The sequence below is a fragment of the Asterias amurensis genome, chromosome 3, assembly GCF_032118995.1.
Source record: "Asterias amurensis chromosome 3, ASM3211899v1".
NCBI lineage: Eukaryota > Metazoa > Echinodermata > Asteroidea > Forcipulatida > Asteriidae > Asterias > Asterias amurensis.
Window position 1 is genome coordinate 11,479,983 of NC_092650.1, and position 72,089 is coordinate 11,552,071.

Below are 72,089 nucleotides of genomic sequence, written 5' to 3' on the forward strand. Positions count from 1 at the left end.
AAATCAAGCATTCTCAATGTTTGTGTCAAAGTCAAATCTACACTCAAGCTTGCAAGAAGAAGAATGGAATCAGGTCAGTACAGATTGCATCAATTTTGCAAATCTTTGCAAAGGCACTTTTTTGTGTAACCACAGTGCCAAATGTTACTTCTTATGTTATCAAAAACAGCGTTGAAATTTGTAAATGATTCTGCACAAGTAATGCAGCATCACTTTTTGCGTCCTTCCAAGAGGAATTGCCCTTTTTCATTGTTTGCGTAAACTTCAGTGATTTTTTTTAGAATGGACCATGCAATTACTACGAAAACGCAGTATCAAAGATCAAGTGTGTAAGGAAGACCAGAATGAAACCCACTAGAAATGTGTATATTAATATAGAAATGGTACTATAAAAATGTGAAGTATTAACAAAATAGGCATAGAGGAGATACCATCGCAACCCTGCAGTTTGCTCATAAGTAATAATAGGTAACAATTAAACACATTTATATAGCGCCAAATCCATTAAAAATGCTCCCAAGCGCTTTACAACAATAAAAACTATCATTTAACCACAAAAAGCAAAATCATTAGAAGGTGAAAAATAACGTCGAAGAAACCGAAAGAACAAGGACAAGAGGATGCAAGGGGCTTGGGATGACAGTAGGTAGTTGTGATGATGGCTTGCCTGGTGATCTTGCATTTTTGTGGTGGGAATAGGGTTTCTTGGTAGGCGTCTGTTAGTGTTGGTCGACAGAATGTCATTCACCTTATGGTTCTAGTTGTGGTGGATATGACCACAGAGGCCAACATGATATGGATTGATTGGTCTTGGTATAGCTTAGATGGTGACATTAGTTTGCTTTGGTTGTGTCTCGGTAGCTTAGTGTTTTTTAGGTTCGCAGGATCAGGATGTGGACGTGAGTTAGGATTAGAGTTACGTTCAGTGTTTGAGTTAGGGGTTGTGGTTGGTTGTGGACTGTCGGCCTGTCCACCTCTTCTATCCCTGTCATTGAATGCAGAAACACCAAGCAGCTCTGATCTTTCTGTCAGGCTCAAGCCATCGCACACCCATACACTGTCATTTCAAGACCTCTGCATCATCCTGCCCTTGTTTCTTTTAGTCAACCCAAGATACACAATCCTGATTTCCCTTCCGCCCATCAAGAGATATTTATAGATAAATAAATAATTGAATAACGAGAGATATTTATAGGTAAATAAATAAATAAATAGATAAACAAATAAATAAATAAATAAACAACTAAATAACTAAATTAATAAACAAACTAGAAAATAAATAAATAAGTAACAAAAAGAATAAAGAATTAAAAACAGTTTTATGAGCAAACTGCTGGGTCCCTGTTGGATTTCCTCTGTACCTACTTTTACTCATATTTTAGTACAGTTGGAGAAATAAAATAGTTTGATTTCTTTGAGTTAAATTATGAGTAGTGTAAATTAATTGGAGAGGGCTTCAACTGTTAATACTGGGGTTGTGTCTGTTCCCGCGGGACAGTCAAGAGCTCTCGGAGGGCTGCGCCCCCAACGCCCCATTGCCTGGCTCACAGCTCTTCAACCTGCCCTGCAGCCTCAGTCGGCTGCGCAAGCCGGTGGACCCACCAATCAAAGATGGGATGCTTCTCGCTCCCCCTCTTCGGTCAGCGTGAGTTGGTCAACCCAATCAAAGGTCAAATGCCCCGGCTCTCCCAGCTCGCCTCTGGGTCTCTGAAGTCCAAGGGCATCCCCCTCCACACGACTCAGGGTACCAGGCCCGCACCGACCGCTTCGATTCTCCCACGACAGTCGGTGACAGTCTTTAACGAGGTTATCCAACCCGGGCGGCACTTGCCCATGCCATAAGCTGTGGGGCACTAGCCATGGGGAAGAGGATTGATGGTGCTGTCAGGTACCTGGGATTCCACCGGAATACCCCACTCACAGGGCACGCCCTCGTCTTCGGGTTTCACCCATTGCTCGGGTATCCCTGTAACTGTGGCTTCCCTTGAGAGGGCCTCGTCTTCGTCTGTGACCGGGTATCAAACAAGAGGCAGAAGCCCGTAAAGAACAGTCATTTGCGGTCATCTGACGAGTCTTTACTTGATGCCCATAGGAAACGTCAAGGGGTAAGCAAACTGCTATTTCGGGACGAATTCTTGTTGGCAATTCAGAATTAAGTGGCCTCAATATCCTGCCAGCGTGAAGTCCAGGACTTTGTCCACATTCCAGGGTCGACACCCAGCCCGACCACTCCGGTCATGGTTGGGTGCACTCGGATGTGGGCGGCCTGCCATGCACAGTCAGTCGGGCACTGGCCTCCCCTGCCAGCCACTGTCCCACAACCACAGCACAGGAGGTTGCATTGGGTGTTGTGGAACAGAGTGGTATGCGATCTCACACAGGTGCACTGGCACAATCCCAGATGGGGATCAACATACACCCTTTAGGGTCTTTGTCTCTGATCGGCATGAAGAGCAACATGACTTAGGCACCGCCCTGCCATTGGATGAACAGTCACTGAGTGTGTGACCCTCCCGTGTCGGGAAACTGGTCCCTGGAAGAGGACAAGTTGGGCTCAAGTGTTCAACGGCTCTCAATTGCCAAGATTGAACTGCGCCTTGGCCAGAGGGACATGGCTCGGGTGCTGGACCTTCCCGCTGAGCAAACGGATGACTCTTCGTTGAACGGCAATCGTTTAAGAGTAGGCGGGCCCTGCTCTGTGGAGCGGGAATATTTTCCCGGCTATGCCACTCGTCCGCGTAGGTACTGACAGCGTAGAGGGCATAATGTCAGCTTCTTCTTGGATTGCTTACCCTAAGCGGGCTGATTCATATGACTGGTCTCCAGCTGGGGAGTTTCGATAAATATTTTTTGACCCCGGTTCTACCGGACTCTGTGCAAGACAAACTGGCACTGGACAGGGGGTCAACCTCCCCCAAACTTCCTTTAGCCGACAAAGCGCGGGGGAAAATGGAGCAGGTAATCAGGAAAATAGACTTGGCGTCTCGCTTCGACATGCGCACATCGTCCTTCTTGCTTCTCTTGTTCGGATACCTCACGCTGGCGGCAATAAGGATTCGTAATCCCAGCTGATATGATGGTGGCAGCCCTCCATTGTCTGGATAGCGGGCTGCGCACCGTCCTTGATCAAATTACAAGAGTCTCCACCCTAGCGACTTTGGCCCATAGGGCGAATGCCCTAGATGCATTGTTCCTTCCATCCATAGGAGCATGCAACCGGCTTGATGTGCTCCCCCTAACGGGACGGGACCTCCGCACCAGCGACAAAGAAACACAAACATGCCTCGTTTGTTATTTCCTGCCGTGCCACAGAGACCCGCCAGTGGTGGGTTCGTGGGAACCAAGGAGCAGCAACTACACACACGCCAACCCAGGGATATCAGCAGGCCCAGTTTGGTATCCCGGGTTGTGGCGGAAGTGACTTCCCTGGCTGCAGGCGACCTTTGCCAACAAACAATAAAGGGAACGTGAACGACAGCTGGGTTTTCACCAATTTAAAGCAGCGTGTCGGCGAGTCCAGGGCGCTCAAGAGGCAGTGCTCCCTCTGCTGCACTCTGCACAGTAAGGGAATGGGAGATTGGTTTTTACCAATTTACAGGCGCGTGTCGGTGAGTCCAGGGACGCTCTAGACAGCAATGCTGCCTCTACTGCACGCTTCACAGTAATGGGAACGAGAGCTTGGTTTGTACAAATCAACAGGAGTGCGTCGGCGGGTCCATCAGGGACACTGTAGACGGCACTGCTTCCTCCTCTGCATGCTGCTCTATATTGGTGGAGTTGCAGCGGTGTCTTGATGTGGTAAAGTGGTGCTACAAGCTATCTAGGTGTTGATGACACAGTGGGTTGAAGTGTTGTGGATGGCAGACTTGAAGTGTAGATAATGGAATGAAGGGTTTTAATGGAAACCATTCATTGTGTCTGCTTCCGGTGTAGTCCACTGTATGGACGAGGGTGCCATCTGCTTTTCTGGTGACTTGAACGTCAATGAAAGACATGGTGTTGTTCTTCTCTTGTTCCATGGTGAATTTGATCAGTGGCTGCTGGTTTTGTAGGTTTTGGAGGAACTGCCTTGCAGCTGGGTCAAACCTCAAAGAAATCATCAATATAGAAGAGCAGAGGCAAAGATCAACATTCTCGATGGAATCAAGTTGACAGTTGGAACAGAGTTCATACATTATAAGCAAATCCGCCAGGACCAGGGTTAGAGGATATCCAACGGCGACCCAGCTTGATAAAAATACACAGGTTATGAGAAGAATGTGAAGGGATCCACTTGTAGGCGTTGTTTGGTGATGAGACATGCTTCTTACTTGGGTATGTTGGGAAGAGAGAGACTGTGTCAAAACTGACAAAAATGTTAGATTGACTGAGGTGAATTTTCTTTAAAGTAAGTGATGTTGCATTTGATGTCTGTGATGGGTTTTCTGGGTAAGTGTCTGCCTAACCCTAACTATAAACTTAACCCTCACTCTCACCTTCACCTTAATCCTCACCCTAACCCTTTCATCCTTACCCTAAACGTTACTCTAACCCTGTACTCACTTTCAACACTTACAGGCACCGATTGACACTTGTGGATACCTACTGAGAAACCCCATACCATACTTTGAATGCAAAATCACCAACCATTTTTTGGTATCTTTTATTCAGTCTCTAAGCCATCAGAAAATCAGAAACCCACATACTGTCATCTTAAGCCCTCTGCATAATCCTGCCCTCGGATCTTTGGTCAACCCAAGATGGTTGTTTGTTTGGAGAGCTTGTCTGGAAACTAAGGGTCTGAAGATATAGGCTGGGAAGACCATGGTGATGGTTAGTTGACACAGCAGTGGACCAATGACAAGCTCTGGTGCATGGCTGTGTGGTTGTGTGTGGGAAGTGTGTAGCTGCAAAGTCAGTCCAGTGTACAATATGTAGGACATGGGTTCACAGGTGATGTAGTTGTGTGAAAGGCTGCTAGCGTCACGTTCTTGACATGTTTGAGCTGGTTGACTCATTCTGCTACCTTGATGACATGATGGGTGCCATGGGAGCTATTCATCAGATGCACCATTGACATCTGGTATGAGGAGTGGATGGAAGAATTTCAGGGAGCTGGCCCCTTTTTTACGTAAAAGGCGCCGTCCATGAAGATACAAGGCCAATTATACATGTACATTACCTGTGTCCAAAGCTGCATGGTGTCAGCAGCGAGACATGGCCCACAAGGGTGTGGCATATTCAGAAGATGGAACGAGCAGACATGAGAAAAGTAAGGGGGATGTGTGGGTGTCTCTGTCTGACAGGATGTAAAGTGAGGAGCTGAGGAGGAGAGTCAGAGTGGAGGGGATCGCGTCGTATAAGGAGGCACAGGCTGAGGTGGTTCGGTCATATGGAGAGAAAGGAGGATGCTAACTGGGTCAAGAGGTTTACCAACGTATACTGTGGGTTGGGCCACACCTGATGGCAGACAACGCAAGACATGGCAGAGCTTCATGTCCAGTGACATACAACTGTTTGACCTCAATGCAGGGGACCAGACGGACAGGGCCAAGTGGAGGACGACCATATAGGGAGGAAGCAGGCCAACCATAAACAGACCGAACACCGGCCTTAAAACTGACATGATGACTAAGGCCAGGTTGTTATCGTCCGATTGTAATACTGTTCAACTGCTACCAGTGTATGTTCAATGATTAAAACCATCTAAACCACTTGTAAGAACTATGGCTACTCTTAAAGGCAGTGTACACTATTGGTAATTACTCCAAATAATCATCATCATAAAACCTTTCTTGATTACAAGTAATGGGGACAGGTTGAGGGTATAAAACATTGTGAGAAACAGCTCCCTCTGAAGTGACGTATTTTTCGAGAAAGAAGTAATTTTCCACAAATTTGATTTTGAGACCTCAAATTTAGAATTTCAGGTCTCGAAATCAACATCAAAAAGCACACAACTTCGTATGACAAAGGTGTTTTTTCTTTCACTATTATCTCACAAACTCAAGGACCGATTGAGCTCAAATTTTCACAGGTCTGTTATCTTATGCTGTGAAGGCTAGTCTTTGACAAATACCAATAGTGCCCACTGTTTTTAAGGCATGCTTCTGGTAGGCCTATAGGGATTGAGAGGTCTTTATACATCTGCCACACTGATGAGGCCATAGGGGTAATAATGCATATACATGAATTTCTACAAAGCCATGTTCATCCCAGAGAAGGTGTTACACATTTGCCCCAGTTTTTCACTCCCTATATCAATGGTCTTTGGATATTGGTCTGAAGGTATTGATATCTTCTTTGGTCAACTCTGATATCCAAAATGCCCAAACCAGTTGCTATGAACAATTATTGACCTATGGCCCTTTGTGATTTCAATGAGTGTTTTGAGCAGATTATTAAATGAATGTTTTTGTCACAAACCAAAGATATTATCAATCCATATCATGTTGCTTATTGAGCAAAACAAGGTGTAGAAGATGCTGTCATTACTTTACTGCACAAACCATCTTGAAATTATACAGCGTCTTGTGCTACAGTTACCTTTTTGGCATCGGCAAATATAGGCTAAATTGTTGATGGATCAAGTGCATAGCATGTATGTAAGCCCTATTAGTTGTGGATTTGTAAATAATAATAGTAATAGTAATGAAACATTCCCCAACGGGCCTTACAGCAAAATGAAAAGCAATGAGAAAACAAAACTTAAAGTCAATTTCCGAATGAAATCCCACAACAAAATGTGAAAAATAGGCAAGTCCAGCTATTACCTAATTTAAACCATTGTCTGAAAATTTACTGTAAAACTATTTTAATTATTAAAAATTTAAAATTTTAAAGCCAAAGAGATAAATGGTATACGGTTTTGTTTAGCTGTTCGAAAGCAGGGCGTTTGTCGCAGTAATACTTACAGTTTTGGGGGTTTAACAAAAGAAAATGTACAATCCAATGACCTGCGTAGTACACTGGTTTGTGTTATAACATCTTAAAAGTAGATTGCATGGTCTGTTTTTTTCCTGTGTCATTAGAAACCAGAAAGGAAAATGACTGGGTAGATCTTAAAATGTTGGTTGAACAAGGCTAAGTGACTGGAGCTGGACTTGCAAGTCCTGCGTCTGTAAATTTGTCCTTGTTCAAACCCCATCTTTTTATTTATATGCACTTGCAGGTACTATTGAGAATGTGACAACAGATGTGCAGGAAGATGTGCAGGGAGGCATAGGGGCCTCATGCAATTGCTGCTTAAGAGACTCAAGCCCCTAAAGTGACATTTGATGTCATGAAGCTTTACTGTAGTGGAATCATTGCCATCATCCTGCAAGACACACAAGACAAGTTGCAGATAGAGACATGGCTTGAAAAGCACATAGGAGAATGAGATGTTCAAAAACGTCTTCAACTGTTTGTGTTCTGCTCAGATGTTGTCCAGCAATAAGAGACACTCAGGTAATACTGCTAAGAATTATCATTACAAAACATCATTAGTAGAAGATGAAACAATAATTGAAAAAGGCACAAGTCTAGGTAGTCGTGAGTCTAGGTAGTTACCCTCACAAGAATAGGTATAGAGGGAAATCTTGCTCAAAATCTCCATTTTCCTCGGGGGTCACAGGCAGGCACATACCTTGCTATGCTTCATTTCTCTCATACAAAGAGGGACAGATGGTACTGGAAATCAAACCCAATATCTCAATTTTTCCCCCTGGGGATCAGAGGCAGGCACCTACTTTGCTAAGGTTGTCCTCCTGGTGGAAGAGCCCATTATGAGTGCATGCTTATAATATTTATCTCTCATTGTGATTCTTATGCCTCTGTTTGTTCATCACAGAAATTTAAAATCACAACCTGCCCATTCAATTGAAGTTCTTATACTTTATTTCCAGATGTGGTTGAACTATACCAAGATGCATGACTTTACGGCTTCTTGTTTGATGGAAATCAAGCATTCTCAATGTTTGTGTCTAGGTCGAATCTACACTCAAGCTTGCAAGAAGAAGAATGGAATCAGGTCAGTACAGATTGCATCAATTTTGCAAATCTTTGCAAAGGCACTTTTTTTTTGTAACCACAGTGCCAAATGTTACTTCTTATGTTATCAAAAACAGCGTTGAAATTTGTAAATGATTCTGCATGAAGTCATGCAGCATCACTTTTTGTGTCCTTCCAAGAGGAATTGCCCATTTTCATTGTTTGGGTATACTTCAGTGATGTTTTTAGAATGGACCATGCAATTACTACCGAAAACTCACTACCAAAGATCAAGTGTGTCAGAAAGACCAGAATGAAACCCACTAGAAACGTGTATATAAATACAGAAATGGTACTTTAAAAATGTAAAATATTAACAATATAGGAATAGACAAGATACCATCGCAACCCTGCAGTTTGCTCATAAGTAATTATAGGTAACAATTAAACATATATATAAAAATGCTCCCAAGCGCTTTACAACAATAAAAACTATCATTTAACCACAAAAAGCGAAATCATTAGAAGGTGAAAAATAACATAAAAAAAACAAAAGAAACAAGGGCAGGGGGATGCAAAGGGCTCGGGATGACAGTAGATAGTTAGGTAATCTTGCATATTTGTGGTGGGAATAGGGTTTCTTGGTAGGCGTCTGTTAGTGTTGGTCGAAAGAATGTCAGTCAATGGATTGATTGGTCTTGAGGTATAGCTTAGATGGTGGCATTAGTTTGCTTTGGTTGTGTCTTGGTAGCTTGTTTTTTTCTTCTTGCAGGATCAAGATGTGGACTTGAGTTAGGGTTAGAATTAGGTTCAGAGTTAGAGTTAGGGGTTGTGGTTGATTGTGGACTGTGGTCCTGTCCACCTCTTCTATCCTTGTCATTGAATGCAGAATCACCAAGCAGCTCTGATCTCTCCGTCGGGCTCAAGCCATCGCACACCCATATACTGTCAATTCAAGACTTCTGCATCCTCCTGCCCTTGTTTCTTTTAGTCAACCCAAGATACACAATCCTGATTTCCCTTCCGCCCATCAAGAGATATTTATAGATAAATAAATAATTGAATAACAAGAGATATTTATAGGTAAATAATTGAATGAATAGATAAATAAATAAATAAATAAATAAATAAACATTTAAATAACTAGATTAATAAACAAACAACCAAATAAATGAACAAATAATAAAAAGAATAAAGAAGTAAAAACAGTTTTATGAGCAAACCGCTTGGTCCCTGTTGGATTTCCTCTGTACCTACTTTTACTCATATTTTAGTACGGTTCGAGAAATAAAATAGTTTGATTTCTTTGAGTTAAATTATGAGTAGTGTAAACTAATTGGAGAGGGCTTTGACTGTCAATACTGGGGTTGCGTCCATTCCCCTGGGACAGTCAAAGCTCTCAAAGGTTTGCACACATGACACTCCGTCGCCTGGCTCGCAGCCCTTCAACCGGCCTTGCAGCCTCCGGCAGCGGCACCAGCCGGTGGACCCACCGATCAAAGATTGGATGCTTCTCGCTCCCCCTCTTCGGTCAGCGTGAGTTGGTCAACCCAATCGAAGGTCAAATGCCCTGGCTCTCCCAGCTCGCCTCTGGATCTCTGAAGTCCGAGGGCATCTCCCCTCCACACGACTTTGGGTACCAGGCCCGCACCAACCACGTCGATTCTTCCACGACGGTCGGTGACAGTCTCTAACGAGGTTATCGAACCCGGGCGGCACTCGCCCATGCCATAAGCTGTGGAGCACTAGCCATGGGGAAGAGGATTGATGGTGCAGTGATGTACCTGGGATTCCCCCGGAATACCCCACTCACAGGGCCCGCCCTCGTCTTCGGGTATCACCCGTTGATCGGGTATCCCTGTAACTGTGGCTTCCTCTGAGAGGGCCTCGGATTCGTCTGTGACCGGGTATCAAACAAGAGGCAAAACCCGGAAAGAACCGTCATTTGTGGTCATCTGACGAGTCTTCACCTAATGCCCATAGGAAAAGTCAACGGGTAAGCAAACTGCTATTTCAGGATGAATTCTTGATGGCAATTCTGAATTAAGTGGCCTCAATATTCCAGGGCTGTACACCCAACCCGACCACTCCGGTCATGGTTGGGTGCACTCGGATCTGGGCGGCCTGCCATGCACAGTCAGCCGGGTTCTGGCCTCCCCTGCCAGCCACCGTCCCACAACCACAGCACAGGAGGTTGCATTGGGTGTTGTGGAACAGAGTGGTGTGCGGGCTCGCACAGGTGCACTGGCACAATCCCAGACGGGGATCAGCATACAACCTTCAGGGTCCTTTGTCTCCGATCGGGATGTACAGCAACATGACTTAGGCACAGCTCTGCGGTTGGATGAACAGTCACTGAGTGTGCCTGACCTTCCCGTGTTGGGCAACTGGTCCCCAGAAGAGGACAAGTTGGGCTCAAGTGTTCAACGACTCTCAATTGCCAAGATTGAACTGCATCTTGTCCAGAGGGACATGGCCCGGGTGCTTGACCTTCCAGCTGAAAAAAACGGATGACTCTATGTGGAACGCGATCATTTGAAAGGAGGACAGGCCCTGCTCCGAGGAGCGGGAATATTTTCCCGGCTATGCCACTCGACCGCATATGTACTGATTGCATAGAGGGCATTATATCAGCTTCTTCTTGGATTGTTTACCCCAAGCGGGCCGATTCATATTATCGGTCCCCAGCCGGGGAATTTTGATAAATTCTTTTCGACCTAGGTCCTGCCGGACTCTGTTTCAGACAAACCTCCCCAAACTTCATTTTGTCGACAAAGCATGGGGGAAATTGGAGTAGGTAATCAAGAAAAAAGACTCGTCGTCCCACTTCGACCTGCGCACATCGTCCTTCTTGCTTCTCTTGTCCGGATACCTCACGCCTGCAGTGATGAGGATTCGGCAATGCAAGCTACAAGAGTCTCCACCCTAGCGACTATGACCCCTAGGGCGATGTCCAAGACGCATTGTTCCTTCCGTCCTTCCGTCTGTAGGGACACGCAACCGGCTTGATATGCTCCCCCTAACGGGACGGGACCTCCGCACCAGTGACGAAGAAACACAAACAAGCCTCGTTAGTATTCCCTGCTGTGCCACAGAGACCTGCCAGTTGGGTTTCGTGGGAACCAAGGAGCAGCAATTACACACAGGCCCACCAAGGGCCAGCAGCAGGCCCAGTTGGGCCCACTTGCTGTATCCTGGGTTGTGGCGGAAGTGACTTCCCTGGCTCCAGGCCATCTTCCGTCGACGGACAGTAATGGGAACGGGAACGACAGCTGGTTTTTCACCAATCTACAGGCACGTGTCAGCGAGTCCAGGGCGCTCAAGAGGCAGTGCTGCCTCCACTACACTCTTCACAGTAAGGGAATGGGAGATTGGTTTTTACCAATCAAGAAGAGCGTGTCGGCGAGTCCAGGGCACTCTAGACGGCAATGCTGCCTCCACTGCACGCTGCACAGTTATGGGTACGAGAGCTGGGTTTTTACCAATCTACAAGAGCGGCAGTTCCATCAGGGACACTTTAGACGGCAGTGCTTCCTCCTTCGCATGCTGCTCCATATTGATGTAGTTGCAGCGTTGTCTTGATGTGGTAAAGTGGTGCTACAAGTTATCGAGGTGTTGATGGCACAGTGGGTTCAAGTGTTGTGAATGGCAGACTTGAAGTGTAGATAATGGAATGAAGGGTTGTATGGAAACCAGTCATTGTGTGTGCTTCCGCTGTAGTCTACTGTATGGACGAAGGTGCCATCTGCTACTCTGGTGACATGAACATCTAGGAAAGACATGGTGTTGATCTTCTCTTGTTCCGTGGTGAGTTTGATCCGTGGCTGCTGGTTTTTTAAAGTGTTGGAGGAACTGCCTTGCAGCCGAGTCCAGGTGTCACAGGAGATCCAACAGGGGGTATGTTGGGAAGAGAGAGACTGTGTCAAAACTGACAAAAATGTTAGATTGACTGAGGTGAATTTTCTTTTATTTATCTGTGATGGGTTTTCTAGGTAGGTGTCTGCCTAACCCTAACTGTAAAGCTAACCCTCACTCTCACCTTCACCTTAATCCTCACCCTAACCTTTAAACCCTTACCCTAAACGTTACTCTAACCCTAACTCACTTACAACACTTATAGGCACCGACTGACACTTGTGGATACTTATCCAGAAACCCCATACCATTCTTTGAATGCAAAATCACCAACCAGTGTTTGGTATCTTTTATTCAGTCTCTAAGCCATCAGAAAATCAGAAACCCACATACTGTCATCTTAAGCCCTCTGCATCATCATGCCCTAGGATCTTTGGTCAACCCAAGATGATGATGGTTTGTTTTCTCTTCATTTTTTATCAAAGTGCCTAATGTTTGCTGTTTTGGTAACAGAACGGATGCTTGACAAATGCTATGGAAATGTGCAAGGAGTGTATTAAACTATCATCAAGCAGAGACAAAAGAGTACTTACACTAACAGGCAAAGATTGCAGCATGGAGAGCTTGTCTGGAAACTAAGGGTCTGAAGATAAAGGCTGGGGAGACCATAGTGATGGTTAGTTGAATCATCAATGGACCAATGACGACCTCTGGTACATAGCTATGTGGTGTGTGTGGGAAGGGTAGATGCAAAGTCAGTCCAGTGTACAATTTGTAGGACATGGGTTCACAGGTGATGGAGTTGCGCGAAAGGTAGTCTTTAGGCTGCTAGCATCACGTTCTTGACATGTTTGAGATGGTTGAGTCGTTCTGCTACCTTGATGACATGATGGGGGCCGAGGATTCAGATGCAGCATTGACATCCGGTGTGAGGAGTGGATGGAAGAAGTTCAGGGAGCTGGCCCCATTTTTTACATAAAAGGGGCCGTCCCTGAAGGGCAAGGTAAACACCACCTGTGTGCAAAGCTGCACGGTGTCAGCTGCGAGACATGGCCCACAAGGGTGTGGCACATTCAGCAGATGGAGCGAGCAGAGCTGAGAATGATTAGGTGGGTGTGTGAGGTGTCTCTGTCTGACGGGCTGTCAAGTGTGGAGCTGAGGCGGAGGGTAGAGTGGTGGGGATCGGCTTTTTGGTTGCACCGTGTGTAATACTTGTACCCCACAGGGACTGTTATATTTATTTCCAATGATTTTAAATGTATTGCGGCTGTAAAATATGTCGATGATACTTCTCTTGCTGGATTCATTTAAAGCAATTAAGTCAATGCTTTCGGAAAGCTTCTTGAGCGAAATGTTTTTAGCGGAAATGCTATTTTAACTTGTTAATAATGCGTTTGTTCACCATTTAAATGTAATGTTGATATGTGTAAACTTGAAGGTTTTGACAAACTAAAAACACTTCTGCTGTTGACGGGCGCCTCAAAATGACAAGATGCTTTGACATCGTGTGTGGGAGTTTTCTTTGATATACCTCCATGCTGCAACAAATCGGCTATACGAATTGGAGCTCCCAACTATGACATAACATGAGTAATTACGCAACAGAACTTTTCACGAATCTTTCAGAAAAGCGCTGGATGGGTATTCGAAATGATTAGGTTTTTGTTTTTACAATTTAAATCTATATAGTCATATGACTTGATTGAAAATAGTCTTTAGGGAAAGGTCTTTAAAGGGAATGAACACTATTGGTATTGGTAACAGTGTTTTCACTTGGTGTATCTCAACATATGCATAAAATAACAAACCTGTAAAAATTTGAGCTCAATTGGTCATCGGACTTGGGAGAAAATGATGAAAGAAAATACACCCTTGTTGAACGAATTTGTGTGCTTTCAGATAGGAATAAAAGGCTTCTAGCTAGAAGTCTTTTATTATTTTAGTGAGAAATTACCTCTATTTCAAAATCTATGCTACTTCATAGGGAGTTGTTTCTAACAATGGTCTATACTGTCAACAGCTCTCCAATGCTCGTTACCAAGTCAGTCTTAAGTCTATATTTGTTTTGAGTAATTACCAAACGTGTACCTTCCCTTAAAGGACAATGTGAATAATTTTGTTACATGGTGCATTGACAACTACCTTACCCTCTCAATGCGGCGAAATATAAGGAAATCATTGAACTAAATAGAAAAAAAGAGAAGCAAACACAAGACTTTACAAATAATGATTGCTAATGGTGTTGTGTCAGAATGCAATACCTGGGTGTTTATTGATGATAAACTCAACTGGAAATGTAGGTCTTAGAAATTCAGTGCTAAATACAATCAACGGCTGTATTTCTTTTAGGCGCATTAAATCTTTCAATGTAGATAGGGATCAGTTATATCAAGAAGTTATTCGATCTGTTTTATCCTTCTTAACATAATGTTAACATCATAAAATCAAATGTATTATCAAATCTGCTAGCAGGTTGCATGGTCTATTTTATTCTTGTTTCATCCTGTTTTGTACACTTTATTTTACTTATCAAGTAAGAAACCACAAAAGAAACTGATTAGGGCAGATCTTTAAAAGTTTGGTTGAACAAAGAAATATTGACTGGTGCTGGACTTGCAAGTCCTGCTCCCGTAAATTTTCCTTGTTCAAACCCAATTTCTTGTTTTCATATGTTCTTGCAGGAATCGTTGAGAACATCCATGAGATTTGTGGAATCTGCAATGGCTGCTGAAGAAGAGACTCAAGCCCATAAAGTGCCATTTGATGCCAAAATTACTGTAGTGAAATCCTTAATTGCCATCATCCTGCCCTGCAAGACACACAAGGTAAGTCAAGTTTTTGTTATTCTGTATTCAAAAACTAGTAAATACAACAGTACCACTTACTAAAAAGGTTTTACTGAACTTTTGTATTGGAGGTTGACGTTCAGAATTTAAAACAGTTTATTATAATGACTTTGTTGTGGTTTGTGTGGCCAAGTTTGTGTGTCTGCCTTGTGCACACAGCTTTATGGCGTTTGCCAACCATTAGGCCTATGTCTGCGTTTCATTAAAAAGGCAAATTGCCTTCAATACCCAAATTGTTTCCAGTGGTGTATGATTTCACTGTGCAGTGGTTTTCGTAAAACCGCAAGTGTCAGCTGCAAGGAAAACTGCTGCATGATGCAGTTCGAAATTCTACAGAGAAACGGTATATCTTTGGTTTTTTAATATCCCTGTCAAAATATACTTCCGTAAACCCATTTGGCACTTCCTTGAACTGTTTTCATGATACGTGTACTTTTTAAGCTGCCTCTAAACTACGGTCATGACACATTGACGGGCCAGACTATGACATTAGTATTACAATGTAGTCAAGCGAAGCTTCCCACGGTCTCCTCTCACGTTGTGGTTTACATATACATGCATGTATGTACATGGACAATGTACATGTTACCGGTATTTCAGCAGTAGTCCCTAACGAACCACGATCGACTTCAGAGTAAGTGAGATCTAATAATTACGGTCCTAATTGAACATTCTAAACCATTTATTCCAAACATTCTTTTTGAGTTATTACTTATAAAAATAGGACTATTATTTTCTCAGTTCATAGGCCTAATTGTTTGTTGATGAATTCCGACCTGGGCCCTGGGTGTATCAAATTGTACACCTATCAATTGTAAGATGCACAACTTGACCCCTGGGGAGGGTGCGTCAAGTCTGCGTCTTTACTCTCAATAAAGTGATGGTGGGTACATCAAAATCCATTAGTCGTCAGTCAAAAAATCTTTAAGATGTGCGTCGAGGTACGCCATGTTCCGTCGATGTTTTTGGTTTATTTGGTGGAGAATCAAATAATGAAGCCAACTTTCCCTCCCTGCCTTCGTATGATGTTGGTATTTGCAGACATTTCAACCTTTCGATGCCACAACCTGTATTTTGCTCGATCTAATTAGCCTCTATCGTGATTGCGATCAATTATTGCAGCAAAAACACGCATCCGCTGTCGCTCATCGGTCGAGCACAGTCAACAAATTTGGGCAACAATTTTTTGCGCAATTTATAACTTGCGCTATGCAGAACAGGCAGTTCCAATTGTGTATCGAGCAATTTGAAGATTGTGCACCATCGTGTACACACGTGCACGATGTGCTTTGAATTGCGGTTTTTAGGGCCCCTCTCAGTCTTCTGTGCGTTTTAATATCTAGTGCGCTGGGTCCAGCTCGTCTCGAAAATCGAGCGGTACCACCTCAAACACCTCAAATGGTGCATGCACTTGCAAAACCGCGAAACTCGCTCTCGTAGCTGTATGGTTGAATTACTTTGTATTCACTGCGCCTGCGTAGTTCATAGAGACTTTATGTGCATCGGTAATGTGCGTTGTTTTCCGCGGTTGGTTAGTCAAAAAATTGTTCGGAGGACCGTCCAAATCTGCAACAAGTGTGTCATTTTTTTTAATCAGTGTGGGTCTTTGGACTCACAAATCCGACTCGCATGTGGACAGTGACGCACCCTCCCCGGGGTCAAGTAGTGCGTCATACAATTGATAGGTGTGTTAGTATTACTCTTCATGGGGATTAAACATTGTTTACTTTCCTATAGTTTCACATTGACCGTCACTATTCAACTTTACTAAGTCGCTTCCCAATTATGCAACGCGGTTTTTTTGCAATAATGTAATGCACGATTGCTATAAATAGTAATTAGTAGCATGGGAGGGCAGAATTAAAAACCCAGTGTGTGCCAGTGCAAGTTTACGAGTACTCGAGACGGTGCTTTCTCAATGCCAAGAAACACTCACCACATTCGATCAAAATATCACCCTGGGATTTATCGGCATTTCTACAGTGATTTTCCTAAACTTAATGGAACTTGAAGATACATGCAGGTCTAGGAAGACAATGTATTCAGGTGGTGGAAAACTGTAGTTTTGATATAGAGGTTTATAATTTGGTGTTTTTCTTTTGTTAAAAACTGCTAAATTATTGGTTTTACAGCACAATGACACACACGGCACACACACACTGCATGATGGAACGAGTCATTGCTTCACAGGGGTATAGGTTGTACGGAAATAATAAACATGTGGACTGATAAAGTACAACACCCCAGCTACTAAATTTGATTGATATATTTTTAATCAAAAATTTGATATTAAGAATAATGAAGTGGATTGATGCCTGCATGTCCGCCCCTCTAGAATAATATTTCAAATTAATGCCTCCACATGAAGAGTGGAGCAGGTCCATTTTGTGTACGCCTAATGCAAAGAGCAATGCAAGTTGCAGTGTCATGATACCTCAACTGTAGCCTTGCTCAAGGCAGTCGCATTATTCGCTCCGAAAAGACGCCGCTGTAAACCCACCGGTATATACTGTGCGTGGTGCGTGTAATCACACTGCACACCGGTGTGAAGTTACATCGTATTTGATTGGACTAAAGTTTTGATGTTTTCACTATTTGCCCCTAGGTTACAACAATATTAAACGATCACACTTTTTTACAGGACTCGTAGGGAAAATACTGAGTAAACAGTGCTGAGTAAACGGTGTACAGCTAAAAACGAAAATTTGTAATTTGTAATTTTTAAGGCGATGCAGATTTAACATCTTGAACCATCACAGATCTTGCTGCTAAACTTAGGATTAGAACTACCTTGAGCTACCAGGCAATCTTGGTAGTCGAGTTGGTAAGACACTGCTCTAGAGTTTCAAAGGTCCTTGGTCGGAATCCCACTAAAGTTTTTATGCCTGGACTCGGAAACACTTTGACTGGCAGGCTCCAACCTTTCAACCTCAATAGTCAGCGAGGCATTGTTGGCTTCAATCTTTGCATAATTAGAAAGTTAAACTTACTATCTGCTTACCACGTATGACTCCATCCAAACTTTTTGCTAACAAAACAGTTACTGGCAGTGTAATCCACACCTAAACCCCATGCATTATGTGCCCATTTGAAGTTCTGGATATGGAGATGAAGTGTAGGTTACAGTGCATTTCATTACTCACAGTCTTTGATTTCACATGTAGCGCATAATGAGGTAGGTATTATATCTGAACTTCAAAAAAATATTTCCATTAATGTGGAATACTGTTTGAGTTATTTCTTACATTCTGAAATGTTCGTGTTTTCTTTGCAGGTCTACGAGAGACATGACCTGAAAAGCTCATAGTAGAATGAGCTCATAGTGTTTGAGTTCTGCTCAGATGTTGTCTGGCCACAAGGGATGTTAAGGTAAAACTGCTTTGAATTATCGTGACAACTAACCATTAGTGAAATATTAGGACAAAATTATGAAAAGGCATCAGTTTAGACGGACACGGGTACAGATACAACAGGAGAATACATACCTAAGTATTGGTTAGCTTGTTCTGCTGTATTGTCTCCATGAATTGTATCATATGCTTATAGAGTGACAGCGAATACAAAACACTGTACTCAAAATGTTTTGCCCCTCACGTTTACATGACTACACTGTTCTTTGTACTCTCACTGAGCGTTACTCTCTCGTCCAGGAAATACAATTGCACAAATTGATAAGTCTCACTGTCTTTTAGAATCCTTGCATTTCAGTAATGGTTGCCTTACGGTTGGTAATCGATGGTATCTGCAGACAACACTGGTTCACAATGACCATTGGTCCATGTACAAAAAGCGTGGTTTTAACATTACTAAAGAATGATCCACACAGATTTATCTTGGCCCTAAATTGTGTTTTTTCCTGCTCTTTTGAAAAACAACATTTTTTTTCCTCCACTAATATACGAACAACGGTTTACAAACTATAGATAGCATTTTATTGGGACCCTATGCGTTTTGTATGTGTAAATGTAAAAAGAGGTAGCTTCAAGATGATATACAGGTAGGGGGCATGAGAGCACAATGGCACAGTTTGTGTTATCACCAAACCACAGGTTAAAAACAAAAATCTTATTGAAAAACAGAGGGGTTTGATCTTAAAAGAACAAAAGCAACACTCCTGTCAGGAACAAGTTTTTGTGGAAAGTCAAATACTACCCTACTACGTGGAAAAGAACATTTATGGGGGCATCAGTTCATACTGTTGTAAATCTGTTTTGATGGCTGTTATCCTTGCTCTTCACAAAAATCTGTTAAAAATCCAGGTCAGTTAAATCTATGTTTAAAATCTTTATTTGCAGATATGTTTGATCATCATTATTTGTGTCAAGGTCGGTTCTGCACTCAAGCTTGCAAGAAGAAGATTAGACTCAGGTCAGTGCATTGTATCAATGAGAATGGGTCGTTTTATTGTTTACACGTAATTTACACGATGTGGTTAAATGGACCATGCAATCGGCACAGAAAACATTATATCAAAGATATCATGAGAGGCGTTGTTTGGAGATGATGGAGTCTTCTTTTGTGTGTATGTTGGTGAAGAGAGCAATTCTATGCACGTCAGCACCCCTAAAGAGCGTGCCTATGAAGACACAACTATTTTACTTGCCAAATCTGTAGGTAATATTAGGGAGTTCATGCTTTTGTGGAGAGCTCATGAACCCGAAAAATGTGCAAGGTTGTTTTGGTGTAATTTTAAGAACAAATTTGAAGCTAGGCTCACTCGATTAACATCGTCGATGATGTTCGCGTCGGTTTTTTTTTTTTTTACCGATAGGCATGACCATGAGTCCACAAAATTCATCCATCGAACAACTTTAGTATAAAATTGTGATAGGTCAGACAACTCGTCTGTCGGACAACTAGACAGACTGACAACTCGATAGGTAAGACAACCCAACCTCGAACAACTTGACACTCTGACAACTCGCCGCTTGAATTGTACGCACGGTAAACTTTTTGAGCAAAAAGTTATACAAAATTTCACCAAAACGAGTGGGCACATTTGTCGTGGTAAAGTTTTGTCATAAAAATTTGGGTTTTTATTGGGAAAATAGTTTCCACACCTTGGACTAAAAAAAAGGTTCTACTGGGGCTTTTTTGGGTAATTTGAAACAGTGATAATTACAGAAGGCAAAATGTTTACTGTCGTTGTGTTAACAAAAAAATGTGATGTACATGTATGTCTATGTTTTCCCTGCTGCCTGCTCAGCTTTTTTGGCATGAAAATCCGTAATCCAAGTAACTAAGAAAAGCTGGCCTCACATATAAAAATAAAACATGTGTTCAGAAACTTTATAATTACATATAGTTACATGAAAAATAACAAATTTACATACATGTACTTGAATAACTGAAAAATCAACAGGTTGTTTCTTGAATAATAACAAACTACTGAACACAAGACAAGGTTTACAAAAGTAATATGGCTAGAAAGAGTGTTTCTTAAGCTTTAAATTGATACATAACTTGTTCTAACATGCGCCGGTCAACAACAAAGTGTTTCATTTCAAAATTTTCTCTGTCCAAAGGTCAAAAATTCACATGAAAACATCAAACCCATGTGCTGTGGAAGCACTTACCTCTTCCTTTGAAAAATTTACACTGCTATAGATGTGATTTCTCAGCCAAAGCATAATAGTCAAAACTGTCATGAAACTCAGGGAAATGTGTGTGTGACTGTAGCACAGGGATGTGGGATACATTTTTAGTATGAAGACGGCCAAAGGGGTTAAACTTTGAAGAACAAAAAATGCAAAAAAAAATCCTACAGGACATCCTCTAGGTCGGCATTTGTAGTGGGTTCTCTACGCTCTTCCTCAGAGAACCTCTTGGCCAAACATTGCACTGTCTTTAAGCTGGTTCACTACTCGTTTTCTGCTGCTCAAAATGTATGGAACTCACTACCATCACATTTTCGCCATGCAACTATACTCGGACAGTTCCCAAGAAAGTACCGGAGACTCATTTTTACCAAAATGCTTGACTGGTGTCTCATATGAAAGAATTTGTGAAAACAATCACTTTCAAATGGTAAAAAAAACAATGAGACCGAACGTTGAATTTAATTGGTATTTTAACTTGCTGCCCTGAAAAGCTCATAAGAGATAATGCCATTATTATTTGGATGTTTTATGAAAATTAAGTTATTTACCATGGGGTTTTCTTGGTCGACAGAATCTCAGTCACCTTGTGATCATAGTCAAAGGAGGATATGACCGCAGTGTCGTTACTCTCCTCGGCTTACGTGATGTGGTTGGATTTGGTTCATGAGGTTGGAGCTCAGATGGTGACATTCTGTTGCCTGTGGTTGTTTTTTGGTAGGGCCTTCTTGAGGATCGCAAGATATGGGTTTTGTTTGTGGTTTCTCGGTACTGTTGTCTGGCCTTCTTGACGGATTTAAGGATCTGCATACAGACTTGATAGGTTAAAGGTTAGGGTTTGCTTTAGGGCTTAGGTATAGGTAGGGGTTGACTGTGATCATGTCCACTTCTGATCACGACCTCAAGGTAATTCTGTCGACCTACACTTTCAGACGTTTACCAATAAACCCCACTGCGGCCATGGATCATTCTTCAACACCAATTCAAGCAACAACTTAGTCACTATCAAAAAGGACGCTCACGTCAGTCAATCTGGCATTCTTCTTTTTACAATAGCAAATGGGAGAAGGCAAGATTGATATGGACAGAAATTACGATGAATACCAGTTCAGTGCAATTTCGATGAGGAAACAAACAAAGCCTCAAGTTGTGTACATGCTTTGTTGCAATTTGTGTGGGTCGTATACACTTTCTTGGGAGCTCCTGGTATATGGGGTTTATTTATCAAGAATAGGTCTTCAAATTTTTCATTTTGCAAAAAGTAACAAATGTAAAAATTCATTTGTTGATTTTTATTTATTCAATTTTTTTTTCAAATTTGTATGCATTCTTCATTTAAAGCAGTCGCACAGCATCGGTGAACAACATTGTCCAAATGCCTGCACTTCAGGTATCACAACTTACATATATAAAATAACAAACCTGGGAAAATTTAGGCTCAATCACTCATTGGAGTCGGGAGACAATAACAGGTAATTCCACCCTTGTTTCCGCACGTTTCACCATTAACTTCTGTAAGCCTTGTAAGTTATCTGTAAATCTGTGAACTTTAAATTTCTGTTCTGTTTAGAAAGTGTCCAATAGCTTTAAAGACATTGAACACTATTGGTAATTGTCAAAGACCAGTTTTCTCACTGTATCTCAACATATGCATAAAAAACAAACCTGTAATAATGTTAGCTTGACACGGTTGTCAGAGTGGTACCCTAGTTACACAAAGTTATCTGCTTTCAGATGCTTGATTTCGAGACCTTATACTCTAAATCTGAGGTCTCGAAATCAAATTCATGTAAAACTACTTCTAAGCGAAAACTTCTTCACTTCATCAGAGGGAGCCGTTTCTCACAATGTTTTATACTATCAATGTCTCCCCATGACTCGTTACCAAGTGAGGTTTTATGAGAATAATTATTTTGAGTAATTATCAATAGTGTCAAAAACTTCAAATGCGTTCAGCACAGTACTCAAAGTAAACCGTGGGGGCCTGTTGGATGTTTGTACGCGCTAAAAAAAGGGAGTTTTTAACCTCTTTCCCTTTGTTTCAGTTAATCATACCACTTTGTGTTTCTCCTTGTACATTATTTGAACTAACGGTTCTATGAACATGGACTTTCAAAGTAGTAAAGCATAGCTTATGCTCTTTTCAGATGTATAAAAAAATGCCAAGTGTAAAAAAAACTACTCATTTTGCTTGAACACATCCCATAATGGCATACGGAGACCACCAGCAAAGATCGCAGTACTGAAAATTTACAAACTGTGAAAATACAATGCAGGGTGATTAGGGTGGATCCACTCTCAGCCCCTTTCTGTCCCGATAAATGCGACCCTACTCGGCCAGAGTCATCGTCAATACTATTCCACATTCATTAAATCCCTACCAACCGAACCTTCCCAAATTCACCACACCTACATTCCTACATACCATGTTCTCAATGTGCCACTTCACAATACCCAAACCAAACCAAAAATCAAGTCCAAATAAGGAACTCTCTGAACCTAGACATTTTTTTACTGCTGGTGCCAAAATACAACTTAAAAAGAACTGGGCTGCTTGACCAACTCTCCGCAAACTAAATAGAGACTATAGAATTTCGCGCTACCAAAAACCAAACAAGTTACACCAAATGGTAACACTTTTACACGCAGGCTCCAACCTTTCATCTTCGGCAGTCAGCGAGGCATTTTCGGCTTCAGACTATGCATAAATAACTCACTATCTGCTTACCACTGATGAGTCCATCCATTCGGCTTTAAAGTGTCCTTTTGGTTAAAAATCTTTGTTCTGACATCTGGTTAAAGTGTTTGGTCAAGGTCTTGGTTTAAAGCCATTATACACTTTCGGTAAACGGTGTTGTCCAAGTCCCACACTTCGTGTATCACAACTTATATATAAAATAACAAACCTGTGAAAATTTAGGTTCAATCGGTCATCGGAGTCGGGAGAAAATAGCGGAAAACCCACTCTTGTGTCCGCACGTTTCGCCGTGTTATGACATGTGTTTAAAATAAATCCGTAATTCTCGCTATCGAGAATTGATATTGTTTTACTGTTTTCTCAAAAAGTAAAGCATTTTATGGACTAATATTTCAAGAGAAGTCTTTCACCATTACCTTCTGTAAACCCTGTAAATTATTTGTAAATCTGTGAACTTTAAAAAAAATTTCTGTACCGAAAGTGTATAATGGCTTTAAGTGGTAAGGCTAGGTTTAGTGTTAGGGTGGGGTGAGGGTTAGGGTAGGGTATGGGAGGGTATGGGTTTGGGCTAGGGTTAGGTTGGGCTAGGGTACGTAGGTTAGATCATTGGGGTGTCAGATCATTGATGTGCTAACTGATTGATTTGGATACACTAAAAAGGTCATGAATTGCAGCATGGACTCGCACTTGTATCGACGAACCAATCCCTTTGCAGGTAATAATTGTTTTTCAATATTTAGCATGCGAATCCACACAACACAATCAACATAAGCAAATCTGAGAAGGTATGTTCATCATCAAGGACCAAATTTGGTCATTGCTTAGCAAACAGCAAGCAACTAAATTTTCCAGCAAACATTGTTATGATCCTGGACAGTCAAGTTAGAGCATGCCAACAGCACTGGAATACATTTAATCTGATAATCATTGAAAAGCGCAATACCTACATGTAGACCACTGTCCAATACATCTGGCTTTCGCGCAGACACATGCAAAACAGCAGCAAATGATCAGTTCCCTGTTGCCACTAACGGTACATAGCTACAACGCGTCATGGGCTTGGAGAATCACATGGGTAAATTAGGTTTAACTCTAACCCGAATTCAAAAACCACGAACAATTGAATATATTCTTTGTGTTGACATAACGTCTGTTTGACCTGTACTTTTAGTCATTAAAGTGCGCGTCCCGGTTGACCTTTGTCATGCCCGTGTGCCACACAGACATTTTTGTCACTCCAAGCTAGTCAATGTCTTGCCCTCTAGCGGCAAATTACACAAAAACTGGCGCTACAACCAAAAAGCTATTTTCATAGTATATTCCCACGAAAATTAGTATGTTACTGACCTATTTTATAGACCTTGCTTATATTTTAGAACTGGGCTGTTATCGTGACTTATTTTTGTAAAAAATTAAAGGAACATTACAAAATTGTTTTTGCTAGCTAAAAAGTTGTTGTCAGTGTCAGCACTTTATGTATCTACCACAAACATAAACTGACAAACCTGTAGAAGTTTGAGATCGGTCAGCCATCGGAGTCACATGAAAATAGTGGCAAAAAGGACTAAAAATTTTGCATTGCATCTGATGCAAAACAAAAATGAAAAAAACTCTCACTGAGTGATGAACCCTAAAATCTTTATGAGCTTAATTTGGTTGAGCTGTTTTAATTCTGCTTCAAGATTGTTTGTTTTAGTAGTTGGCTTTCTGAATAAACTCCAGCAACTTAAAGGATCATTACAGAACTTGGTTTTTACTAACAAAACCATTGAGCTCAATTAAGACCAAATTCGAAGCTAGTCTCGCTCGACTAACATCGTCGATGATGTTCGCGTCGGTTTGTGATTTTTTACCGATAGGCATGACCACGAGTCCACAAAATTCATCCATCGAACAACTTTAGTATAAAATCGCGATAGGTCAGACAACTCGTCTCTCGGACAACTAGACAGACTGACAACTCGATAGGTAAGACAACCCAACCTCAAACAACTTGACACTCTGACAACTCGCCGCTTGTATTGTACGCACGGTAAATTTTTTGAGCAAAAAATTATACAAAATTTCACCAAAACGAGTGGGCACATTTGTCGTGGTAAGTACTCCCCACAAAAAAGCTACTGTAAGTGACATCGGGGGAAAGTTTTGTCATAAAAATGTGGGTTTTTATTGGGAAAATAATTTCCACGCCTTGGACTACAAAAAAGGTTCTACTGGGGCTATTTTGGGTAATTTGAAACAGTGTTTACTGTCTTTGTGTTAACAAAAAAATGTGATGTATATGTCTAATGTTTTCCCTGCTGCCCGCTCACCTTTTTGGCATGCGAATCCGTAATCCAAGTAACTAAGAAAAGCTGGCCTCACATATAAAAATAAAAGTTGTTTTCAGAAACTTTATAATTATATATAGTTATATGAAAAATAACTACTGAACACGAGACAAAATTTACAAAAGTAATATGGCTAGAAAGAGTGTTTCTTAAGCTTTAAATTGATACATAACTTGTTCTAACATGCGACGGTCGACAACAAAGTGTTTCTCTGTCCAAATGTCAAAAATTCACATGAAAACATCAAACCCATGTGCTGTGGAAGCACTTACCTCTTCCTTTGGAAAGTTTAGACTGCTATAGATGTGATTTTTCAGCCGAAGCATAATAGTCAAAACTGTCATGAAACTCGGGGAAATGTGTGTGTGACTGTAGCACAGGGATGTGGGATACATTTTTAGTATGAAGACGGCCAAAGGGGTTAAACTTTGAAGAAATAAAAGGCAAAAAAAACCTCCTACAGGACATCCTCTAGGTCAGCATTTGTAGTGGGTTCTCTACGCTCTTCCTCAGAGAACCTCTTGGCCAAACATCGCACTGTCTTTAAGCTGGTTCACTACTCGTTTTCTGCTGCTCAAAATGTATGGAACTCATTACCATCACATTTTCACCATGCAACTACACTCGGACAGTTCCCAAGAAAGTACCGGAGACTCATTTTTACCAAAATGCTTGACTGGTGTCTCATATGAAAGAATTTGTGAAAACAATCACTTTCAAATGGTAAAAAAACAATGAGATCGAACGTTGAATTTAATTGGTATTTTAACTTGCTGCCCTGAAAAGCTCATAAGAGATAACACCATTAAGTTGGATGTTTTATGAAAATTTACCATGGGGTTTTCTTGGTCGACAGAATCTCAGTCACCTTGTGATCATAGTCAAAGGAGGATATGACCACAGTGTCGTTACTCTCGTCGGCTTACAAGATGTGGTTGGATTTGGTTCATGAGGTTGGAGCTCAGATGGTGACATTCTGTTGCCTGTGGTTGTTTTTTGGTAGGGACTTCTTGAGGATCGCAAGATCTGGATTTTGTTTATGGTTTATCGGTACTATTGTCTGGCCTTCTTGACGGATTTAAGGATCTGCATACAGACTTGATAGGTTGAAGGTTAGGGTTTGCTTTAGGGCTTAGGTATAGGTAGGGGTTGACTGTGATCATGTCCACCTCTGATCACGACCTCAAGGTAATTTAAATTCTGTCGACCTACACTTTCAAACGTTTACCAATAAACCCCACTGCGGCCATGGATCATTCTTCAACACCAATTCAAGCAACAACTTAGTCACTATCAAAAAGGACATTCACGTCAGTCAATCTGACATTCTTTTTTTTACAATAGCAAATGGGAGAAGGCAAGATTGATATGGACAGAAACTACGATGAATACCAGTTCAGTGCAATTTCGATGAGGAAACAAACAAAGCCTCAAGTTGTGTACATGCTTTGTTGCAATTTGTATGGGTCGCATACACTTTCTTGGGAGCTCCTGGTATATGGGGTTTATTTATCAAGAATACGTCTTCTAATTTTTCGTTTTGCAAAAAGTAACAAATGTAAAAATTCATTTGTTGATTTTTATTTATTCAATTTTTTTTTCAAATTTGTATGCATTCTTCATTTAAAGCAATCACACAGCATCGGTGAACAGCATTGTCCAAATGCCTGCACTTCAGGTATCACAACTTACATATATAAATTACACCATTAACTTCTGTAAGCCTTGTAAGTTATCTGTAAATCTGTGAACTTTAAATTTCTGTTCTGTTTAGAAAATGTCCAATGGCTTTAAAGACATTGGACACTATTGGTAATTGTCAAAGACCAGTTTTCTCACTTGGTGTATCTCAACATATGCATAAAAACCAAACCTGTAGTAATGTTAGCTTGACACGGTTGTCTGAGTGGCGAGAAAGAAAAAGCACCCTAGTCACACAAAGTTATCTGCTTTCAGATGCTTGATTTCGAGACCTTATAAATCTGAGGTCTCGAAATCAAATTCATGTAAAACTACTTCTAAGCAAAAACTGCTTCACTTCATCAGAGGGAGCCGTTTCTCACAATGTTTTATACTATCAATGTCTCCCCATGACTCGTTACCAAGTGAGGTTTTATGAGAATAATTATTTTGAGTAATTATCAATAGTGTCAAAAACTTGCGTTCAGCACAGTACTGAAAGTAAACCATGGGGGGCCTGTTGGATGTTTGTACGCGCTAAAAAAAAACCAATAAACCTAAAGGGAACAGACTGGGCAAATTTTTCTTTGCTCAATTCCCCATTCTTTATTTTACTTGTAGGAGTTGTTGAGACTATGACACTCTGAGATGTATGAGAAAATTTGCGGACAGGCACCACAGCAGTAAGGCCTCTTGTAAGAGACTCGAGCCCATAAAGTACGATTGAAACTTTACTGCAGTGAAATCTTTGTCATCGTCCTGCAACATACCAGGTCAGTTGTTGTCAATCTTTTGTTATTTTATCTATAAATAAATTTGCTACACTCCAGTACTGCTAACAAATAGGTTTTACAGTTACTGAACTCCTGTGTTGAAGCTTTGCGTCCAGAATTCAAACAGTTTCAATTTAATTATTTAGTCGCCAAAACAAACACCTTGAGGTGTGATTTTGAATGATCCTATTTGGATATCTAAATTAATCCTGTGAGTGACACGTTCTATGTTGAAGACTATATAAGCCCTTTGAAGCCCTTTATAACGATGCATCAAGATAGAGCTACTGGTTCCCTCTCAATGTTTTTGAAGCTTGTGGTATGCTAATTGCTTGCAGTTTGGGGTCATTATAAAAAAACAACTCAGCTATCAAGCCCTATGTTAACGGTCACCCTTTTTTGTCAACCTCTTTGTTCGGCCGGGGAGTGTCAGTCACAGCCATACAGCTGCAGTGTAGCCAGGCATCACACACTGGGTGAGATATCTTGACACATGACAGTTATTGGTTGTATGGCTTTTGACTTTCACCCCAAACAAAAATATTTTTAAAAAGAGGAGACTGCCAACATAGGGCTAGATGACGCAGTTGGTAGAGCGCCAGCTCGTTGATCTGGAGGTCTTTGGTTCGAGTCCCAATTTAGTCACTTTTGTTTTTCAACCCCAAATCATTTTCTTCACAGGTCTGTAAGAGGCATATGACCAGACAAGCAAGCACAAAAGAAAACAAGATACGCATGATTGAAAAACCTCTTCAGTTGTTCATATTCTGCTAAGATGTTGCCTAGCAACAAGGGACGCTCAGGTAATACTGCTAAGAATTATCATGACAACAAATCATTGTGTGAAAGATACATGTAAAACCAACATTGAAAGGGAGAGCAGTGTAGACAGACTCATGAGCAGGCCTAGAATTTCATGTTTGAACATGTTGAAAGGACAAAGAAAAGAGCACTTCCATTTGATACTTACATAAATATTATGCACAATTTCAATCCTCTCATGGATGTCAACAAACTTATGAGGGACTTTTTTAATAAGTCCTGTTGCTAAGACACACAACTGAGTCTGATTCTATATCATATTTAAACTAAGGTCATGAAATAATAAGTGTAATAATTAGCTGAAACTAATTAATTAACTTTCTTATTTATTTTGACATGAGAACATTAATTACTAATAGTTAGCTTACAAGGTAGTTGCATATCAAAGCACTTTTGCAAATAAATAATTATGTTATAAGTCTTGCTTGAAGTATGACACCATGTGACCTTTACTTCAAATTTCGTAATTCAAAAGTTCATTACTCATGAATAGTGCTGGGCGAATAGTGAAATTTTGTTATTCGGATACCGCTGGCCAACTATCCGAAATTAACCGGATATTCGAATAGTTTTTTTGCCGCTAGAGGGCGCTATTTAAAAAAAAAAAAAAAAAAAAAAAATTAAAATAATTTTTTTTTTTGCCGCTAGAGGGCGCTGTTCGTTTGTGAATGAGATCTTATGGGCGGATTGATATTAGTTTTAGACAGTGTCACTCGGTTCATTCATAAAAAGGACCGGATCTAATTTAAAGATGGCGATTTGCTTTTTCTTTTGATCGTGATTGACTCTACGTGAAGGAAAACTTTTGTAATCTTTGAACAAATTACGTCAGAAATGTCATTGTTTTAACTCTTCACGGAGGTGAGCATAGTTAAATACTTAATATATGCTGTTTTATGCTGTCTTAATAGAAGTTTCATAAGGATTCAGACAAAACATTCATATCAGTTGTCGCCCGACGTCCGCGGATATGCGGATATTAAAGAATATCCGGTTACTCGGTTGTAATTACAGAATTATCCGGTTTGTAAATAGGTATTCGCGCCTTATGCGGATATCCGGTTAAGAAAAAAAAGGCATTTGCAGTTACGGATAGGAAAACCTATTCGCCATTAACCGGATATTCGAATAATTCGCCCAGGCCTACTCATGAACCAAGATAAATTCATCTTGAAGTGTGTAGGACCCAGTATTTTAGTGGGACGTTAAATCAATGCAAGCTCATTCAGATGGTAATTGTTAAATGCGCGCTAAAAGAAATTTATTATTAATTTTATTTATTTAATACTACAAAATCTGCAGATATGTGAGGCCCAAATGGAAGCACAACAATGTTTTTGAATAGGTTCACTGCACTCCTTTTCCATCATCTTCTACTTCCCCTTCTCAATCTTTTTTTTTTACTGGTATCCATAAATGTTCATAGTCATATGCCATACTACTGGTCAGCACTCAATTCGTGTACAATCTTCTAAGAGAACAGCGTGCCGACCAAGAGAGGCCATCAGCAAATCTCTGTCGCAGAGTCTGTTGCACATTCAAATACCATCCCTATCAACTCCGGAGAACTTGCAACTTCATAAAATAGTGTCCAGTGCCTTTAAAGTTTTTGTTTGTGGTTTTGTTTATTATTACAGGTTACTATACCTCATACATATTCATGATCGAGAGTCAGGTTCTTACAGCTCAATTCATCATCATGTGCCAGGTGTTAGTTTTGCTATTAGCTGAGAGAATGTTTTTTGCCATGGGCACTAAAACACATTGAGACGGTTGCTGTGAAAAAGGCTGTATACATTTAAAGACATCAGGTGATTTGGGTTAATAAGTTGTGTTATTATGTATTGTACTCTTTCTTTGTTTCACTTATTATAGGCAGTGGACAATATTGGTAATTACTCAAAATAATTATTATCAAAAACCTTTCATAATAGAGGCTCTAAAGGTCCTTCAAGCCTCTTTTATGCATTTGCACCCCATTCACACAGCGCATAGTGCAACATTATTGCAAATGTTGTATTGTGCCGGAGCAGCGGTGTATACTGTATGTGTGTTTGAGGGTAGGTGTAGTGACCCAAACAAGTGTCTAAAAAGCTTCACAAATGATCGTGCAATGTATTATCTTCTTGTGTACTTTCAAGTTAGTGTGTAAACCTTTCGAGGGGCACTTTTAACCATTAAACAATAACACATATCAGACCACAGAAGGTGATGACTTTTTTTCTTGCCACTCCGCAGTTATTTCGCACGCCAATTTGTCATCACCTTGCTTTTTGCTGAAGCAAACATCTAAAATGTTACGTGCCTAAGCTAGCAACCGCTCGTGAATCAGGTTTACGCTTAAGCAATTTTTGTTGCTATGTTAAGCAAACAAATTTTCTTACTGTTAAACAGCCCTATGCCATTGGGCCCTTCACACACACACAGTGCAACATTATTCCAATATGTTATTGGTGTGGCGTGCAGCATTGATTTGGGTGTGCATTTGACGTGTGTTTGTATGGTAGGTGTAGCGAAGTAAACACGTCTGAAATGTTTAAGGAATGATGTACAAAGTATTATCTTCTTATTTTCTCTCAAGTTGTGTAAACCTTCCAAGTGGCGCTTTGAACCATTACAAATAGTACATGGAAGACAGAGAAGGCGTTAACTTTTGTTTTATTGCCACTCTGCATTTATATCGCCCGCCATTTTGTCAGTAGGGGGCCTACCTTCTTCTATTTTGCTGCAGCAAATGATTTACAATCTTGTGTGTGCCGTTTGTTTACGTGCTTAACCTCGTGAAATATGTGTACATCCTCCATGGTTTAAGCGATTATTTTTGCTACGTTAAGCAAAATAAATTGCTAACCGTTAAGCAGCTTTTTGAAATTTGGCCCTGTTCTGTTCAACAGTTGAACAGTCTGTTTTATCAGTTGTTTATCAGTTGTTTAAGTGTGTTATGTTTTTCATTTATTTCCTTGTATTTTGTAACTTAAGTGTCAAGAACAAAAACAGTTTGAAAAGGATTGTTAGACTTGGGTCTCAAAATTATCAGAGAGCCACAGAGAGACTTAACCAAGGTCAGTGAGCGACAGATACTTAAGAGATAATTATGTACTTAGGCAATTGTTTAACAATGACCACCCCCCCCCCCCCCAAATAGATGGAAATTTCTGTTTTGTTACATTCAGACCTGTTCTGAGTGGTTTTTGTTTTGCACTTGTTTTCAACCGTTTTTGTATGCTGGGTGTCAGCTATTTGGAGGTCTGGTTCACCACCGTTTATCTGTTTACACTGTATTTATAAATTGTTTTGTGGTTCTTATTAATGTATATTCAATTAATGTGTTTTATATTTATTCAGTTGTCTGTAATTGCTGTGGTTTCACACAACTCTTACTTACCTGCTTCTTGTCATTGTGCCAAGTAATCTATATATTTTTAACTAATTGTATTTTGTCTACTTCCAGTCGTAACTGTAAATGTTTTATATGAAGCAAGCCAACTGAATTAATTGACTATTGAAGATTATTAAAGTTTTTTTAATTGAATTGAATAGCCTCTGTGCCTTTTGTCAACTTCTTTCTTCAAGAAACAACCTGAGGTTTGACACGCTCATTTTTCGACTGTCACCAAATCTACCACTGTTTTGGACTGTAAAACCGCTCTGGTCAGAGAGTTCAACATTCATGTTTTTGATCCCAACAACAAAGAATCCAAGGTTTTTCTGAACATGCTTGAGGCTGCTGGTTTAAACCAACTTGTGTTTTCATCTGCTCTACCCTAGCTACTCTGTACAAGTACTTGTACACAATAGGCTTGTACACAATTTCAGGCAAACTTTGATAATTTCAGGCACAATTTCATACGTTAAAAAGGCTAAAATTTGATCATTTCAGGCAAAGTTTGATTAGTATACACAAGGTAAAGTTTGATAAGAACACAAGGCTTGAACACGATAGCCTTGTACACCATTTTAGACAAAACTGGATAATTTCATGCAGAATTTGATTATTGTCAATTTAATAAGTACATGTCCACATGGCTTTATACACAATTTCCAGGCATTATTTGATAATTGCAGGTAAAATTTGATAAGTAGGCAAGGCTATTGTACACAATAGCTGCGTACACAATTTAAGGAGAAATTTCACAAGTACACAATGCTATCGCTTGTACACAATAGCCTTGTTCACATTTTCATGCAAATCTTGCTAATTGCCAGGCAGAATTTGCTAATTGACAAAATTTGATAAGAACACAAGACTTTTACCTTGTACACATGTTTAGGCATAAGTACGCAAGGCTATATTGTACACAATAGCTGCGTACACAATTTCAGGCAAAATTTAATCAGTACACAAGGCTATTTATAGTCTTGCAATTTGATAAAGTACACAACTCCTGGCAAAGTTTGATAATTTCAGGCACACAAGGCCTTATACACAATTTAGGCAGAATTTTGGGAGTGGACAAATACAATTTCAAGAAAATTGTTGATATATACAGGCAAAATTTGATGATTACACAAGGCTTGTACACTATTTTAAGGCAAAATGTGATAAGTACACAAGGGTATTACACCGTTGTACTTGTTTTAGGCAGAGTTTAGGGATGTTTCAGACATAATTTTGACATGTTCAGGCGAAATTTGATAAGTGCACAAGTTACTTGTTTTTAGGCAGAATTTTGAGAGTACACATGGCTATAGTCTTGTACACAAGTACACAATTTCAGGAAAAGTTTTGATATATTCAGGCAAAATTTGATAATTTCAGGCAAATTTTGATGATTACACAAGACTACAGTCTTGTACACTATTTAAGGCAAAATGTTTTAAGTATACAAGGCTAGTACACCCTTGTACTTGATTTTAGGCAGAATTTAGGGAGTACACAAGTCTTGCACACAAGTAGACAATTTCATGTTGATATATTCAGGCAAAATTTGATAATTCCAGCAAAATTGATGATACACAAGGCTACAGTCTTGTACAGTATTTCAGGCAAACCTTAATAATTTTAGGCAAACTTTGGTGAAAACACAAGGCTATAGTACACAAGGACAGGTGTCCTAGTTAAGTACACAAGACTGTATACAATTTCAGGCAAAATTTGATTATTTCAAGCCAAAATTGGTGTAGCATGTAGGCCTACACTTTTTCAGGCAAAAATTGTTAATTTCAGGCAAAATTGTTATGGGGCAGAATTTAGGGAGTAACAAGGACACAAGTTCAGGAAAAATTTGATATATTTAGGCAAAATTTGTACACAAGGCTTGTGTACAGTATAGTCTTGTACTTATTTTCAGGCAAAATTTGATAATTTCAGGCAAATTTGATGATTACACAAGGCTACAGTCTTGTACACTATTCCAGGCAAAATGTGATATATAGACAAGGCTATTATACTCTTGTACTTGTTTTTAGGCAGAATTTAGGGAGTACACAAGGCTACAGTCTTGTACACTATTTCAGGCAAAATTTGATAATTTCAGGCAAATTTGATGATTACACAAGGCTACAGTCTTGTACACTATTCCAGGCAAAATGTGATATATAGACAAGGCTACAGTCTTGTACACTATTTCAGGCAAAATTTGAACATTTCAGGCAAAATTTGATGATTACACAAGTACACATCTGGCAAAGTTTGATAATTTTAGGCACACAAGGCCTTATACACACTTTCAGGCGAAACCTGGTAAATACAAATGGCTATAGTAGTGTACACATTAGCCTTGAATAGATTTTTAGGCAAAATTTGATAATTTCAGGCCAAATGTTGATGATAAACAAGGATAATTCGTGTAATTTGACCATTTCATGCAAACTTTGGTGCATACACAAGGCCAGGTGATCTTGTTTAGTACACAATTGTATACAATTTCAGGCAAAATTTGATCGCTTCAGGCAAATTTTGAAAGCACACAAGGCCAAATTCAGGCAAAGTTTGATAACTTCAGACAAAATTTGATCAGTAGGCAGAATTTAGGGGGTACACAAGTACACAATATTAGACAAAGTTTGATATATTAAGGCAAAGTTTGATAATTTCAGGCACACAAGGCTTTATACACACTTTCAGGCAAAACCTGGTAAGTATGTACACAATTTCAGGTCAAATGCGATAATTCCAGGGAAAGTACACAAGGCTTGTTTACTGTATAGTTCTTATTTTCAGGCAAATTTGATCATTTCAAGCAAAATTTGATGATTACACAACGCTACAGTCTTGTAGGCCTACACTATTTCAGGCAAAATTTGATAATTTCAGGCAAAATTTGATAATTTCAGACAAAATTTGATGATAACATTATTTCAGGCAAAATTTGATCATTTCAGGCAAAATTTGATCAGTACACAAGGTTATATAAGTCTTGTACTTGTTTGAAGGCAGAATTTAGGGAGTACACAAGTCTTGTACACAAGTACACAATTTCAGGCAAAATTTGATATATTCAGGCAAAATTTGATAAGTGCACAAGGCTTGTGTACCGTATAGTCTTGTACTTATTTTCAGGCAAAATTTGATAATTTCAGGCAAAATTTGATGATTTCAGACAACATTTGATGATTACACAAGGCTAAGGTCTTGTACACTATTTCAGGCAAAATTTGATAATTTCAGAAAATTTTTGATAATTTCAGACAAAATTTGATGATTACACTATTTCAGGCAAAATTTGATGATTACACAAGGCTTGTACTTATTTTCAGGCCAAATTTGATCAATTGAGGCAAAGTTTGAAGATTACACAAGGCTATAGTTCTGTACACTATTTCAGGATAAGTTTGATAATAATTTCAGGCAAAATTTGATCATTTCAGGCAAAATTTGATGATTAAACAGGTGATGATTACACAAGGCTACTGTCTTGTAAACTCTTTCAGACAAAATTTGATGAGTACACAAGGTTATAGTATGGACTTGTTTTTAGGCAGAACCTAGGGAGTACACAAAGCTATATATAGTCTTGTACTTATTTTCAGGCAAAATTTGATGATTACACAAGGCTATATAGTCTTGTACTTATTTTCAGGCAAAATTTGATCATTTGAGGCAAAATGTGATGATTACACAAGGCTACAGTCCTGTACACTATTTCAGGATAAGTTTGAAAATTTCAGGCAAAATTTGATGATTACACAAGGCTATAGGCTTGTACTTATTTTCAGGCAAAATTTGATCATTTCAGGCAAAGTTTGATGATTACACAAGGCTACAGTGTACTAGTTCAGGCAAAATTTGATAATTTCAGAAAAAAAAAATGATGATTACACTATTTCAGGAAAATTTTTATAATTTCAGGTACAATGTTATCATTTCAGGCAAAATTTGATCAGGTCACAAGGTTATAGTCTTGCACTTGTTTTTAGGCAGAATTTAGGGAGTACACAAAGCTATAGTCTTGTACACAAGTACACAATTTCAGGCAAAAGTTGATGATTACCCAAGGCTATAGTCTTGTACTTATTTTCAGGCAAAATTTGATCATTTGAGGCAAAATGTGATGATTACACAAGGCTACTGTCTTGTAAACTCTTTCAGACAAAATTTGATGAGTACACAAGGTTATAGTATGGACTTGTTTTTAGGCAGAACCTAGGGAGTACACAAGGCTACAGTCTTGTACACTATTTCAGGCAAAATTTGAACATTTCAGGCAAAATTTGATGATTACACAAGTACACATCTGGCAAAGTTTGATAATTTTAGGCACACAAGGCCTTATACACACTTTCAGGCGAAACCTGGTAAATACAAATGGCTATAGTAGTGTACACATTAGCCTTGAATAGATTTTTAGGCAAAATTTGATAATTTCAGGCCAAATGTTGATGATAAACAAGGATAATTCGTGTAATTTGACCATTTCATGCAAACTTTGGTGCATACACAAGGCCAGGTGATCTTGTTTAGTACACAATTGTATACAATTTCAGGCAAAATTTGATCGCTTCAGGCAAATTTTGAAAGCACATAAGGCCAAATTCAGGCAAAGTTTGATAACTTCAGACAAAATTTGATCAGTAGGCAGAATTTAGGGGGTACACAAGTACACAATATTAGACAAAGTTTGATATTATTAAGGCAAAGTTTGATAATTTCAGGCACACAAGGCTTTATACACACTTTCAGGCAAAACCTGGTAAGTATGTACACAATTTCAGGTCAAATGCGATAATTCCAGGGAAAGTACACAAGGCTTGTTTACTGTATAGTTCTTATTTTCAGGCAAATTTGATCATTTCAAGCAAAATTTGATGATTACACAACGCTACAGTCTTGTAGGCCTACACTATTTCAGGCAAAATTTGATAATTTCAGGCAAAATTTGATAATTTCAGACAAAATTTGATGATAACATTATTTCAGGCAAAATTTGATCATTTCAGGCAAAATTTGATCAGTACACAAGGTTATATAAGTCTTGTACTTGTTTGAAGGCAGAATTTAGGGAGTACACAAGTCTTGTACACAAGTACACAATTTCAGGCAAAATTTGATATATTCAGGCAAAATTTGATAAGTGCACAAGGCTTGTGTACCGTATAGTCTTGTACTTATTTTCAGGCAAAATTTGATAATTTCAGGCAAAATTTGATGATTTCAGACAACATTTGATGATTACACAAGGCTAAGGTCTTGTACACTATTTCAGGCAAAATTTGATAATTTCAGAAAATTTTTGATAATTTCAGACAAAATTTGATGATTACACTATTTCAGGCAAAATTTGATGATTACACAAGGCTTGTACTTATTTTCAGGCCAAATTTGATCAATTGAGGCAAAGTTTGAAGATTACACAAGGCTATAGTTCTGTACACTATTTCAGGATAAGTTTGATAATAATTTCAGGCAAAATTTGATCATTTCAGGCAAAATTTGATGATTAAACAGGTGATGATTACACAAGGCTACTGTCTTGTAAACTCTTTCAGACAAAATTTGATGAGTACACAAGGTTATAGTATGGACTTGTTTTTAGGCAGAACCTAGGGAGTACACAAAGCTATATATAGTCTTGTACTTATTTTCAGGCAAAATTTGATGATTACACAAGGCTATATAGTCTTGTACTTATTTTCAGGCAAAATTTGATCATTTGAGGCAAAATGTGATGATTACACAAGGCTACAGTCCTGTACACTATTTCAGGATAAGTTTGAAAATTTCAGGCAAAATTTGATGATTACACAAGGCTATAGGCTTGTACTTATTTTCAGGCAAAATTTGATCATTTCAGGCAAAGTTTGATGATTACACAAGGCTACAGTGTACTAGTTCAGGCAAAATTTGATAATTTCAGAAAAAAAAATGATGATTACACTATTTCAGGAAAATTTTTATAATTTCAGGTACAATGTTATCATTTCAGGCAAAATTTGATCAGGTCACAAGGTTATAGTCTTGCACTTGTTTTTAGGCAGAATTTAGGGAGTACACAAAGCTATAGTCTTGTACACAAGTACACAATTTCAGGCAAAAGTTGATGATTACCCAAGGCTATAGTCTTGTACTTATTTTCAGGCAAAATTTGATCATTTGAGGCAAAATGTGATGATTACACAAGGCTACTGTCTTGTAAACTCTTTCAGACAAAATTTGATGAGTACACAAGGTTATAGTATGGACTTGTTTTTAGGCAGAACCTAGGGAGTACACAAGGCTATAGTCTTGTACTTATTTTCAGGCAAAATTTGATCATTTGAGGCAAAATGTGATGATTACACAAGGCTACAGTCTTGTACACTATTTCAGGATAAGTTTGATAATTTCAGGCAAGATTTGATGATTACCCAAGGCTATAGTCCTGTACTTATTTTCAGGCAAAATTTGATCATTTCAGGCAAAGTTTTATGATTACACAAGGCTACAGTGTTGTTTACTTTTTCAGGCAGAATTTGATAATTTCAGACAAAATTTGATGATTACACTATTTCAGGCAAACTTTTATCATTTCAGGTAAAATGTTATCATTTCAGGCAAAATTTGATCAGTACACAAGGTTACAGTCTTGTACTTGTTTTAAGGCAGAATTTATGGATTACACATGGCTATAGTCTTGTGCACAATTACACAATTTCAGGAAAAAATTTATATAATTATTCAGGCACAATTTGTTAAGTACACAAGGCTTGTGTACAATAGAGTATTGTTTCTTATTTTCAGGCAAAATTTGATCATTTCAGGCCAAATTTGATGATTACACAAGGCTACAGTCTTGTACACTATTTCAGACAAAATTTGATAGTTTCAGACAAAATTTTATAATTTCAGACAAAAATTTATGATTACACTATTTCAGGCAAAATTATGACATTTCAGGCAAAATTATGACATTTCAGACAAAATTTTATGAGTACACAAGGCTATAGTCTTGTACACAAGAACACAATTTCAGGCAAAAATTGATGATTACACAAGGCTACAGTCTTGTACACTATTTCAGACAAAATTTGATAATTTCAGACAAAATTATATAATTTCAGACAAAATTTGATGATTACACTATTTCAGGCAAAATTATATAATTTCAGGCAAAATTTGATCATTTCAGGCAAAATTTTATAAGTACACAAGGTTATAGTCTTGTACTTGTTTTAGGGCAGAATTTAGGGAGTACACAAGGCTATAGTCTTGTACACAAGTACACAATTTCAGGCAAAATTTGATGATTACCCAAGGCCATAGTCTTGTACTTATTTTCAGGCAAAATTTGATCATTTCAGGCAAAGTTTGATGATTACACAAGGCTACAGTGTTGTACACTTTTTCAGGCAGAATTTGATAATTTCAGACAAAATTTGATGATTACACTATTTCAGGCAAACTTTTAATAATTCAGGTAAAATGTTATTATTTCAGGCAAAATTTGATCAGTACACAAGGTTATAGTCTTGTATTTGTTTTAAGGCAGATTTTAGGGAGTACACATGGCTATAGTCTTGTGCACAAGTACACAATTTCAGGAAAAAATTTATATAATTATTCAGGCACAACTTGATAAGTACACAAGGCTTGTGTACCATAGAGTCTTGTTTCTTATTTGCAGGCAAAATTTGATCATTTCATGCAAAATTTGATGATTACACAAGACTACAGTCTTGTACACTATTTCAGACAAAATTTGATAATTTCAGACAAAATTTGATAATTTCAGACAAAAATTTATGATTACACTATTTCAGGCAAAATTATATAATTTCAGGCAAAATTTGATCATTTCAGGCAAAATTTTATAAGTACACAAGGTTATAGTCTTGTACTTGTTTTTAGGCAGAATTTAAGGAGTACACAAGAACACAATTTCAAACAAAATTTGATACTAATTTTTAATAATTTTTTAATTTATATTGCGCCCATTCCAAAAAATGTACACAAGCGCATAACAAAGTAATTATAATAACATAACTTTTAACAACAGGAAAATATACAGCAATCCAAACAAACTGAAAATACAAGAACCTTACAGGACAATCCGAAGAGTTCAAATTGCAAAACATAAGATAGACCAAAAACAAACTAGTAAAGGAACAATATATTTATATGCACAATCAGTAAAAAGCTTCTTTAAAAAGATAAGTCTTAAAAAATATTGAGGCTGCCAGCGATCCTAGTATGAGGGGGAGTTTGTTCCAGAGGTGGGGAGCACTTACATTCAAAGGCCTTGTCCCCAAGAGCGGCCTTACTACAACCAACAGGGTGACTAAGAAAAATACCATTATCAGAACTGCGAAGGCCTTAGCGAGATAGGGGTTTGATCAAAACAAGCCTAATTAAATACTGAGGAGCTAAAATATGAAGTATTTTGTAAGTGATCATTCAAATTTTAAATTCAATTCTAAACCGAACAGGGAGCCAATGTAAATCCATAAGTAGTGGAGAAATATGGCAATATTTGAAAGCATTACAGACCAGCCTGGCACAAGCATTTTGCACTCTCTGGAGTTGTTTAATCTTAGTGTTGGGTAAGCCATAAAAAAAGACTATTACAGTAATATAGTCTATTAGAGACAAACGCATGAATGAGTGTTTCAGTACATTCCTTAGACAAAAAAATTATTATGCGCCTAATGTTATGCAAATAATAAAATGCACTACCACAAACTTTAGAAATGCGAGTTTTCATTGACATATTGGCATCAAACCATGCACCTAGACTTCGGGCAAGGGAAACAGGTGACACAATTGACTGCCCAACCTGAATACCATCCAATGTAACCTTAGATAGTTGCTGACGGGTACCTATGATCAAGAATTCAGTTTTATTGTCATTTAGATACAAACCATTACATGCAAATAATTATAATTATGAGACAGTTTACCATTAATCGAAACCCTTTGTGATCTGCCATCAAGGTATGAGCAAAACCAGTTAAGGGCTGTACCATCAATTCCAAAGCGAGACTTAAGTGTACTCAGTAAAATACCATGATCCAGTGTATCAAATGCAGCACTTAAATGTAATAAAACCAACAGGGTAACATGTTTTCTATTCATAGCCATTAACAAATCGTTTTGAATTTTCAACAGAGCAGTTTCGGTACTATGGAATTTGCGGTAAGCAGACTGCATCAATGAGTAAAAGTTATTCTAAGTCAGACAAGATTGTAACTGACATGCTACAGGGAAGTACACAAGCCTTGTGTACCGTATAGTCTTGTACTTATTTCCAGGCAAAATTTGATAATTTCAGGCAAAATTTGATAATTTCAGGCAAAATTTAATTATTACACAAGGCTACAGTCTTGTACACAATAGTTCAACAGTTTTAGTTTAAGAACCACAATTTGATAATTTCAGGCAAAATTTAATTATTACACAAGGCTACAGTCTTGTACACAATAGTTCAACAGTTTTAGTTTAAGAACCACACTTTTGTAAGTACGCAAGTCCAGTACATCTTTTCAGGCAAAATGTGATAGTTCAGAATTTGTACACAAGGCTATAGTTTTCAACACAAACATTGTCAACCAAACTTGATAACACACATTTCCTAAGCCTTGTCAGTTTCAGGCAAGGTTTGATAACAATCAGGCAAAATATGGCAACTGTACAAGGCTATATTATTATTATTATATAGGCCTGAGATACAGTTTCAGGCAAAATTTGATAATTTTAAGAGAAAAAGTACATGAGGCCTTGTAAACATTTTCAAGCAACATTTAACAACTACACAAGGCATATGCACCAGTCTAGTAAGTACTAGCTCTTACATTTTCAAGCAAAGTGTTTTTTCTGTACGGAAAGTGTATAATGGCTTTAAACACATTTCCAAACACACAAGCCTTGTACACATTTTGTAGCAAATGCTATACAAGTAGCACATTTGAACACTTTTTCAGGCAAAGTTTTATAAGTACACAAGGCTATATAAAGCACTGTACAAACATTTTCGGCAAAGTTAAAATTTTAGTAAAGGAGGCTGAGGTACAATAGCCTTGTACACAATTTCTGGCAAATTTAATAATTTCATGCAAAATCTTATCAGTACACAAGACCTAATACACAATTTCAGGCAAACCTTGGTAAGTACAAATTTTAGTAACTAACCCAATAGCTTTGTACAAATTTGATAAGTACACAAAGGCCACGTTATTATTATGGTTAATTTAGTTAGCACTGGGACAAGAAAAACAAATACATACAATGATCTGTTGCCCTACATTTGGAATACACAATGAAATTAAGAAGGGAATCAAAGAGTAGGCGACGAGTTCTTAAACGGACGTTTAAAACTGGCAGGGTTGTGGCCATGTGATAAAGGCTTGAGCTGAAGGCGAGGGCCTTTATCGCACCGTAACGACCCTGCCAGGATTTAAACGTCCGCTTTAGATATCGAGTCACTACTCTTTTATTCCCGTTCACAAATGCCCTTATGTTTAAAGCAACTTAATTTACCAGGTATAGACAGTGTGACACTGTTTCATTTGCGTTTTTTTCGCATCGGTCAGTGTGTAATACGCGCTGTTAATAATAGCTATGCCAATTGTGTTCCACATAATTCAATTTGGCGTACATTAGCTTTTGCGCCCAACACACAAAGCTTTTCAAAATTTCAAAATCTTTTGTACTTGAAAAAGATCCTTTACTAATTTTGTTGTATGGATTAGACAAGTGATGATCACAGGTAACACAAAGAAGCTGAGTTTGTCTCATTTCTGTTACATCTTTGTAAAATAGTTCACCTGCTGGGTGATTTAGCTTGAACAAAACATCCATGCAGTAAGCAGTGTGTTTACATCAATATTCTTCAATATGCCTAATTAAATGAACTGCATACTGTACAAAATCCGTTTGCACACAAGTCACTTTACGTCAAGTTGGCTAGTTGTGCTATAATAGAAATGTGTTCAAACTCCAAAATCGGTTTTTACTTGTTTGTTTTAAAGTTTATTTACAGTAAGGGACAAATTCAAAATTAAACAAGCGGTAACTCAGGGGCTTTTTAAGAATCACCCGAGGTAATACAGGGTATTTACAGGCTTGCATACGAACAATAGAGTCATGAATATCCATCTGCACATGCTGGGTCAACTTGGGCATGGTTGGGTGACCGCGGATTTTGTATCCTAACAACTTAACAAAAGGCAAGATTTTTGTGTGGGATTACTTCAGCAAGGGATGATCGGATTAGTGACAGCTGCCTGGCTGCTCCAATAAATGGTCTGCTGATCTATTCAGGTACTCATTGGTTCTAAAGAAACCAATGGACCGCAAACTCCACTTATCTATTGTTGAACAGTATCAATTACGAATTAAATGAGCCTCTGCCAAACCAAAGGGTTGCCGGCGGCGATATCAGAGAAGTAAACTTGGCTCCCTGTGGCCCCAAGAGTTCATTGACCTGTAGATAATTAGCTCATTATGGTCCGACTTCCTTTTGCCTCGTAATACCCCGGGGGAAAATGAAGATTTACCCGAGTTACCGATTGTTTAATTTTGAATTCGCCCCTAATGCCGGTAAAAATCACAGTTACTTACTGGCAACTCAGCTGACAGTAAATTACTGTAATTTTTAAGAGCAAAGTTTTACAGTTTACCCTTTCAAACATTTTAGGCAAAATTTGATAGCACACAAGGCCTTAGTACTCTAAAAAACAAGGACAGTAAAATCATACACAACCTGGAACGTAAAAGAAAACTTAAATTGTGTTAACCTAAATTTTCGAAGGACTGCAACTTGTGTGTCTACAAAAAAGCTTCTTGGCATCAAAAGGTTCTTTAAGGGCTTGAATCTCTTCAACAGTGTTTCCATCGGGCCTGCTGGGCTGCCTCCCTGCACATCTTGTCGCAAATCTTCTCGCACATCTTATAAATGTCTCATTCTCATTGATTGCTGCAATTAAAGTAAAGTAATGGGGTTTGAACAGAGAAAATTGTTCTGAGGTGGGCCGCTCTAGTAAACTTTTCCTTGTTCAAACCTAAGTTGTTTAAGATCTACCAAGTCAGTTTCCCTTCAGGTTTTCCTACTTGATAAGTTAAGTAAGGAGTACATGATGAAAAATCTTTGTTGCAATTTTGGGAATCAATGTGGTACATGGATTCCCTAAAGATTGTGCCATATTGTGCGCCTTTTAAGGCAAGACAAAAAGAACAAGGCTACCATAACTAATATTGGCAAACAACGCCTCTCATGATATTCATAGGCACATTCTTTAGGGGTTCTGACGAATGCATAGTCTCTATCTTCACCAACATACACACAAAAGGAGATTCCATCATCTCCAAATAACGCCTCTCATGATATCTTTGATATTATGTTTTCTGTGGTGATTGCATTGTCCATTTAACAACATCATGTAAATTATGCATAAACAATAACAATGACCCATTCTCATTGATACAATGAACGGACCTGATTCCAATCTTCTTCTTGCAAGCTTAAGTGCAGAACCGACCTTGACACAAATAGTGATGATCAACCATATCTGCAAATAAAGTTTTTGAACATAGATTTAACTGACCTGGACTTTTAACAGATTTTTGTGATGAACAAGGATAACAGTCACCAGAACAGATTTACAACAGTATGAACTGTTAAATACGCTCTTCCATGTAGAGAGTGGAATTTTTTATTTTTATTTTTTTGCTGACAGGAGTGTGGCTTTTGTTCTATTAAGATCAAACCCCTCTGTTTTTCAAAAAGATTTTCATTTATTATGTGGTTTGGTAATTGCACATGTGCCATTGTTTTCTCATACCCCCTACTTGTATATCATCTTGAAGCTACCTCAGTCTACATTTACACATACAAAACGCAAAGGGTCCAAATCAAAGGCTATCTATAATATGTAACTGTTGTTCGTATTATTTGTGGAGTAAAATATATTGTTCTCCAAAAAAGAAGGAAAAAACACAATTTATATCGACTATATATCGGTATGGATCATTCTTCAGTCCTGTTATAAATGTATTGTTTTATACATGGACCATTGGTCATTGTTGTCATGATAATTCAAATCAGTATTACCTGAACATCCCTCATCGCCAAACAAAATCTGAGCAGAACCTAAACATTTGAAGAGGTTTTCCATCTTCTCATTCTACTATGAGCTTTTCAGGTCATGTCTCTTGTAGACCTGCAAAGAAAACACCAACATTCAGAATTTAGAAAATTACTCAAACCGATTTCAACATTGATAGAAATATGTTATGAAATTCAGATTGGCTTTAATACCTTTCTCATTATGCACTACATGTGAAATCAAAGACTGTGAGATGACAAGCACTGTTACATACACTTCTTCTCTACATCCAAGAGTACAAATAATGGGCACATAATACATGAGGTTTTGGTGTTGACGTTCCCCTTGCACAAAACATTGAGGCAGCTTGCATTGCGGCTTCAAGTTGTCAACAATGGAAAGCAAAAAGGACTGAAATCAGTGCTGCTAAAAAATTTAAGCCTAGCACGCCAGCTATCCATTATAGGATGTTTCAAACTCAAAGTTCCAGGGGTTAAGACCAAGAATTAGGTATTCTGGGAAATAGTTGCACAGTGAAAATATACACCACTGGGAACGACTTCTTCCATGAAGGCAATAAGCTTTTTCCATAATGCAGATTAAATTCATGCATACCTAAAGACACCAATGACTTGCCAAACTTGTGTAGAAGGCAGACGCACAAAGTTGGCTTCAATGTGCCACAACTAGGTCATTTTAATGAAAACGGTTCAACTTAATTAAATCTAGAAGAACAAAAAACTTGAGTGTACCTTGCCATGTGTGTCTTGCGTGATGATGGAAAGGGTTTCACTACAGAAAAGCTTCTTGGCATCAGAAGGCACTAGAAGGCACTTGAGCATCCTGTGCACTAGGCCTTGCTGGGCTGCCTCCCTGCCCATCTTTTCGCAAATCTTCTCGCGCATCTTTGATTGTCTAACTGTCAATGATTCCTGTAAGTAACATAAAGCAATGGGGCTTGAACAAAGAAAAATGTACTGAAGCGGGCCGCTCCAGTAAACTTTTCCTTGTTCAAACCTAAGTTGTTTAAGATCTACCAAGTCAGTTTCCCTTCAGGTTTTCTTACTTGATAAGTAAAATAAAGAGTACATGATGAAAAATCTATGTTGCAATTTTGGGAATCAATGTGGTACCATGGATACCTCAAAGATTGTGCAGTATCGTGCGCCCTTTTAGGCAAGACAAAAAGGACAAGGCTACCGTAACTGATATTGACATGGATTTTTACCCACAAAATGGTACATTAGGTAATCAGTGGCATTGTGGCATTGATGCAATGGCAGAAAACATAAACAAAATTATCATGAAAGTCGAATGAGACTTATTGCATTTAAGGAACTTGCAACTTATGCTATACAGAGTGCTCCTGTCTGAAGCGTCATATTGATGAGTAAATTTAATATAAAAACAATTTCCGCAAAGTGAGCATTTTATGAAGTTTTGGTTGGTAGTCGATATCATGCAGAGTGTGTCATTGGTTTTTCACAATTTTATCTCGACCCAGATGGCAGATTGACCTCAAACTTCTACAAAGAGTCAGTTGTGGTATAATACATTGCCAGCAAAGGTTTTGTTAGTAAAACCAAGTTCTGTAATGATTCTTTAAGTTGCTGGAGTTTATTCAGAAAGCCAACTACTGAAACAAACAATCTTGAAGCAGAATTAAAACAGCTCAACCAAATAAAGCTTTTTAGCGTAGCCTGAAGGCACTGGACACTGTTTATTATTACTCAAAATAACAGTAAGCATAAAACCTTACTTAACATAAACCAATGAGAGCTGTTGATAGTATCAAACATTGTGAGAATAGGTTACCTCCGATGTATTTTTCAAATGTTCAAAGACTTCAGGCCTTGAGAATTTTATTTCTTAAACACACAAATGTGTTCAAACAAGGATTTTTGTCATAATTCCCTTTGCTTTGCTGACCAATTCAGTCAAAATTGTTACAGATTTGCTATAAAGGCATGTGTCAGAATACAACTAGTGAGAACAAAATTACCAAAGGTGTCCAGTGCCTTTAAACATTGAAAACCCAGTGAAACCTAAACAAGTATTAAAAAAAGTCTTATTTATTTAAAATAAATGCAACGAAAAGTAGAAATAGAATTTTTGTTTTCTACAAAATAAAGTGTTAAACATTAAAGATTAATTAAAACAATGTGTTGCTATTTTATTGTTTAACTTGCATCACAATTTCTAACAATTCCTGAAGATCACAGATTTACATAAAACTTACATGATCTAATGATGATGATGGTAGAAAACATACCTTAAAATATTTCTGTCTGAAGTGTCATATTTGATGAGTAATAAATAATCTAATTTCGCGTTTGGAGTTCATCGTTCAGTGAGAGTTTTATTCATTTTTGTTTTGCATAAGATGCAATGCAAAATTTTTAGTCATTTTTGTCACTATTTTCATGTGACTCCGATGGCGGACCGATCTCAAACTTCTACAGGTTTGTCAGTTTATGTTTGTGGTAGATACATAAAGTGCTGACACTGACAACAACTTTTTAGCTAGCAAAACCAATTCTGTAATGTTCCTTTAATTTTTCACAAAAATAAGTCACGATAACAGCCCAGTTCTAAAATATAAGCAAGGTTTATAAAATAGGTCACTAACATACTAATTTTTGTGGTAATATACTATGAAAATAGCTTTTTGGTTGTAGCGCCAGTTTTTGTGTGATTTGCTGCTAGAGGGCAAAACATTGACTAGCTTGGAGTGACAAAGATGTCTGTGTGGCACACGGGCATGACAAAGGTCAACCGGGACGCGCACTTTAATGACTAAAAGTAAAGATCAAACAGACGTTATGTCAACACAAAGAATATATTCAATTGTTCGTGGTTTTTGAATTCGGGTTAGAGTTAAACCTATTTTACCCATGTGATTTACCAAGCCCATGACACGTTGTAGCTATGTACCGTTATTGGGAACAGGGAACTGATCATTTGCTGCTGTTTTGCATGTGTCTGCGCGAAAGCCAGATGTATTGGACAGTGGTCTACATGTAGGTATTGCGCTTTTCAATGATTATCAGATTAAATGTATTCCAGTGCTGTTGGCATGCTCTAACTTGACTGTCCAGGATCGTAACAATGTTTGCTGGAAAATTTAGTTGCTTGCTGTTTGCTAAGCAATGACCAAATTTGGTCCTTGATGATGAACATACCTTCTCAGATTTGCTTATGTTGATTGTGTTGTGTGGATTCGCATGCTAAATATTGAAAAACAATTATTACCTGCAAAGGGATTGGTTCGTCGATATAAGTGCGAGTCCATGCTGCAATTCATGACCTTTTTAGTGTATCCAAATCAATCAGTTAGCACATCAATGATCTGACACCCCAATGATCTAACCTACGTACCCTAGCCCAACCTAACCCTAGCCCAAACCCATACCCTCCCATACCCTACCCTAACCCTCACCCCACCCTAACACTAAACCTAGCCTTACCACTTAAACCAAGACCTTGACCAAACACTTTAACCAGGTGTCAGAACAAAGATTTTTAACCAAAAGGACACTTTAAAGTCGATTGGATGGACTCAGCAGTGGTAAGCAGATAGTGAGTTATTTATGCATAGTCTGAAGCCAAAAATGCCTCGCTGACTGCCGAGGATCAAAGGTTGGAGCCTGCGTGTAAAAGTGTTACCATTTGGTGTAACTTGTTTAGTTTTTGGTAGCGCCAAATTCTATAGTCTCTTTTTAGTTTGCGGAGAGTTGGTCAAGCAGCCCAGTTCTTTTTAAGTTGTATTTTGGCACCAGCAGTAAAAATATGTCTAGGTTCAGAGAGTTCCTTATTTGGACTTGATATTTGGTTTGGTTTGGGTATTGTGAATGGGCACATTGAGAACATGGTATGTAGGAATGTAGGTGTGGTGAATTTGGGAAGGTTCGGTTGGTAGGGATTTAATGAATGTGGAATAGTATTGACGATGACTCAGGCCGAGTAGGGTCGCATTTATCGGGACAGAAAGGGGCTGAGAGTGGATCCACCCTAATCACCCTGCATTGTATTTTCACAATTTGTAAATTTTCAGTACTGCGATCTTTGCTGGTGGTCTCCCTATGCCATCATGTGATGTGTTCAAGCAAAATGAGTAGTTTTTTTTTTACACTTGGCATTTTTTTATACATCTGAAAAGAGCATAAGCTATGCTTTACTACTTTGAAGGTCCATGTTCATAGAACCGTTAGTTCAAATAATGTACAAGGAGAAACACAAAGTGGTATGATTAACTGAAACAAAGGGAAAGAGGTTAAAAACTCCTCTTTTTTTTTAGCGCGTACAAACATACAAGAGGCCCCCCACGATTTACTTTGAGTACTGTGCTGAACGCATTTGAAGTTTTTGACACTATTGATAATTACTCAAAATAATTATTCTCATAAAACCTCACTTGGTAACGAGTCATGGGGAGACATTGATAGTATAAAACATTGTGAGAAACGGAATTTGATTTCGAGACCTCAGATTTAGAGTATAAGGCCTCGAAATCAAGCATCTGAAAGCAGATTACTGTGTGACTAGGGTTCTTTTTCTTTCTCGCCACTCTGACAACCGTGTCAAGCTCACATTATTACAGGTTTGTTTTTTATGCATATGTTGAGATACACCAAGTGAGAAAACTGGTCTTTGACAATTACCAATAGTGTCCAATGTCTTTAAAGCCATTGGACACTTTCTACACAGAACAGAAATTTAAAGTTCACAGATTTACAGATAACTTATAAGGCTTACAGAAGTTAATGGTGAAAGAGTCCCTTTGAAATATAATTCCATGAAAAACCTATGTCATGAAAATCTGAAACGTGCGGAAACAAGGGTGGAATTACCTGTTATTGTCTCCCGACACCAATGAGTGACTGAGCCTAATTTTCACAGGTTTGTTATTTTATATATGTAAGTTGTGATACCTGAAGTGCAAGCATTTGAGAATGCATACAAATTTGAAGAAAAAAAATGAATAAATAAAAATCAACAAATGAATTTTTACTTTTGTTACTTTTTGCAAAACGAAAAAATAGAAGACCTATTCTTGATAAATAAACCCCATATACCAGGAGCTCCCAAGAAATTGTATGCGACCCAAACAAATTGCAACAAAGCATGTACACAACTTGAGGCTTTGTTTGTTTCCTCATCTAAATTGCACTGAACTGGTATTCATCGTAATTTCTGTCCATATCAATCTTGCCTTCTCCCATTTGCTATTGTAAAAACAAGAATGTCAGATTGACTGACGTGAATGTCCTTTTTGATAGTGACTAAGTTGTTGCTTGAATTGGTGTTGAAGAATGATCCATGGCCGCAGTGGGGTTTATTGGTAAACGTCTGAAAGTGTAGGTCGACAGAATTTCAATTACCTTCAGGTCGTGATCAGATGTGGACATGATCACAACCCTACCTATACCTAAGCCCTAAAGCAAACCCTAACCTTCAACCTATCAAGTCTGTATGCAGATCCTTAAACTCGTCAAGAAGGCCAGACTACAGTACCGAGAAACCACAAACAAAATCCAGATCTTGTGATCCTCAAGAAGTCCCTACCAAAAGACAACCACAGGCAACAATATGTCACCATCTGAGCTCCAACCTCATGAACCAAATCCAACCACATCACGTACATTGTAAGCCGACAAGAGTAACAACACTGTGGTCATATCCTCCCTTGACTATGATCACAAGGTGACTGAGATTCTGTCGACCAAGAAAACCCCATGGTAAATAACTTAATTTTCATAAAACATCAAATTTAATGGCGTTATCTCTTATGAGCTTATCAGGGCAGCAAGTTAAAACACCAATTAAATTCAACGTTCGGTCTCATTGTTTTTTTACCATTTGAAAGTGATTGTTTTCACAAATTCTTTCATATGAGACACCAGTCAAGCATTTTGGTAAAAATGAGTCTCCGGTACTTTCTTGGGAACTGTCTGAGTATAGTTACATGGCGAAAATGTGATGGTAATGAGTTCCATACATTTTAAGGAGCAGCAGAAAACGAGTAGTGAACCAGCTTAAAGACAGTGCAATATTTGGCCAAGAGGTTCTCTGAGGAAGAGCGTAGAGAACCCACTACAAATGCGGACCTAGAGGATGTCCTGTAGGAGGTTTTTTTGCCTTTTTTGTTCTTCAAAGCTTATCCCCTTTGGCCGTCTACATACTAAAAATGTATCCCACATCCCTGTGCTACAGTCACACACACATTTCCCTGAGTTTCATGACAATTTTGACTTGGCTGAGAAATCACATCTATAGCAGTCTAAACTTTCCAAAGGAAGAGGTAAGTGCTTCCACAGCACATGGGTTTGATGTTTTCATGTGAATTTTTGACGTTTGGACAAAGAAAATTTTGAAATTTATGAAACACTTTGTTGTCGACCGTCGCATGTTAGAACAAGTTATGTATCAATTTAAAGCTTAAAGGAACACATTGCCTTGGATCGGACGAGTTGGTCAAAACAAACGCGTTTGTAACCGTTTTTTTATAAAATGCATATGGTTGGAAAGATGTTTTAAAAGTAGAATACAATGATCCACACAAGTTTGCCTCGAAATTGCGTGGTTTTCCTTCTACTGTGCGAACTAACATGGTCGGCCATTTATGGGAGTCAAAATTTTGACCCCCATAAATGGCCGACGTGTTAGTCGACAAGGTTAAAGGAAAACCACGCAATTTCGAGGCATGTTTGTGTGGATCATTGTATTCTACTTTTACAACATCTTTCTACCCATATGCATTTTATAAAAAACGGTTACAAACGCTTTTCAAAGACCAACTCGACCGATCCAAGGCAACGTGTTCCTTTAAGAAACACTCTTTCTCGCCATATTACTTGTGTAAACTTTGTCTTGTGTTCAGTAGTTTGTTATTATTCAAGAAACAACCTGTTGATTTTTCAGTTATTCAAGTACATGTATGCAAATTTGTTATTTTTCATGTAACTATATATAATTATAAAGTTTCTAAACACAATTTTTATTTTTATATGTGAGGCCAGCTTTTCTTAGTAACTTGGATTACAGATTTTCTTGCCAAAACAGCTGAGCGGGCAGCAGGGAAAACATAGACATACATGTACATCACATTTTTTTGTTATCACAAAGACAGTAAACATTTTGCCTTCTGAAATTATCACTGTTTCAAATTACCCAAAATAGCCCCAGTAGAGCCTTTTTTTTAGTCCAAGGCGTGGAAACTGTTTTCCCAATAAAAACCCACATTTTTATGACAAAACTTTCCCCCTGATGTCACTTACAGTAGCTCTTTTGTGGGGAGTACTTACCACGACAAGTTTGCCCACTCGTTTTGGTGAAATTTTGAATAACTTTTTGCTCAAAAAATTTACCGTGCGTACAATACAAGCGGCGACTTGTCAGAGTGTCAAGTTGTTCGAGGTTGGGTTGTCTTACCTATCGAGTTGTCAGTCTGTCTAGTTGTCCGAGAGACGAGTTGTCTGACCTATCGCGATTTTATACTAAAGTTGTTCGATGGATGAATTTTGTGGACTCATGGTCATGCCTATCGGTAAAAAAACACAAACCGACGCGAACATCATCGACGATGTTAATCGAGTGAGCCTAGCTTCAAATTTGTTCTTAAAATTACACCAAAACAACCTTGCACATTTTTCGGCTTAATGAGCTCTCCACAAAAGCATGAACTCCCTTATTACCTACAGATTTGGCAAGTAAAATAGTTGTGTCTTCATAGGCACGCTCTTTAGGGGTGCTGACGTGCATAGAATTGCTCTCTTCACCAACATACACACAAAAGACTCCATCATCTCCAAACAACGCCTCTCATGAGATCTTTGATATTATGTTTTCTGTGGCGATTGCATGGTCCATTTAACCACATTGTGTAAATTACGCGTAAACAATAAAACCACATATTCTCATTGATACAATGCACTGACCCGAGTCTAATCTTCTTCTTGCAAGCTTGAGTGCAGAACCGACCTTGACACAAATAATGATGATCAACCATATCTGCAAACAAAGATTTTGAACATAGATTTAACTGACCTGGATTTTTAACAGATTTTTGTGAAGAGCAAGGATAACAGCATGAACTGATGCCCCCATATATGTGCTCTTCCATGTAGTAGGGTAGTATTTGACTTTCCACAACAACTTGTTGTTGACAGGAGTGTTGCTTTTGTTCTTTTAAGATCAAACCCCTCTGTTTTTCAATAAGATTTTTGTTTTTAAAATGTGGCTTGGTGATAACACAAACTGTGCCATTGTGCTCTCATACCCCCTACTTGTACATCATCTTGAAGCTACCTCTTTTTACATTTACACATATACAAAACACATAGGGTCCCAATAAAATGCTATCTATAGTTTGTAAACGGTTGTTCGTATATTTGTTGAGTAAACAAAATGTTGTTTTCAAAAAAGCAGGAAAAAACACAATTTAGGGCCAAGATAAATCTGTGTGGATCATTCTTTAGTAGTGTTAAAACCACGCTTTTTGTACATGGACCAATGGTCATTGTGAACCAGTGTTGTCTGCAGATACCATCGATTACCAACCGTAAGGCAACCATTACTGAAATGCAAGGATTCTAAAAGACAGTGAGACTTATAAATTTGTGCAATTGTATTTCCTGGACGATAGGGTAACCCTCAGTGAGAGTACAAAGAACAGTGTAGTCATGTAAACGTGAGGGGCAAAACATTTTGAGTACAGTGTTTTGTTTTGCTGTCACTCTATAAGCATATGATACAATTCATGGAGACAATACAGCAGAACAAGCTAACCAACACTTAAGTATGTATTCTCCTGTTGCATCTGAACTCATGTTCGTCTAAACTGATGCCTTTTCATAATTTTGTTCTAATATTTCACTAATGGTTAGTTTTCATGATAATTCAAAGCAGTTTTACCTTAACATCCCTTGTGGCCAGACAACATCTGAGCAGAACTCAAACACTATGAGCTCATTCTACTATGAGCTTTTCAGGTCATATTTCTCGTAGACCTGCAAAGAAAACACGAACATTTCAGAATGTAAGAAATTACTCAAACAGTATTCCACATTTATGGAAATATTTTTTTGAAGTTCAGATTGGCTATAATACCTACCTCATTATGCGCTACATGTGAAATCAAAGACTGTGAGTAATGAAATGCACTGTAACCTACACTTCTTCTCTACATCCAGAATTTCAAATGGGCACATATTGCATGAGGTTTTGGTGTTGACATTCCCCTTGCACAAAACATGGAGGCAACTTGCACTGCAGCTGCAAGTAGTCAACAATGGAAAGCAAAATGACTGAAATCAATGCTGCTAAAAAATTTAACCCTTGCAGGCACGAATGCTGAAAACATTTAAGCGCTTATAAAGTGTGTCATCGGTTTTTCACTATTTTCTCAGGACCCAGATGACCCATTGATCTCAAACTTACGTAAATTGTGGATTACACTGCCAGTACCTGTTTTGTTAGCAAGAAGTTTGGTTGGAGTCATACATGGTAAGCAGCTAGTAATTTTAACTTTCTAATTATGCAAAGATTGAAGCCAACAATGCCTCGCTGACTATTGAGGTTGAAAGGTTGGAGCCTTTGAAACTCCAACTCGACTACCAAGATTGCCTGGTAGCTCAAGGTAGTTCTAATCATAAGTTTAGCAGCAAGGTCTGTGATGCTTTAAGATTTTAAATTTGCATCGCCTTAAAAATTACAAATTACAAATTTTCGTTTTTAGCTGTACACCGTTTACTCAGCACTGTTTACTCAGTATTTTCCCTACGAGTCCTGTAAAAAAGTGTAATTGTTTAATATTGTCGTAACACAGGGGCAAATAGTGAAAACTTCAAAACTTTAGTCCAATCAAATACGATGTAACTTCACACCGGTGTGATTACACGCACCACGCACAGTACAGACGCCGCTGTAAACCAACCGGTATATATACCGGTAGGTTTACAGCGGCGTCTTTTCGGAGCGAATTATGCGACTGCCTTGAGCAAGGCTACAGTTGAGGTATCATACGCGGTTAGTTGACACTGCAACTTGCGTTTCGCTTTGCATTAGGCGTACACAAAATGGACCTGCTCCACTCTTCGTGTGGAGGCATTAATTTGAAATATTATTCTAGAGGGGCGGACATGCATGCATCAATCCACTTCATTATTCTTAATATCAAATTTTTGATTAAAAATATATAAATCAAATTTAGAAGCTGAGGTGTTGTACTTTATCAGTCCACATGTTTATTATTTCTGTACAACCTATATCCCTGTGAAGCAATGGCTCGTTCCATCATGCAGTGTGTGTGTACCGTGTGTGTCAACGTGCTGTAAAACCAACAATTTAGCAGTTTTTAACAAAAGAAAAACACCAAGTTATAAACCTCTATACCAAAACTACAGTTGTTCACCACCTCATTACATTGTCGTCCTAGACCTGCATGTATCTTCAAGTTCCTTTAATTTTAGGAAAATCACTGTTTAAATGCCGATAAATCCCAGGATGATATTTTGATCAAATGTGGTGAGTGTTTTTTGGCATTGAGAAAGCACCGTCTCGAGCACTCGTAAACTTGCACTGGCACACACTGGGTTTTTAACTCTGCCCTCCCATGCTACTAATTACTATTTATAGCAATCGTGCATTACATTATTGCAAAAAAGTCGCGTTGCATAATTGGGAAGAGTAAAGTTGAATAGTGACAGTCAATGTGAAACTATAAGAAAGTAAACAATGTTTACTCCTCATGAAGAGTAATACTAATACACCTATCAATTGTAAGACGCACCACTTGACCCCGGGGAGGATGCGTCACTGTCCACATGCGAGTCGGATTTGTGAGTCCAAAGACCCACACTGATTAAAGAAAATGACACACTTGTTGCAGATTTGGACGGTCCTCCGAACGATTTTTTGACTAACCAACCGCGGAAAACAACGCACATTACCGACGCACATAAAGTCTCTATGACCAACGCAGGCGCAGTGAATACAAAGTAATTCAACCTTACAGCTACGAGAGCGAGTTTCGCGGTTTTGCAAGTGCATGCACCATTTGAGGTGTTCGAGATGGTACCGCTCGATTTTCGAGACGAGCTGGACCCAGCGCACTAGATATTAAAATGCACAGAAAACAGAGTGGGGTCCTAATAACCGCAATTCAAAGCACACCGTGCACATGTGTACACGATGGTGCACAATCTTCAAATTGCTCGATACACAATTGGAACTGCCTGTTCTGCATAGCGCAAGTTATAAACTGCGCAAAAAATTGTTGCCCAAATTTGTTGATTGTGCTCGACCGATGAGCGACAGCGGATGCGTGTTTTGCTGCAAAATAAACGATCGCAATCACGATAGCGGCTAATTAGATCGAGCAAAATACAGGTTGTGGCATTGAAAGGTTGGAATGTCTGCAAATACCAACATCATACGAAGACAGGGAGCTGGAAAGTTGGCTTCATTATTTGATTCTTCACCAAATAAACAAAAAACATCGACGGAACATGGCGTACCTCGACGCACATGTTAAAAATTGTTTGACTGACGACTATTGGATTTTGATGTACCCACCATCACTTTATTGAGAGTAAAGACGCAGACTTGACGCACCCTCCCCAGGGGTCAAGTTGTGCGTCTTACAATTGATAGGTGTACATTTTGATACACCCAGGGCCCAGGTCGGAATTCATCAACAAACAATTAGGCCTATGAACTGAGAAAGTAATAGTCCTATTTTTATAAGTAATAACTCAAAAAGAATGTTTGGAATAAATGGTGGAAAAGTTTCCGTATGGCGCCACCACTTTTTCATTCGAAATAAAATAATATAGTATCTAATTTACCTGATTGATATATCCCTTTTTGTAAAAATGAGTGAAAAGGTGGTGGCGCCATACGGAAAGTTATCCGGGACTACTGCTAAAATACCGGTAACATGTACATTGTCCATGTACATACATACATGTATATGTAAACCACAACGTGAGAGGAGACCGTGGGAAGCTTCGCTTGACTACATTGTAATACTAATGTCATAGTCTGGCCCGTCAATGTGTCATGACCGTAGTTTGGAGGCAGCTTAAAAAGTACACGTATCATGAAAACAGTTCAAGGAAGTGCCAAATGGTTTTACGGAAGTGTATTTTGACAGGGATATTAAAAACCAAAGATATACCTTTTCTCTGTAGAATTTCGAACTGCATCATGCAGACGGTTTTCCTTGCAGCTGACACTTGCGGTTTTACGAAGACGGCTTATTTTTAAATCCCGATTAAGGTTTTCAGCCCAACTGCCGTTACCCAGTGGTGGGAAACGTTAGCCAATCACCAAGAGAGGGCGCTCTCCACCACGTAATGTCAGAGCCGTAAAAATAAATGTCAACAACTTAGGAAAAGGAGAAGCATGAGTGACGGCCACTGGCAGCAAATACCTTGTGTTTTGCGTGTTTTTGATTTTGTATTTAGATTTAGCCAAATTGTATTTTGTTTCTCATAACACAATGCCCTATCCAGTCAGTATAATGGAGATCAATGGGTGTCAGTGTATACACGCGCACATGTTACACGCGCGCACTCAAAATGTATACATTTTTAGCGCGCGAACGTGAATTGCGCAAAGTTGCAATGAAACTTATAGAGATATAGACAAGCGTGCGATACAGTGGCCACTGATTTAGTGGCCACTATTTTGCTATTTCCAAAGCCGGTCTTTATACCACCGTTAACACTCCCACACGTGACCGGGTTTTGACCAATCAGAGACTTGAAACCGTCAAAGGTATTTATTAATAATTGAATAGAATGTACGAGCTGCAGACTAGTACATCTGTAGTTTAAAATGAATCTACAATTCAGAGTCTTTTCTCACACAAAAAGTGTGGATTCCTGAAGATTTGTATTACTATTTTAAATGTAGTATTGCATGGTCCTTTCCTAAAAACATGAATATAGGCAATTCATCCTAAATTGACTGACAAGTTGATGCGCTTAGTTCTACAGAACCACTTCCAAATTTTAACCCTTATTGTGATAACAAAGGAGTGGTAGTTTTACATCAATCTTTACCAATTTTTACCAAAGCAACATTTGGCACTGTGATTGTTAACTTTGCATAGATGAACAGAATTAACGGTAACTAGCGGGATGCCGCTTTACACAGATATTTCGAAATGTAATGTGGGGGAGGGTGTTATACGCCTCTCTCAATATTTATGCATGGCGTCATAATTCTAACCCAAAATGGAGCTATTTCGCACGTCCGCCACTACTTGCAGTGGCTGCGCCCATCTCGTTTTGGGTTAGACGACGTACCTTATGCATACTTCTAGAAACTACAAGGCTCCCCCGTGAGCCTTATAGGGATCTAATAGTTTGGGCCTCCTTAACGCTACACGTTTTTCAAATCAGCGTTGATAGGTGGAACTGACCGTTAGCCACCAATAACTAAAGTTTCTTTTGTACTACACTACCAAAACTTTCCCCTCACACTCAATATACATTCATAATGCTTGCATTTCCTTTTTAAAAAACATCGTCAAAAATGACATTGTCACGTCCCACGATATACATAGCGTTGCTACAGCACTATAAGTAAAGCGAGTTTTCGGAACATGCTGTGTGCCACAAATCTTAAGACTGTTTTGGGTTTTTTTTCGGGGGGGGGGGGGGGGGCGGTAAGAGCGTAGGTCTCTTTTTTGCTTATTCTCATCTGAATTGGTCTTGTAAACTTTCTGGTCAGTAGGCTGCGCACTACGGGGGCACTAAACGTGAACGTCAAAAAAGTGTTTTGTTTATTGTCACTTTGGGCTTATTGCATCTCGCGAAATTTTAACGACAAACGACACAATTTGTGACCGCGTTCATGTTCACGCTGCTCTAGGAACAAACCTCTTCACGCAATATGTCCTCCGGATAGTATTGCATAGAAGACATATAATTGCATGCGACAACGGCATCTAAACATTTTGTACGATCTAGTTTTGGCCCAAAAATGCGTCGGATGTCATAAGTAGAAAACAAGAGGAGATTAACATAAACAAGAACAACGGGCCCAGTATTGTGTTTTGGGTCTATTTGGACCAGGTATGCCTGTTTTAGGGAGAGTTTCAACACTTAGATCATAGGCTGTAATGCGCAAAACAGTCCAGCGTGTTTAATGGCGAAAAAATCCCATCCAGCATTTTGATGAAATTAGTTGGTTAAACATAAGGGCGGGTGGCTGAAATTCACAAAAAAAAAACATCATAATTCACCGTAAAAAGCATGTACCTCCATAAGGGACAAAACAAATAAAACACAAAACAATTAAAACATCACAAGGGCCGGTTTTAATCCCACGTTTTGATAATTATTTTTAGGGCAAAAAATATCGCTGACATAATTGTGTTATGAGAAACAAAGTACAATTTGGCTGAATCAAATACAAAATCAAAAACACGCAAAACACAAGGTATTTGCTGTCAGTGGCCGTCACTAACGCTTCTCCTTTTCCTAAGTTGTTGACATTTTTTACGGCTCTGACATTACGTGGTGGAGAGCGCCCTCTCTTGGTGATTGGCTAACGTTTCCCACCACTGGGTAACGGCAGTTGGGCTGAAAACCTTATAATCGGGATTTAAAAATAAGCCGTCTTCGTAAAACCGCAAGTGTCAGCTGCAAGGAAAACCGTCTGCATGATGCAGTTCGAAATTCTACAGAGAAAAGGTATATCTTTGGTTTTTTAATATCCCTGTCAAAATACACTTCCGTAAAACCATTTGGCACTTCCTTGAACTGTTTTCATGATACGTGTACTTTTTAAGCTGCCTCCAAACTACGGTCATGACACATTGACGGGCCAGACTATGACATTAGTATTACAATGTAGTCAAGCGAAGCTTCCCATGGTCTCCTCTCACGTTGTGGTTTACATATACATGTATGTATGTACATGGACAATGTACATGTTACCGGTATTTTAGCAGTAGTCCCTAAAACGAGCCACGATCGACTTCAGAGTAAGTGAGATCTAATAATTACGATCCTAATTGAACATTCTAAACCATTTATTCCAAACATTCTTTTTGAGTTATTACTTATAAAAATAGGACTATTATTTTCTCAGTTCATAGGCCTAATTGTTTGTTGATGAATTCCGACCTGGGCCCTGGGTGTATCAAATTGTACACCTATCAATTGTAAGACGCACAACTTGACCCCTGGGGAGGTTGCGTCAAGTCTGCGTCTTTACTCTCAATAAAGTGATGGTGGGTACATCAAAATCCATTAGTCGTCAGTCAAAAAATCTTTAAGATGTGCGTCGAGGTACGCCATGTTCCTTCGATGTTTTTTGTTTATTTGATGGAGAATCAAATAATGAAGCCAACTTTCCCTCCCTGCCTTCGTATGATGTTGGTATTTGCAGACATTCCAACCTTTCAAAGCCACAACCTGTGTTTTGCTCGATCTAATTAGCCGCTATCGTGATTGCGATCGTTTATTTTGCAGCAAAACACGCATCCGCTGTCGCTCATCGGTCGAGCGCAATCAACAAATTTGCGCAACAATTTTGTGCACAATTTATAACTTGCGCTATGCAGAACAGGCAGTTCCAATTGTGTATCGAGCAATTTGAAGATTGTGCACCATCGTGTACACACGTGCACGATGTGCTTTGACTTGCGGTTATTAGGACCCCACTCTGTTTTCTGTGCGTTTTAATAGCTAGTGCGCTGGGTCCCGCTCGTCTCGAAAATCGAGCGGTACCACCTCGAACACCTCAAATGGTGCATGCACTTGCAAAACAGCGAAACTCGCTCTTGTAGCTGTAAGGTTGAATTACTTTGTATTCACTGCGCCTGCGTAGTTCAACGAGACTTTATGTGCGTCGGTAATGTGCGTTGTTTTCCGCGGTTGGTTAGTCAAAAAATAGTTTGGAGGACCGTCCAAATCTGCAACAAGTGTGTCATTTTCTTTAATCAGTGTGGGTCTTGGACACACAAATCCGACTCGCATGTGGACAGTGACGCATCCTCCCGGGGTCAAGTGGTGCGTCTTACAATTGATAGGTGTATTAGTATTACTCTTCATGGGGAGTAACCATTGTTTACTTTCCTATAGTTTCACATTGACTGTCACTATTCAACTTTACTAAGTCGCTTCCCAATTATGCAACGCAACTTTTTTGCAATAATGTAATGCACGATTGCTATAAATAGTAATTAGTAGCATGGGAGGGCAGAATTAAAAACCCAGTGTGTGCCAGTGCAAGTTTACGAGTGCTCGAGACGGTGCTTTCTCAATGCCAAGAAACACTCACCCCATTCGATCAAAATATCATTCTGGGATTTATCGGCATTTAAACAGTGATTTTCCTAAACTTAAAGGAACTTGAAGATACATGCAGGTCTAGGAAGACACTGTAATGAGGTGGTGGACAACTGTAGTTTTGACATAGAGGTTTATAATTTGGTGTTTTTCTTTTGTTAAAAACTGCTAAATTATTGGTTTTACAGCACGTTGACACACATGGCACACACACACTGCATGATGGAACGAGTCATTGCTTCACAGGGATATAGGTTGTACGGAAATAATAAACATGTGGACTGATAAAGTACAACACCCCAGCTTCTAAAGTTGATTTATGTATTTTTAATCAAATAAATGATATTAAGAATAATGAAGTGGATTGATGCATGCATGTCCGCCCCTCTAGAATAATAGTTCAAATTAATGCCTCCACACAAAGAGTGGAGCAGGTCCATTTTGTGTATGCCTAATGCAAAGAGCAACGCAAGTTGCAGTGTCAACTAACCGCGTATGATACCTCAACTGTAGCCTTGCTCAAGGCAGTCGCATAATTTGCTCCGAAAAGACGCCGCTGTAAACCAACCGGTATATATACCGGTTGGTTTACAGCGGCGTCTGTACTGTGCGTGGTGCGTGTAATCACACCGGTGTGAAGTTACATCGTATTTGATTGGACTAAAGTTTGATGTTTTCACTGTTTGCCCCTGTGTTACGACAATATTAAACAATCGCATTTTTTTACAGGACTCGTAGAAAAAATACTGAGTAAACAGTGCTGAGTAAACGGTGTACAGCGAAAATTTGTAATTTGTAATTTTAAGGCGATGCCAATTTAACATCTTGAAGCATCACAGACCTTGCTGCTAAACTTAGGATTAGAACTACCTTGAGCTACCAGGCAATCTTGGTAGTCGAGTTGGTAATACACTGCTCTAGAGTTTCAAAGATCCCACTAAAGTTTTTATGCCTGGACTCGGAAACACTTTGACTAGCAGGCTCCAACCTTTCAACCTCAATAGTCAGCGAGGCATTGTTGGCTTCAATCTTTGCATAATTAGAAAGTTAAACTTACTATCTGCTTACCACGTATGAGTCCATCCAAGTTTCTTGCTAACAAAACAGTTATACTGGCAGTGTAATCCAAAATATACGTAAGTTTGAGTTCAATGGGTCATCTGGGTCCTGAGAAAATAGTGAAAAACCGCTGAAATGTATTCAGCATTTGTCTGCAAGGGTTAAATTTTTTAGCAGCATTGATTTCAGTCATTTTGCTTTCCATTGTTGACTACTTGCAGCTGTAGTGCAAGGTACCTCCATGTTTTGTGCAAGGGGAACGTCAACACCAAAACCTCATGCATTATGTGCCCATTTGAAATTCTGGATTCTGAAGTGTAGGTTACAGTGCATTTCATTACTCACAGTCTTTGATTTCACATGAAGCACATAATGAGGTAGGTATTATAGCCAATCTGAACTTCAAAAAAATATTTCCATAATGTGGAATACTGTTTGAGTACTTTCTTACATCCTGAAATGTTGGTGTTTTCTTTGCAGGTCTACGAGAGACATGACCTGAAAAGCTCATAATAGAATGACCTCATAGTGTTTGAGTTCTGCTCAGATGTTGTCTGGCCACAAGGGATGTTAAGGTAAAACTGCTTTGAATTATCATGAAAACTAACCATTAGTGAAATATTAGAACAAAATTATGAAAAGGCATCAGTTTAGACGGACATGAGTACAGATGCAACAGGAGAATACATACTTAAGTGTTGGTTAGCGTGTTCTGCTGTATTGTCTCCATGAATTGTATCATATGCTTATAGAGTGACAGCGAATACAAAACACTGTACTCAAAATGTTTTGCCCCTCACATTTACATGACTACACTGTTCTTTGTACTCTCACTGAGCGTTACTCTCTCGTGCAGGAAATACAATTGCACAAATTCTCACTGTCTTTTAAAATCCTTGCATTTCAGTAATGGTTGCCTTACGGTTGGTAATCGATGGTATCTGCAGACAACACTGGTTCACAATGACCATTGGTCCATGTACAAAAAGCGTAATTTTAACATTACTAAAGAATGATCCACACAGATTTATCTTGGCCCTAAATTGTGTTTTTTCCTGCTTTTTTGAAAAACAACATTTCTTTTACTCCACAAATATACGAACAACCGTTTACAAACTATAGATTGCTTTTTATTGGGACCCTATGCGTTTTGTATGTGTAAATGTAAAAAGAGGTAGCTTCAAGATGATATACAAGTAGGGGGTATGAGAGCACAATGGCACAGTTTGTGTTATCACCAAACCACATTTTAAAAACAAAATTCTTATTGAAAATCAGAGGGGTTTGATCTTAAAAGAACAAAAGCAACACTCCTGTCAGCAACAAGTTTTGTGTGCAAAGTCGAATACTACCCTACTACATGGAAGAGCACATTTATGGGGGCATCAGTTCATACTGTTGTAAAACTGTTCTGATGGCTGTTATCCTTGCTCTTCACAAAAATCTGTTAAAAGTCCAGGTCAGTTAAATCTATGTTCAAAAACTTTATTTGCAGATATGGTTGATCATCACTATTTGTGTAAAGGTCGGTTCTGCACTCAAGCTTGCAAGCAGGACATTAGACTCAGGTCAGTGCATTGTATCAATGAGAATGGGTCGTTTTATTGTTTACGCGTAATTTACACAATGTGGTTAAATGGACCATGCAATCGCCACAGAAAACATAATATCAAAGATATCATGAGAGGCGTTGTTTGGAGATGATGGAATCTTCTTTTGTGTGTATGTTGGTGAAGAGAGCGACTCTATGCACGTCAGAACCCCTAAAGAACGTGCCCATGAAGACACAACTATTTTACTTACCAAATCTGTAGGTAATAAGAGAGTTCTGTTTGATGCCAGGATGTCAATGGAATATCATGTTGCACAACTAAGTAAGAACCTTGGCTTTTACCTACAAATATTGCGACATTCTTTTGTTTTGCCTTTGAACTTGAGTAGGTTTAGTGTTAGGGTTTGTTTTGTTCATGAGGTAGAGCTTAGGTGATGACACTGCTTGGCTTGTTGGTTGTTCCTTGGTAGTTTGGCCTTTTTGAGTGATTGCAGGATCTGGATACGGACTGTAGTTAAGAGTTAGGTTTAGGGTTAGGGGTTGTGTTAAGGTTGTTTTTGACTGTGATCATGTCCACCTCTGATTACGACCTCAAGGTAACTGAGATTCTGTCGACCAACACTTACAAACGTTTACCAATAGGCCCCATTTTTGGCAACGGCGCAAGATTACGAACCATTCTCCAGTTTCTCCATCAGTCTCAAGCCATCGACACACCTACTTACCGTCATCTCAGCCCTCTGCATCCTCCTGACCTTGCTTCCTGTTCAATGCAAGTCACACAATCCCGATATTCCCCTCTGCCCATCGTGCCAGAGGTTTACCAACATACAATGCAGCAGACATCTCACCAAAACCAGTCACCCACAAGTCTGCCTCGCACAGCACCACGCCACCAACTCAAGCAAGTTAGTCAACACCATAAAATGACAATCACGTCAATCAATTTGACATTCTTTAATTGACAATACCATATGGGGAAAAGGCATGATATTGACATGCAATCATGATGGCTTCTCAGAAATGTAATTAGGCTTTATTGTAGTTTGTGGGGTCAAGTACAATTTCCTTGGAGTTCCTTGTATACGTGTTTTACTGATCAAGAATGGTCTTCAAGAATTAAAAAGAAACCTCCATTTTGATAGTACAAAATTAATTTCTATATTTTGTTCATAATATTATTTTTGAAATTTGTGTGCATTCTAAGTTTAATGTCCTTTTGATCATTACGAGTACGAAATTGCCGTTGATTACTTCATGGTTCTGAGAAGAGGATAATTGCAAAATACTTAAGGGAGAATTGAGGAGAAATTGTAGATTTTTTAATAGAATGTATGAACCAACGGCGAGTACATTGTAATGATGAATATTTACTTCGGAGTCTATTCTCTGACTTAAATTCCCCAAAGCCATCGATTATGAAGTAATAATAGTAATAATAACAGTAAATATTTGTTATAGAGCGCCTTACAAAAGTTACAAAGGGCTGTACAGTGACTACGAATATACACAAATTATAATGACTTAGCGTAGTATAAAAGTAAATGAATAGATTCAAGGAATTTGTTTTTTTTCAATAATAAATGTATATTTGTAAAGTTTACTCATGTTTTCATATAGTCAAAAGCAAGTTTCTATCTCATCATTTATGCAGTGTCTGATCGTATAAGAGAACAATATATGGCCCAAGGGAGTCTACCAGATCAGTTCAAATATTTAACTGAGAAATTACTTCTTGATCAAAAACTATGTACTTCGGAGGGAGCCGTTTCTCACAATGTTTTAAACTTTTAACAGCTCTCTATGCTCGTTACCAAGTAAGTTTTTATGCTCACAGTTATTTTGAGTAATAACCAATAGTGCCAAGCAACACCACTCCTCAGTTCTTTCTCTATTTCATGAAACCTCATGTGTCTAACACTCTAGCCTACTCTGATGAAATCTATATAAGCCCTGTAGCTCTCTGTATTTAGCGACTCTTGTACTCTTAGTTAGTCCTGTACTTGTTGTACTTGACCCCCTCAGTCAGCGTTGCGGGTAAATCTGTCACAAACTAACAGCAATTCAAGTACTTTGGCTGTAACATCCACTCTTGAAGCTACTCCTTTTCCAACATCTGTCGATGTCTTTGGCTTTCTTTATCTACCTTTGGTCAGCTAAATCATATCTAGGGAACAAATGCCTGAAACCCACAACCAAGCTGATCTAGCGGAACAAATGCCTGAAACTCACAACCAAGCTGAGGTTGTTTACAATGTCCCTCCTTATCCTACTCTACACTACACTACAGCCAAGGACAAACACAGACTTCAGCCTTCAAGCTCAGGTCTAAACAAGGCATTCTTTGCTTCAGTCGTTGCATAAATGGGTCGACTTGTCCTTGAATTTGTTCTGGACTTAGCCCACCACCCGCCTTATTCAGAGTTGGAGGTTATTATTTCGTTAACTGACAGAAGTTCAGGTACCTTGAGTGTAACATCCTTTATGATGATAATTATTTTGAGTAATTAACAATAGTGTCCACTGCCTTTAAAACTTGTTAGTTCAATATTTAAGTTGGCTTCCTGAATAAACTCCAGCAAAATGACACTGGACACTTTTGTTTTTGTTAAAGACCAGTCTTTTCACTTGGTGTATCTCAAAGTATGAACAAAATAACAAACCTGTGAAAATTTGAACTCAATTGGTCGTCAAAGTTGCAAAATATATGGAAGAAAAATCAACCTTGTCACACGAAATGGGTGCTTTTAGATGCCGGGACCTCCAAATCTAGTTTTGAGGTCTCAAAATCAAATTTGTGCAAAAATTACTTCTTTCTCAAAAATTAGGTTTCTTTAGATGGAGCCGTTTTTTCATACTGTGTTACTCCACTGCTAGTTACCAAGAAAATTTTATTGCTTACAATTATTTTGAGTAATTACCAAGAGTGTCCACTGCCTTTAAGGGGAACTCTGTATAGTTCAAATTAAGTTATGAATTCCTAAAATTAAGTAATTCTCATAACAAATTTGTTCAAGGTATCTACCAATTGCATCAATGCCATGTGGCTACTAGTGATTACCATGTTCACCATTTTGGGAGTAAAATTCCGCTTGTGCTGTAAGAACTTTGGAGCGCTTTACCTGATAACATTAGATGTTGTAGTTGTTCACTTGTTTAAAAACTTGCTGAAAACTCATTTATTTAACTCCAGCTTGTAACTTGTCTTAGATTATTCCTTGAATACTTTGTATACTTCATGTACTCCTTATTTTACTTATCAAGTAAGAAAACCACAAGGGAATCTGACCTCCATGCTAACTAGATTTTAAGTAGATTTTAAATAATTCAGATTTGACTGAACAAAGAAAAACTGACTAGACCAGGACTTGAATGTTGAATTTTCTTTGTTCAAACCCCATTACTTTGATTTTACTTGCAGGTAATTGTTAAACAAACTTGCTGAAAACTTATTTATTAAGCTCCAGCTTATAACATTATTATAGATTACTAATATATACTTGTCCATGTATTCTATATTTCTCTCTGTTACTTTGTTATTTGTGTGTGCTGCGCCTTGGAATAGGCATTTTACACTAGATAGATAGCATTATAAATGCATTATTATTATTGCTGTTTTTATAATGACTAACGCCACAAATGGCAATACTTAAAGGCACTGGACACCTTCGTTAATTGTTCAAGACCAGTCTTCTCACTTGGTGTATCTCAACGTATTATGCATATATAATAAAAAAAACCTTGCAACTGTGAACTAAATTGGTCGTAGAATAATGGAAGAAAAAAAGACACCCTGGCGCACAAATTTTGTGCGTTCAGATGCTTGAGTTTGAGACCTCAGATTAGGTCTCAAGTTCAATTTAAATATTTTCGTGAGAAATTACTTCTTCCTCAAAAGCAACATACTTAATGGTGAGCCGTTTCTCACATTGTTTTATACTATCAACAGCTCTCCATTGCTTATCACCAAGTAAGTTTTTATGCTTAAAATTATTTAGAGTAACTAACATTAGTGTCCTGTGCCTTTAGTATAAAACAGTGTTAGAAACAGCTCCCTCTGATGAGACATAGTTTTCGAAAAAAGAAGTTATTTTCCCATGTTTGATATTTAGACCTAAAATTAAGAACTTGAGGTCTCAAAATCAAGCATCTGAAAGCACACAGCTTCGTGCGACAACTTGTTTTTTTTTTGTTTTTTTTTAATATCTCGCAAATTCACCAACCCATTGAGATTGAGATCAAATTTCACAGGTTTGATATTTTAAGCACATGTTGAGATACACCAACTGTGAAGGCTAGTTTTTGACAATTACCATTAGTATCACAGTGTCTTTAAACATTAACTCTAAAGGGAACAGACTGGGTCATTTTTTCTTTGCTCAATTCCCAATGTTTTATTTTACTTGTAGGAATTGTTGAGACTACACGTATGACAGTCTAAGATGTACGGGAAAATTTGCCGGAAGATGTGCAGGGAGGCAGCCCAGCAGTAGGGCCTCTTGCAAGAGACCTGTGCCCATAAAGTACGATTGAAACTTTACTGTAGTGAAATCTTTGCCATTGTCCTAGAACATAGGAGGTCAGTTGCAGTAAAATTGTTGTTTTTTATCGATAAATAAATAAGCTAAACTCCAGTACTGCTGACAAATATGTTTTACTGAACTCCTGTGTTTAAGCTTTGCGTCCAGAATTAAAACATATCAATAGAAACCACAAGGGAAAACCCCAAAATCAGAATTATGTTGTCACCAAAACGAGCCCCTTGATGTGTGATTTTGAAATATCCTATATTGCATATCTAAATTAATCCTGTGAGTGACCCATTCTATGTTGAAGACTATGCAGAGCGCACTTTAAAACGATGCATCAAGATAGAGCTACTGTTTCCCTCTCAATGTTTTTGAAGCTTGCAGTATGCTAATTGCTTCAAGTTTGGGATCATTATAAAAAAACAAACTGAGCTATCAAGTCATATTTTTAGCGGTTACCCTTTTGTTTGGCCGGGGGGTGTCAGTCACAGCCATACAGCTGCTGTGTAGCCAGGTTGTGATCTTTTGCTACACCGCTGTTAATGGTTGTATGGCTTCTGACTTTCACCCAAAACAAAAATATTTTTTAAAAAGGGACACTGCCAACATAGGGTTAGATGACACAGTTGGTAGAGCTCCAGCTCGTTGATCTGGAGGTCTTTGGTTTGAGTCCCACTCTTTGTCACTTTTGTTTTTCAACCCCAAATCATTTTCTTCACAGGTCTGTAAGAGGCATATGACCACACAAGCAAGCACAAAAGAAAATAAGATCCGCATGAAAAACCTCTTCAGTTGTTCATATTCTGCTAAGATGTTACCTAACAACAAGGGACGCTCAGGTAATACTGCTAAAAATTATCATGACAACAAATCATTGTGTGAAAGATACATGTAAAACCAACATTGAAAGGGAGAGCAGTGTAGACAGACTCATGAGCAGGCCTAGAATTTCATGTTTGAACATGTTGAAAGGACAAAGAAAAGAGCACTTCCATTTGAAAATCTTAAAGTCAAAGGGAGTCTTTTGAAGGGCACAAAAGCCAAGACATGGAGCAACAGAGGCCATAGTCTTTGTAACCAGCATGTTTCTCCAGACCTACATGAGTGCAGATAAAACGGGACTTGTGTATGCTATACAGAAGGTATTTTTATGGTGTTATATAAAAACATTTGATCATAGTTCGTTGCATCAGTACAATTCAATGTCAAATCTGCATGTAGATCTTACATGTCCCTTCAACTTTTGGAGGAAGGGGGACAAAATATCAATGACCCCCCCCCCCCCCCATGTTTTCGACCGGTGCTCATCTAGATATGCACTGTGTCCCGCTGCCGGCATCAATCTTTGGTGAAACGGATGACACCATCTCATTAAAGGGTGGGGACAAATTATCAAATGCTTACTCGTGATCATTTGCCTTGTTACACTTTATGTACATCCATTACTGTGGTTGATATATGACCGGCTGCCTCCCATGTATTACAGAAAATGATACAATTCACATGTAGCCCTTTTAATGGAACTTTACGTTATTTGCAGATGCCCAAAATCATCTTCTTGCAAATCATGGGCTTCTTGTTTGATGGGAAATCAAGCATTACTTTAGTTGTGTCTAGACGCAAAGTTGGATCTGCACTCAAGCTTGCAAGAAGAAGAATGGAATCAGGTCAGTGTAGAATGCATCCAGAAATGGATCCCATTGTATCAATAAACATTAATTCTGTTATTCTATGCAAATGTACTCTTTAGTTAACAATCACAGTGCCGACTATTGCTTAGGTAAAAATCAGTAATGATTGTTGTAAAACTACCACTCCTTTGTTATTACAATAAGGGTTAAAATTTTGAAGTGGTTCTGTAGAACTCATGCTGCATCAACTTGTAGGTCAATTTAGGATGAATTGCCTTGTGTAATTGTTTACGTATAATCCACATGATGTTTTTTCGAGGACCATGCAATACTACATATAAAAACGTAACAAAAATCTTCAGGAATCCACACTTTTTTGATGTATCTTTTTTTTACTATTATTATTTAATATACAATGGCTTTTGTGGAAATAGTTTAGGTCAGAGAAAAGACTCTGAATTATAGATGCATTTTAAACTACAGATGTACTTGCCTTCAGCTGGTACATTCTATCAACAATTAGTAATTTATACACATTCTCATCCATTTTCCGTACAGTAGTTGCAAAATGTTATGCTGCTCGGAACTATAAGGTCATTAATGGCTTTCGTTTTTCTAATAGTCAAAAGATCATTCTTTGAAAAATTGCATACAAAATTTGAAAACGTAAATATAAATCAACAAATGAATATTTTACTTTGAATACAAAGGTATTTTTTGCCTAACAATTTTGAAGAACACTCTTGATCAACAAACCCATTTACTAGGATTCAAACCTACTGGCTGAAATTGGTGATGCGGTGCTGTTTGAGACAGTACGTGGGTGTGCTGATAGCTTGAGACTGAAGTAGACACCGTAGCTTGTTGTTGATCTTGCATTCATTGGCCAGGATAGGGTTCCTTGGAAGGCGTCTGTAGGTGTCAGTTGACAGCATTTTAGTCACCTTATGGTCATACTTTGTGGTAGCTATGACCACAGTGGGATTGATTGGTCTTGAGGTAGGGCTTAGATGGCAGCATTCTGCTGCTGGCTTTGGTTGGTCTTGGTAGACGACATTCTTGAGGACAGAACTTAAGCCATTCGGTGGTCATACTTTGTGGTAGATATGGCAACATAGGTGTAACCCTTTTCGGCTGGCATTAAGTGGATGATCTGGTCTTGAGGTAGGGCTTAGCTAGACATTCTTTAGCTTACTTTAGTTGGTTCCTGGTAGTTTTTGATGGTTCTTGAAGGTGAGCAGGGTCTGGATACGGACTTAGGGTTTAGGGTTAGGGTTGAGTTAGGATTAGGGTCTGTGGTTTAGGTCGAATGTGGTCAACACAACTGACTTGACCAAGGAAACTGAAATTCTGTCGGCCAACACTTAACATACTTTTACCAAGAAACTCCATCCTGGCCACCGAACAAGAGATCAGCAACCAGCTTTCAACAAGACATCGCTCTTCTCATTTCTTGCTTATCTTTATCAATTTTCTGATTGAGGGACTAGTTCTATGATATACAAATTTCTAGTAGGTTTCATTATATAGTCTTCATTGCACCCACTTAAATAAAATACCTCAATATTTTTTGTTACATTTTATTGGTAGTAATTGCATTGTCCATTCTTAAAACATGACATGAACTAACTGTAACTGAAAAACTTAGGGCAATCATCTTGAGTGGTCTTTTCACAGGACATGGGAAAATACACAGGAGAATATAGAGTATTAACACACATCGATGTCAGGGTGAAACCAAAACTATCATTCTTTATCCTAAATGAAAGTTTAACATCTTTTAAAATAGGAATTTTAGTTTGACAGCATTCCTTATTGAATTTTACCAAAGCAACAGTTGTCAATACAGAGTTCAGAACTATATGCAGTCTTCATTGCAAGTTGTATGGGTCTCATAAATATGCTTGCATATTTTTGAGCTCCTTGTTAGTGAGGTTTATTGGGATTTGAATTTGGCAAAGAGAAAACTTTGTTTCAAAGTAAAACATTACTTTGTTGATTT

At 38.7% G+C, this 72,089-nt stretch overlaps 3 long non-coding RNA genes across 3 annotated transcripts; 2 read left to right on the forward strand and 1 right to left on the reverse strand.

The window, feature by feature from the left end:
- Positions 1-7,868: 7,868 nt before the first annotated feature.
- Positions 7,869-17,936, forward strand: LOC139935449 (uncharacterized). The gene is made up of 3 exons (XR_011785811.1): positions 7,869-7,990; positions 14,487-14,630; positions 17,926-17,936. It is a non-coding gene; the product is annotated as an uncharacterized lncRNA (long non-coding RNA).
- A 14-nt stretch (positions 17,937-17,950) lies between these two features.
- On the forward strand, positions 17,951-31,674 carry LOC139935448 (uncharacterized). Its single transcript, XR_011785810.1, has 5 exons — positions 17,951-18,020; positions 18,947-19,019; positions 27,578-27,729; positions 28,411-28,532; positions 30,189-31,674. It is a non-coding gene; the product is annotated as an uncharacterized lncRNA (long non-coding RNA).
- Positions 31,675-45,021: 13,347 nt separating this feature from the next.
- LOC139935447 (uncharacterized) lies at positions 45,022-57,266 on the reverse strand. Its single transcript, XR_011785809.1, has 5 exons — positions 57,188-57,266; positions 53,923-54,017; positions 52,947-53,019; positions 45,762-45,941; positions 45,022-45,123 (listed from the first exon to the last, which is right to left on the reverse strand). It is a non-coding gene; the product is annotated as an uncharacterized lncRNA (long non-coding RNA).
- Between the last annotated feature and the right edge of the window lie 14,823 nt (positions 57,267-72,089).